Raw genomic sequence first — 72,089 nt, 5'->3', positions numbered from 1 at the left:
GTTCTCTGGAAGGAACACATGTCAAGGGACTCAAAAGGGATAAGAACATCGCGTTCAAATAATCCCATAGATTTTTCCATGTTAATTACCGGATCTAAATCAAAGGAAGATGAGCAAACGGTGAGAGGCTCACTTACATCGGTAACTGAAAACATGGGACCAGTTGCCACATAATTAACCCGTGGCGGGGTAGATACCACTTTAGAATCAGGAACATTTAGGGGTGTCATATTATTGGTAGTTGAAACAAGACTAGGGAACGAAAGTTGGTCTACAGTCACAATATTTCCATTGTGAGGGAAAGACATCACGCGAAAGAGTGTCGATACGACAGCTTTCATTGCATAAACATAATCTCGCCCAAGGAGTAAATTGAAATCCAAGGGACCTTGAACTACCATAAGATCAATACAGACAGTTTTACCTTCCAAGGTAATAGAAAACTTAGGAAGGATCCCTAAAGGTTCACTAATGGTTCTGTTAAAAGCTTTCAGATTTTGCGTAATAGGCACAAGTTGAGGGGAACCCAAAGCTTTCCAAGCAGTTGAGGATAAAATACTAACAGAAGCACCTTCATCTACCTGTGTGCGGCGCATGTCCCTACCACCAACCTTGACAATGATTTGGAAAGGGATGGAGGAAGGAAGACGAGGTTCTGTCAGTCTATTCCAATCAAAGGAAAAGACCTCAGTACTTGGAGGGTGTTCTGTAGAAATAGGTGAAATGCCCCCCGGCATAGAAGAATCTGATGTAACAAGAAGAACCTGAGCGGTATGAAGTTCACTCTCTAAAGGGAAAGTGGGATCGACCGAATGTGAAATTGAATCGACCACTTGATCAACTAATGGATCATCAACCTGAGTGACATGAGTTTCACTCTCCAATGGAAGAGTGTGATCGACTGTACTTGAAATTAGATCAATCACTTCGTCAGTTGACGGTAGGTTGGGAGAAAGTTTACGGTAACCAGTTGGAAATTCTTGCTGTGGAACAGTAAGGTTTTCCAACAATTTCGAGGCTTCATCCATGTGAGGGAAAATGTGAGTTTGATGACTCCCTTTGCATAACTTACAAGGAAACCTAACTTTACCCTTTTTCCCAGGAACCTGACTATCACTGGTTGATGGATCAATGGAAAGTTGATGTGATTTTTCTGACCATACTTCCAAGACCTTTGGAATACCAGGACAATTAATAAGGAAGTGGTCACCCTTACAAAGCCTGCAAGGGTATTTGGGTTTATGATGCATGTCGGAGTTTTCCTCAACACAACTAACACTTACAGTCGTGGTTGGTTGGTTGACTTCTTTCTTATCTTGCTTCTTCTTCTTCTTCTTCTTCTTCCCTTTCTTCTTCTTCTTAGCCACCTGGTTACTAGCATCGAGGCTTTAACCAAGCGAAGAGGAAGAAATGGAGGAAGAAAAATTAGGCGAAGAAGGTAAAGGGTCAACAGAAGGTTGGTGATGTTGAGATGGTGAACTCTGTTGAGGTGAAGCATTCGGTGGAGGTGGAACAATTGGAGTATTTTGGGCCAACGAAGTTGAAAATAACCATATCGGTAAACCTATAGTAAATCCAGGTAATGACAAAGTAGCCATATAAGGAGGACCAACATTTCCAAAGAAAGAAAAAGTACGAGGATCCTCGTTAAGAGGGGTTCCTAGGTTGGTAAATTCCAGAATAGTTGCCATTATATTCAACTTCAGTGAATTTTATTAACAATTTAAAACTAAAATTAACAATTCACAATTCACACCTATGGTCTCTAAAAGTAAAAACAAACAAATTAACACGCACTATCAAATCTAGGAGTCAAACCACACACAAACAGTAACTTTCCGTACTGAAAACACTAGTTGGTGATGAAATCCAACGTCGCAGAGTTCAATACAGAAATGGCGGTTGGAACAGTTACCCCGGCAACCTGCTTAATGAATAGACTGGCACAAGTTTCTCCACTTAACCGTCTCGAGTGAAGAGAACCCCCCAGAAAATCCAAGTGAGTCTAGCCGACGTCTGCTCCAGGTACAGTGGGATCTTCCCACCACTGTCACCTTAAGAAGAATCCTAAAGAATATGGCCACTAAGGTTACCAACTGAAACAAGTATACCTGGGGGAACAGTCTACGATCCGATACGCACGCAAGGGCAGAGTAGCAAGCTCAATCCCCTTGAAGGCTCCTTGACATAATCCAAGGCTTACCAACAAGTGACCCCAGGCTCCTCGACAATGGTTAATCTGAGGTTTACCGTTTTTAATACGTGAATATCTGGCGTCGTTCCCAATGAGGAAGGATTGATTCCCACACTGGTTCGGACACGATCTCGTGCTTCTCCTTTAAGAAGAGCTTTCCCAGAGTATAAATGCAACAATTGGATTTCTTCCTACCACAAGATACAGCTACTTATTTGTTTTACTTTCTTGGAGAGTTAATTACTCCCTACTCCAAGACACTAGCCTAAGCTATGTTGGTGTATCAGAGCCCTAGAAAATAAAAATTTACTAAGTTGATTTTACTTTAAGCGTTAATTTTTATGGCTTTTCTTTAGGACAAAAGGTAGCGGAGATGAAACTAATGGTGTGTAAACTCGACTCAAATCCACTAAAAAGATGCACCTAGGATGAAACAAAACAATCTTTCCTTTTCAATGAATTCCCTAGCTAAGAGAGTTGGAGAATGCAAAATTTATAAAGACAACTTTCTTCGCAATGAAAATCAAAGAAACAATCTCTTTATCTTTTCCAAAGCACACAACACATGACCACTAATTATTTCACGAAAACTTCCTTTCTCTTTTCAAAGACTTCAAACGCTACTAAAACAAACTTTCCTCAAAAGAGATTTTGTATTTTTTCCTATTTTAACAAAGCATGTAAACCTATTTAACAAAAACCAATTTTAAGATCTATGAAAATCAAATCAAGTTTAAGATCTATGAAAATCAAATCAAATTTAAGATCTATGAAAATCTAAGAGAAATTCACCTAAAAACAAATCTAATGAGGTAAAAGCCTACAAAATATAATTCCAGGTTGTTTTACTCAGTTACAATCCAACCAAGGACTAATTCATGCGAAATCATAAACTAGTCAAAAACAAAATAAAAAGTTCTTGTTCTTTTTCTTAAGAATGAAATTCACAGCTTAACCAACAAGCCTTCTCGAAATTCCGCAAAGAGACAACACAAAGGTAGGTTTCTCACAAAGGTGGATTTTACGAAAGGTCCGACTCCTAAGAAGACTGAAAAGACCAGGGAGATCCAAGGTTTTTACAACTTCTAAAGCCAAAGTCACTACAAGACCAATGCAAATCAACCCTGGGGCTAGAACTTCTATGAACTTCACTAAAACCCTTGACGCTAATGAAACAAGCTTAGATGAAAACTTTTGACAGGTAAACAGTGGATCTGGGCAGCAAAAACAAGCTATAAACAAAATCTAATAGGAAAAAAAGGAAAAAATTGAAATTTTCTAGACTTTTGACAGGGTACGCAGGCAGCCTGTTTACACAGGTGCGGTCACGCTCTGTGCACAAAGCAAAAGTGCGTACAGGTACGCACTGTGCTTAACTCAGAGGGTGCGTACCTCTCCCAAAACTATGAAAAATAAAAACTAACTCAAAATTAACTAAATTCACCCAATCCCACAATCATCAAGTCAAAAACAGAAACAAATCAACGTTTCTCAAATCAAAGTATCAATCAAAAGAGAAATCAATCAAATCCATGGATTCCCCAGTATGGTCGCCATTCTGTCATGCGGAAAGAGTCAATTTTGCGGATAAAACCGACCTCCCTAGAAGCTAAGGCTTTCTAGTGACAAACAAAACAATCAAGCACTATCTTTCCCTAAATATGCATTTAAAATAAAAGCAACCAGGTGTTTAAGGCTTACCTCTAGTCCAACGCTTGTTTGCAGCAGCCAAGCCTCTTCGATCCAGATGAGCTCCTTCTCCTCGAAACCTGCATTCACTAACAAGCAAACGATTACATAACACCTGAATAACTCATATAATAAAACATATTCATCATAAAGACCAAGGAGTTTATGAAACAAATTATATATAACAACTTGTTGAGAAAAATGAACTTAATTGTATTAATTGGAAACAAAAAAACCATTACAACCAGTGCCTTGGTGTTGTGCAGGTCCCTCCCAGGGTCCAACAAGAGTTCCCCTTTACTTTGATCAGCTCACCCACTTCCAAATGAAGCTAAGAAAGGATTGGAATCTCTCCTCTCAAGCTCTAAAAGGGAGTCCTAATTTCAGCAGCATCTACCCTTAGGAATGTTCAGCTTTCAACCTCCCCTCCCTCTGGCCCAATGCCTGTATTTATAATGCTTTGGAGGAAGTTAAACAGGTCCACCATCAATGGGATAAGCCCCTCTTTCAAAGGGATAGCTCCCCTCTTCATGGGATAAGTTCTTCTTTCATTGGGATGCATGAACCATCTGGAGGCGCTCAATCCATGTCAAACCATCTTCTAGAATGCTCTAGAATCGACCACAAGTAAGTTTTTTGAAGTAAAACTTGCGCCTTTTGACTTTTACAGGAGTACGCACCAACCCCTTTACAGACAGAGCGTACAAGTACGCAGGTATTATATACTTGAGGTGCGGGCACGCAGGTAAAAGTAGGAGAAAGTGTGTAACCAGAGTTATATTGATTTTTTAAAGGCTTTCTCTCTTTTTTGGAGTTTGACATGAGGAGCAAAGGTATAAGACTTGCCAAGGAGGATAGTATGGTTATTGATGGAGCCATATTGACTGCAAATAGTCATGGTGACAAATTTTAGTGTAACATGGAGTAAGAAGTCTCGTATTTAATTTTAAAACTAAAAGTTGCTAAGCATTTTGGTATTTGCTCAGTTTTGTTTAAGTCTCACAAAAGATGCTATAATTCCAAATATCACAATTTTGTTTAAGTCTCACAAAAGGTGCTATAATTCCAAACATCACATACAGAATAGAATTTTTTTATCTCTATTTCAAAGCTCAACTTTTTCACATTTGTTTCATGATTGTAATAAGCTTTCTAATCATGAGTGATTCTCTTTTTTTTGAATACATTTGTTTTAATAGAAATGACAAAATTGAAATCAATACTTAAATATTTGTAAGGTTATAAGTTTTTTTAAAGGTTTTTATCACAATACAAATTCATGGTTAGGCTCAATTTTTAGATTTAGCTATCATTATCTTGGTTTTGGTTTTGTTGATATTAATAGTAAACTCATAAATTTTACAAATTTGTTAGAAAAAAATTGTCGCTTTTGAATATTTTTAATATTTTTTTTTTTTATGAATAATAATATCATCATATATAGAAGGAAGACAATGAGTCTGACCATGTTAATATGCATGCATCTCTCCTCTCATAAATATTGTTCAATTTTGTCTATGTATATGCCAAAAGGGGTTGGAGAAAGGAAACATCCTTGCTCAACACTAATATTACATTTTGTGTACATTGATCGCTCATTATTACATTGCATCCTAAAAATAACCTTTTCATAGAGCCAAATCACAGCATTTTTAGAGCTCAAGGTGGAATCCAATTTCTTTCAATATTTTCCATCACTTGGCTTTAGTCATCAATCTAATTGGATTACCATATAATTTGTCATCTATATCAGTACTTCTAGGTGGAAAATTGGAGGAATTAGCATGCAGTGCCCATTTTAGTGGTAGGTCCCAATTTGGAAAATTGGAGTTTGGAACCTTTGAAAGCCATTTTGAGGCATAAAATGGAATTTTCTGGGGGGGTTGGGGGTGGGAGGGGAACTTGTAAGCTTAGCTCTACTACCTCAACGATGTTCTACACTTTGAGACCTTTCAAACGATGCAAAAATCACCTCAGTTGGAGATAAAATGAAATAGTTATGCCTCCCTCAAGTTGGCCTACCTTGTTGAACATTGTGATATAAGTGGATGCCATGTCAACCTCCCAGAACTCACATATGTGGGGCTAGACACAAGTAGAATTTCAAGAAGATTCTAGAAGGTACAAAATATTATGATTAATTTAGGGTTGAGGAAGTCAAAACTTTGACTCTAGATGGCTCTCGGGTTATGCTAATATGGAGGAGAATGGGTTCCAATGTTTAACATTATACTTATTCCATCATTGAGTAAAAACACATTTATGAATGGTATGTTGAGAGCATAACGGAGGAGGAGGTGTTGATGTGTTTTCTTGTCACCCATCAATTAGAGTGATTTTGATTCATACTTCATCAAGTGGAGACCAAATTTTAAAATTTGGAATGTGCCAAATGACTCTCACCCATTAATCAAAAGACATAGTAAGTATTTAAGAATTCATAATGAGTTCAAGTTGTTGCACTTGTTTTTTCAACAAGGTTGTAGCATAGTGACTCCCTTATGGCTGATTAAGGATATGTGTAGTGAATTTTCATTGTTTTTATTCAATTTAAAACTTAGTTCCAAGATGGTCATCGCCTTTTTCTCATTCAAAGCTTTCTGACTATCTAAATTTCATTAACAATGGAGTTCATATCATTGAGATATTGATCATTTGAAAAACTTTACCCTTGACACCAAGAAATAATCAACTTACATTTAATTAATCTAATCTTAGATTAACAAATTAATATATTTAAGTTCATATAAACATAGTAATAATATTAATAATAAGTATAATGCATTTCATTAACACCATCATTAAAATACTTACATGCACAAATTCCAAAGTCCAACTATAAGTGAAATTCAAAAATTACCCATGTAAGACGTTTCACCACCTATGGAGTCAATCTCCTAATTCTTTGTTGACCATCACTATATAAATTTGATGGGTTACCAAAGTGAAGCCCAAAATATTTCACCAAAACTTGTGTTGATAGTGATGAGCTCATGCGGGGCTAAATTTAATGGGATACCAAAGTGAAATCCAAAATATTTTGGTGCTAGTGGATAGAGTCAAACTTTAACAAGATGAGCTCCTTTTCCAGAGGCTAAAGTTGATGTGTTACCAAAGTGAAACTCGAAATAAGTAGGTGATTTTCAATGGAGTCAAACTAGTTGACCTTAATGAGTTTATGGGTCATCCCCTAAATTTCATCGATTACCAAATTGAAACCCAAAACATTTCAATGATGGATTCAAACTTTTCTTGACTCCAATGAACTCATTGACCATCAACTAAATTGGATGGATTGCCAAAGTGAAATCCAAAATATTTCATCCATCACCAATTGAGTCAAAATTTTGTTGGCCAATGAACTCATTTGCCATTTGCTAAATTTGATGGGTTACCAACGTGAAGCCATAGCCCCCGTGAGCTCATATCCATCAGCTAAATTTGATGGGTTACCAAAGTGAAACCCTAACCATGATAAACTCATCTGCCATGAGAAAAATCTAACATTTTTACCTAGTAGAACGTCGCAAATTCTCCTAGCTCATGGGTTACCAAAATGAAACACTAACCCTAATGAGCTCATCTCCCATTAGAAACTTCTAACATTTTTACCTAGTAGAACCTCCTAGGTTATCCCCTTCTTGGATGTAATGGATTTTTACAAGCTCTGTAACAAATATAAGAGGATTTACATTAGATATTAGAGGGGATTATAAATCAATCAAATTTATGAAGAGCAGACTTTGTTCATTCTTGGGGTAAATATTATTAGCCAAACTTTTCCTTTTTCAAACAAGAAAAATTCATGAATATAAGTGACTATATACCAATAAATATTCTTCTTCTTTTTTCCAAGGAAAAAGGTGCACTTTTCATTAAATATATTAAGAAAATTACATGTTGTATCATTCAGCATGTATGAGATGCATTCACTGTAGAAACAGTTCATAAGAGTTGAGAAACTTATATACATATTACATCATAGAAGCAGAGGGGAATAATAACCGCAGAGATAAACAAAATACATAGTAATGTCCTAAAAAAAAAACTGAAAATGACATAAACAACAAAAAAGGAATGATCTTAGTGAGCATTCCGAGTGAATTCCATTCATCTTGATGAATGGACGGTGGAAGAAACGATAGAAAACACCCTCTCTGAATTCCTAAATTTGCCATTGTCCCCTATTCAGCTGCGTAGCCGCTTTGGAAAGACGATCAATGATCTCATTCCTTTCCCTGTATATATGAGAGCATACAATAAAATCAAATTGTGATTTTAATGTAAAGACATCATCCAATGTGTCCCTGAGTGTGTGCAAGTGACAATGATATACATCGTTTATCCAATTTATAACAAGTTGTGAATCCCCAAAGATCTGAATCTTTTGACAATTTTGTTCCCTCGCGAATAAGAGAAGGTGTTTTAAACTGTGTAGCTCAGCAAAATTATTAGTGCCCCTACCCAGCCCAACTTTGATTCTGTAGGACAAAAGATTATTGATGTGCAGGACAACACCCCCACCCCCCCCACAGCCCTCGACTTGGGCAGAGCCATCAAAATACCCCCACGGATAACTGGTATCGATACTTTCAGGTGTGATGGCCCAAGGCGGTTTGCTGTCTAGGTCTTCTGGAATCAGATTATAAATGGCCACAGAATTGGTACAGGTGGTTAACTAGTTGATCGAAGCATCCAGGAAAATATTTATGTTCTGGTTGATCCAGATGCCCCAACAAACAATTAGGGGCATATTTTTTATTTTTTTAGAGTGAGCCTCAGACCACAAACGGTGCCATACATCCCCGATGTTGTGGCCGGACCAATTTGTCTTCAGATTCAGGCCAGAAATTATATTGGACCAAAAATGGGCCGTCATCGGGCATGAGAGGAACAAATGGTTCGTATCTTCCACATTTTATTTGCAGAAACAACATCTTGAGGGCATGTGAAAAGCCCGGTGCATAAGGTTTAACTCAGTTGGGGCTTTATCTATGAGTATGCACCACATAAACAGTCTGGATTTAGGGGGAGCTTTTAATTTCCAGAGGTGGCGCCACCACTAGCTGATATCACCATTTTCCCGGGCAGTCATAATGGTCGCATAGCCAGCTTTAGGGGAGTATCTTCCATGAGGGTCGTGGCCCAAATGAGCACATATTCCTTCTCATTTAGCTTGATATTGGCTTCCTCAAGTGCCCCAATGTATCGAGTCCAGTCCCTGACCCATCTGTCCGAAATGTTCAAGACCCTGTGATCCATCCAGTGCTAAGGCAACCACTGGTCGAAACCAGCTACAACAATATGAGCAATATTTGTAATTCATGAGATGGAGAGGAAATTACGTAGGTACCTTGGTAGAATATGTGCATTCCTGCAACCGTTCCAGGCATACGTGATTAAATGCACTTGTTCTTCATTCCCCATTTTCCATGCCAGTCCGTTCTTGATGATAGAAAACGATTGGGAGATAGCCTTCTAGATAATGGAAGCACCATCTGAGTTTATACTAGGGTTGCGGATCCAATCCATTATTGAGAGGGGATGTATATATTTGTAGAAATTACCTCCTGCCAAAGGCTTTCAGACTTGACGATATGCTAACCCATTTTTGTCGCAAGGGCCATTGCAAAATGCTGAAGGTTTTTATGCCCCATTCGCCCAGTTTTTTGGGCTTCCCAATCCTATCCCAGCTTACCCATGCAAAAGTCCTCCCTGTGTTTTGACCCTGCCAGAGGAAACGACAACAGATTTGTTGTATCATGTTTAGAATACCTTTGGGGATCTAAGCCAGAGTCATCCAGTAAACCGGGATGGCCTCGAGAACTGATTTTATCAGGGTGAGCCTGCCCACCCTGGATAGCCAACGTTGCTACAAGATGTTGATTATGTTTTCAATTTTTGCAATGAGCGAGGTGAAATCGGAAATGCGGTATCCATTTGGTTTCAATCTGAAACCCAAATATTTTAATCTGGCATCCAGATTATGTCTAACAAATGCAAATTGTTGGGCCGCATATCTTTCCTCATTTTGTAGGTAGGTCACAAAGATGATCGTGGATTTCCCATAATTTGATTCCATACCTATTTCTTTGCAAAAGAGAGATAAAATGTTCATAAGAGCATATGAGTCACGAAGATAACCATTTAGAAAAATAATCACATCATCTACAAACAAAAGGTGGGAGAGAGTGGTCATATCCAATATCCGAACACCCCCCAGGTCTCCCGCCTCACAAGCATTTTTAATCAGTCTGCCAAGTCCTTCCATGATGAGAAGAAAAAGAAGGGGGCAAATAGGGCACCCCTGTCTTAGCCCGCGCTCTGCATGAAAAAAGCCAAAGGCAACACCATTGATAAGGATACTAAAAGAGGCCAATGAGAAACAACACATAATACAGGAGATAAAAGAGTGGGGGAAGCCGATATGAGTGAGAATGAGCTAAAGGTAAGACCAACTAGCTCGATCAAAAGATTTGGAGAGGTCAATCTTAAGGATGGTGGACTTTTATTATGTTTTTTATCGAATGGAGGGCCTCCTGGGCTGTCCCTATAGCTTCATGGATCTGGCGCTGACTGAGGAAAGAAAACTGTTCCTTGGAAATCATCCGAGAAAGGATAGGTTTAACACGAAGGGCAATAGTTTTGAAATGATTTTGTAGATGTTGTTGCAGAGGGATATGGGATGGTAATCATCAAAGGTTGAGGGATTGTCAGTTTTGGGGACGAGGGCCAAGAAAGTCATATTAAAACCCTCATACATTCTACCTATGCTTCCCCCATTCTTCTATTCCTCTAGATCGGCATAATCTTGGCTGAAACGCCGTTCAGAAGCTCGTGTGAGTCCAACAAATTTTCAAAAGAAGCTGAGAGGTGATCACTTTGGGCCCGGCTGCCCTAGGATTCTGCCAGTCCTAGAGAGAAGTTTAAATCCCCCCCTATGATCAGATTTTCAGTTTTCATGAAGTCGGCTTCCAGAATTCTGCCCCAAAAAAGTTCCCTATTATGGAAAGGGCCATAAATGTTGACTAGCCTGAAATGTCAGTTGAGGTCTAAGGATGTAATGTCAGCACCTAGGAAGCCCTCGCCCCCAGGCGTTGTGTAATTTTATAGTTATTTTATTGAAACCCATGGCAAAGCCGCCCGAGCGACCTCTTACATTCAAGAAGTAGAAAACCCAGTCCGGTAGGAAACTCGATAGCAAATTGTTAAACAGATTCCCTTCACCCATAATTTCTTGTAAAAATATAACATCAAGTCGCTCAAAAGACATAACCTCTTAAGTGCCAGTTTTTTGTCCGGGCTAGATAGGTCCCTACAGTTGAATGAGAGGCACTTCATGGGAGAACATTATGTGGGTTGCCCTTTGCTCTAAGGACCCAATCAATGGGGGTTTGAACCCCTAAAGCCACTTCAATTCTGATCCGCTTAATGGCTTTTGAAAGTTTGGATTGTCTGCCACGGGGGGGTTTTAAGGGGATGAGAGGGAGGGGATCCTCTTCTAAACCAAAGGCTAAGGGCTGAGAGGCAGGGACAGAGCGGAGATAATAACAATGAGATCCACTGGAGGTCGGGTTGCCCCTTTGTGTTGGATCGAGAGGCATCGAGATCATAGAGGGGTTGGTGATGAGGAAAGAGGGAGGGGCCGATAAAACAGGGAAAACAAGGGAACACAACTTGCTAACCTCAGAAATCGACCCAAACAAACACATAGATGCAAAAAAAAAATTATGAAACCATACAATCATTTGAAAACAGAGGAGGAGGGGGGGAAGGAGTACCCGCAAGAGGCGATTCTTTGGCCCGTGCTATAGTGAGGGGAGTCGTGGAAGTCATTGAGTCTGGTTGAGAGGATGGCACCTCCAATCCATGCAAGTGAGGCTCCGAATCTTTAGGAGGATCTGCATGTGAATGGAAATCCGCCTCCATCATTTGAGTACTAGCTGATACTAGTGACTTAGGAGGGTCCTGCTGCTTCCCAGTGTTGTACCTCTGAGATGATAATGGTCAGCTATCATGCCAGAGCATCTAAGATAATTATTTTGGGGGTTTTGTTTTAATTTGGAGGACCAATGAATGAAACAGATGTAACACTATAATGCCTAACCCTATGAATAATATTAATACCAAGGCAGAAGGCTGCTATAAAATTTCACACAGTGAAATAGCTTGAATAGTGGTGAGCAGAAACAAAAAATAATATGATTATCACAGTTTTCAAACTGAAAATTAGATAATCATAAGTATGAAAACCTCTGACCGTTTTTCAAAAGGTTCAAGAGAATATGCTTAATCTTACAACAAGATGCTGATGATTTATTGATTTAGAGGGAATTAATTAAACAGATAGTTGATCTAAAAATCACCCTATGAGTGACCTCAGTTAAAGATTTATTAAATGAAGGTATTATAGACTCATGTGCTGGTGTGTGTCTATGTTATTTAGGCAACGGATCGATAAGATTGCAAATACACAGACATTTGAAATGGAAAACAACAGAGAAATACAATAAGCAAATGTAAGAACACGAGAATTTAATAAGGAGTTCACCCTATCCTCCAGGGCTACATCTCCAGCCTAGCTCCTAGTGGTGGCCTTCTTTTATTGTGTCTTAAAGCAGAGAATTACAATGAAGGAGCTCAATATGAGTCTCCTGAACAGAATTTGCTTGGCAGGGTGGTTCTTGGATTCCCCAAGCCAATAGAGTGCATAGACTCTTTTCCTTACCAGCTCTTTGACCTCTCTGGTCTTTAATGGAAGAAGCCCAGTATGGTGCTCAGTCCTGATAGATCCCCTCCGGGATGGCTTGAATCTCTCAAGCTCTCTGGTGCTCGATGCTGCCTTTGGTCAGCTCGGCCGTCTATCTCCTTTCTGCTTCTTTTGCTTCACTATCTTTACTTTGTTTTCTCTATCTTCTTCCTTTTTATTCTCCGTCTCCCTTTCAATGTTATGTTCCTTCTGCTTTGTCTGTGCTTGGCTTTAAAGCCATTCGATCTCATGGTTGTTCGATTCCCCTTCCACTTCCGTCAGATTTCCCGCTGCAGCTTCGCTTGGAGTTCCCTGTCTCGGCGTCATCATTAGGCTCACAGGGAGTGGCCACTTGTCCTCCTGCAACTGTGCCAACTTGCTTCGTCGGTTCGGTTTTTCAGTTACGTCATGGAATGAGTCATCTGCCACCTTGGCAGTCAAATCGAACGTTAAATTCTTATAGATCGCGGCTTAATCCCCTATCAATTCCTACCTTCCCATTGGGCGAGATCTCAGCCGTTAGATCTGGATCCCCCAGATCCGATGCCATTCACACATTACGCGCGGTTGAATTTTTCGATGGTTAGCACGTGATGAGCAGTGGTTTTCTCTCTCCTCCACTTGCCACGCGTCGGGCACTGAGTGGAATCGCTCCGTTTTCGCCAAATCTACTTACCGCCCAAGGGTACCCCCGATAAATACCGCCGGTTTTTTTGGAGCGCGAGTCCTGCCTTAGCCTTTAGCCTTTTCCCCATGGTTTTCCCGGATCCCATACGACCAAGTGCTCAGGGCCTCCGTTCTCGAGGGGTTTTGCCCAGCGATGCACGATCAAAAACTGCCTCCTTTTCCTAATCCGGGCTTCCTAGGGGCTAGTTTCGCCTCATGCGCAGTCTCCATGGGCCTCGATCAGCGCACTTTGGCCGAGGTCCTCTTAGTTCCACGCTAGCTGCTAACTACCACTGTTTAGAGGTGTTTCTGATCGCTGCTCTTAATTCTTTGAAGCCTGTCCCGACCTGATACAGTCATGGTTCTCTGATAACTCTTCTTCATGGATCCAATTCGGATCACGACCTTCCCACTAAAAAGCTTTTGGACCACCAAAATTTGGTTTTCAAGCATCAACTAAGTGAGGGGACTATTTTCTCACTTGTCCAATCTCAATCCACTTTGCGCTGCTCGGCTTTGAACCTTTGAGCCATACTCTGAGGTACTCAACATCTCCTCTGCGCGTCGTCCTCACCTTCCTGTCCAGCACTGTGTCTTCCTGCAATTCATTAAGATATTCAGGTAGTAGGTCATCAATAGAAGGCAACTTACTTTGCTCTTCAGGATCCTCAATCAATGAGGGTTCAAACAATCTCAAGCAATCTTCATTTATGACTGAGTAAATGTGCATGTAAGTTGGTAGATCAAGGCGAAAAGCATTCTCACCAATCTTCTCAAGTATTTTGAAAGGTCCATACCTGATAGGCTTTAGCTTCTTACCTTCACCTTGCATCCTGTCCTTGCTGATATACAGCCAGACCTAGTCACCAACTTGAAAACTATGCTCCATTCGATGCTTGTCATGCCTAGCCTTGTATTTGGCTTGGCTCTTTTCCAGCTATTCCTGTACTGTCTGGTGGATCTCATGGATTTGTTCAATGAACCTAGTTGCGTTGTCCACATCACTGTGTCCCTCAACTGTGGTATCTTTACCAAAGATAAAATCCAAAGGAGACCTTGGTGTGAAACCAAAATAGGTCTCAAAAGGAGATCTCTATGTAGAAGAATGTTTCACTCTGTTGTAAGCATGCTGCACATAACACAAATGTTCATCCCAAAGCTTTGGATGGTTGCTGCAGTATCCTCTGAGTAACTGGATCACTGTCCTATTAACTACTTCTGTCTGACCATCAATTTGTGGATGAAAAGTTGTGCTTTTCTTTAGTTCCGTGTCCATTAGTTCCCACAGACTTGACCAAAACTTCCCCACAAATCGGGTGTCTCAATCAAATACAATAGAAGTGGGTAATCTGAAATGAACCCATACATGTTCAAATAACAGTTTTGTAGTTTGTTCAGTTGTAATCTGTTTATTGCAAGGTATCAAAATACACATTTTGCTGAACCTATCCACAACAACATATAGGTAATCATGACCTTTCCTAGATTTAGGCAGTCCCCCAACAAAATCCATGGAAACACTTTCCCAAGGGTGAGAAGGTACTGGTAATGGAGTGTACAAGCCTAGTTTTGTTGCTGGGCTTGCTTTTTGCACACATAGTACACCCTCTTACATATCTAGAAACTGTCTCATTCATTTTTGGCCAACAACAAAATCTTTGCAGCTATGCAACTATTTTACTTACCCCAAAGTGACCTGATATCAGAAAAGTGTGTGCTTCCCTAATTATCTTTATTCTCTCAGTTTGTGGAATGCAAAGTTTCCCACAATGGTATAAGAGTCGACCCTTCACATGGTAATCCAATTCTTCTACCTGTTTTCCTTGACTCAAAGTTGCATATACATCTTTAAAGTCTATATCTTGAGCATATTGTTCAATGTAGCTTTCATGTAGCACAGAATTATGCTTAAGTATAGTAGATGCATTTATAATGGGTCTAGATAGCATGTCTGCAACTTTATTATGTATGCCCTTTTTATATCTGATGCCTAAATGAAACTGTTGTAGAAAACCAATCCATCTGTAGTGTCTTGATTGCTGCAACTTAGTTTGGGAGTGTAGATATTGAAGTGGTTGATGATCAGTATGTATTACTGTCTCTTTGCCCATTAAGTAATGTTTCCACTTTTTCATACTTTGAACTAATGCATACAATTCTTTATCATATGTAGGATAGTTAACTACTACATGATCAAAAGTCTCAGAATGATAACATATGGGTTTATCGTGCTGTGTCAACACTACTCCCATGGCATAGTCACTGGCATCAGTTTGGATCTCAAATGGTCTTTTCAGATTAGGCAGTGCTAGTACAGGTGTTGTACTAATCTTTTCTTTCAAGGTGTCGAAGGCTTGTTGATGGTTGCCTCCCCACTAAAACACCTTGCTCAATCCTGTTAAATCACATATGGGAGCTGCAATTGAGGAAAAGTTAGAAATGAACTTCCTCCAATATTGTGCTACTCCTAGGAAGCTTCTCACTTCTGTAGCAAACTTGGGTTTAGGCCAGTTTACAATGACTGCCACTTTAGAGGGATCTATTTTCAATTCACCACCCCCCTACGATGTGACCCAAATAATTTAGAGATGTTTTGCCAAATTCACATTTTGAGAGTTTAACATAAAGTTTTTCTCTTTTCAAAACATCTAGTATCTGCTTAACATACTTTAAGTGTTCTTCCCACGTTTTACTAAAATCAGAATGTCATCCAAATACACAATAAAAAATCATCAAGAAAAGGTCTGGGTATATCATTCATTAATCTCATGAAAGTAGCAGGAGCATTAGTTAAGCCAAAAGGCATAACCAGCCACTCATACAATCCCTGCTTTGTTTTGAAAGCAGTCTTCCATGCATCTTGTTCTACAACTCTAACCTGATAGTATCCACTCTGCAAGTCTAGCTTGGTTAAATAAATAGCTTCCTTTAATTGATCTAAAAGATCATCTATGCGAGGAAGGGGATAACGATTTTTGATTGTTATCTTATTCAATGCTCGGTAGTCAATGCACATTCTCCACAAGCCATCTTTCTTTCTCACCAAAACGATTGATGACCCACATGGTGATGTGCTAGGCCTGATGAACCCCTTCTCGAGCAACTCCTGTACCTGCTTCTTGATTTTAGCATTCTCTAAAGCAGACAACCTGTACATTCCAATGTTAGGCAAAGGAACATCTTGCTGCAAAATAATAGCATGTACTATTTCCTTCTTGGGTGGCAGACCTTTAGGTTCTTGAAACAAGGCATCATACTCTGAAACAACCTTTTCTATATCAGCTTGCTATTTAGCATTACAAACCTCAAATACATTGGTTTTATCAGGCTTCTTTTCCTTTACAACCATCAGTAAGAATTGTTTGCATGAATTTATCATTCTTTTCATCTGCCCTGAGTTTATGAGAGTATAATTATTCTTGAGCTTATGAGCTCTTACAAAGTATTGGATTCCATCTTTAACAAGTAGATACTTGTTCTCAGCTCTATAGAAAATAGCCTTTCTATCATACAAGTAAGGACTTCCTAAAACAATTCCACATATATCCAAAGGAATTATGTCTAACTCCACCTCATCTACAAATGCTGACCCAAAAGGAAACTTGAGTTTGCACTATCTAGTCACTTGTAGTTGTTCTTTATCATTCAACCATCCTAATGGGTATGGTTTCTTGTGAGGTGTAGTTGCTAATCCAAATTTCTTTACAATTTCTTCAGAAATTAAATTTACTTATGAGCCACTATCAAACGAAGTATCAGTCTTTGATATTTGGAAACAACTCGAATATGGAAAAATCTCATGTCTTTTTTTCTCATTTTCTTCATCAATAACAGATTGAGAAGAATTACTAGTAGATGCTTCAGAATTCTTACCTTTTATACCTGTGGCTGCAATGGTTGTTTCATCTCCCGAGTCTGACCTCAAATCTTTCTGAACAGCTGCAGCAGTCTTCTTCTTCTTGCCCTCGAACTTCTTAGCCCTCAGCTCTCGATGCAGAACCCAATAATGCTCATCATCATGCCCATCCTTTTTACAGTGAGTGCATGAAGCTTTGCTCCTCTATGTAGTGTTAGCCTTCCTTTCCTTCCACTCCTGCTTTCTTTTCTCCTTGCTCTTTCTTGTAGTGGGTTGGGATGGTCCCCCAACTTTTGGATTTCCATTCTTTCCTCTAGCCTCTAGATGAGTAGCTTGTACAGATACCTCATCTATACTAGTGGGATTAAACATGAGGATGGTATGCCTCATGTAGCTATGCAGACCACCAATGTACTTCAACAGAGTCTCTAGTGAGTCTAATGAGATTCCTAGAATCAACACTCTCTTTCTAAATTCTTGAGTGTACCCTTACACACTTTGCCCTTTCAACTGCCGAAGAGTTTTCCAGCTCATCATGGCTTGTTGCATGTAGGCCAATGGATAGAACTACTTTTTGATTGCAGAAACAAATTCATTCCAGGTAGAGATAGTCTTACCATGTCTTTTCATATCAGCTTGCGTCCTGCCTTCCCACCAGACCAAGGCAATGCCTCCTAGGCATAGGCTTGCCAGCTAAATCTTGCTCTTTTCTGAGTCGATGTTCTATACTCTGCAATAAACATCAATTTTCTAATCCAATTGTCCAACTTTTCTGCATTTAACTCTCCATCATATATAGGCAAATCAAATTTAACATCTAGCTTGATTAAAGATGCTTTCTTGTTATGCACAGGGCTATTAGGAGGTGTGAGAAAGATTTCCTCTTTCCCTTTTCCTTTGGAGTGGTCATGGAAGTGAGATTCATTTTCTTCTTTGTCTTTCTTGAAGCCTGGTGAATCTTCCTCCTTATGCTTTCTAAAGTCCCTATACATTTCTTATACCATGGACTTTATGGCTAGGAAACTTTCTATGAATTGAGGGTCTAGCCCTACAGAACCTTCCTCCGACATTGTCTTCCGAGGAGAGACTCTCCAAATTTTAGGATTAGTTTTGACCAACTCTCCTTCTCCTAATTTGAGCTTTGAACTAGTGAGCATTCATAGCTAAACCAACACAAGCTTGTCTAACCTTACAGCCTAAAGCTCTGATACCACTTGATCTAAAAATCACCCTATGAGTTACCTCAGTTAAAGATTTATTAAATGAAGGTATTACAGAATCATGTGCTGGTGTGTGTCTATGTTATTTAGGCAACGGATCGATCAAATTGCAATTACACAAACACTTGAAATGGAAAACAACAGAGAAATACAATAAGCAAATGTAAGAACACAAGAATTTAATAAGGAGTTCACCCTATTCTCCAAGGCTACATCTCCAGCCCAGCTCCCAGTGGTGGCCTTCTTTTTATTGTGTCTTAAAGCAGAGAATTACAATGAAAGAGCTCAATATGAGTCTCCTAAATAGAATTTGCTTGGTAGGGTGGTTCTTGGATTCCCCAAGCCACTAGAGTGCACAAACTCTTTTCCTTACCAGCTCTTTGACCTCTCTAGTCTTTAATGGAAGGAGCCCAGTATGGTGCTCAGTCCTGACAAATCCCCTCCGGGATGGCTTGAATCTCTCAAGCTCTCTGGCGCTCGATGTTGCCTTTGGTCAACTCGGCCCTTTGTCTCCTTTCTGCTTCTTTTGCTTCATTGTATTTACTTTGTTTTCTCTGTCCTTCCTTTTTCTTCTCCGTCTCCCTTTTAGTGTTCCGTTCCTTCTGCTTTGTCTATGCATGGCTTTAAAGCCATTCGATCTCATGGTTGTTCAATTCCCCTTCCACTTCCATCGGATTTCCCACTACAACTTCGCTTGGAGTTCCCTGTCTCAGCGTCATCATCATCCTCACAGGGAGTGGCCACTTGTCCTCTTGCAATTGCGCTAGCTTGCTTCGTTGATTCGGTTTTTCAGTTACGTCATGGAATGAATCATCTGCCACCTTGGCGGTCAAATCAAATGTCAAATTCTTATAGATCGCGACTTAATCCCCTACCAATTCCGGCTTTCCCATCGGGCGCGATCTCAACCGTTAGATCTGGATCCCCCAGATCCGACGCCATTTGCACATTTCGCGCAATTGACTTGCTTGACTGTTAGCAAGTGATGAGCAGTGGTTTTCTCTCTCCTCCGATTGCCACGCGTCAGGTGATGAGTGGAATCTCTCGGTTTTCACCAAATCTGCTTACTGCCCAAAGGTGACCCCGATAAATACTGCCGGTTTTTTTTGGAGCGTGGGTCCCACCTTAGCCTTTAGCCTTTTCCCCACGGTTTTCTCGGCTCCCATGTGACCGAGTGCTCGGGGTCTCTCCTTCTCGAGGGGTTTTGCCCAGTGATGCGCGATCAAAAACTGCCTCCTTTTCCCAATCCGAGCTTCCCAGGGGCTAGTTTTGCCTCCTGCGCAGTCTCCATGGGCCTTGGTCAGCGCACTTTGACCGAGGTCCTCGTCGTTCCACGCTGGCTACTAATTGCCACTATTGAGAGGTGTTTCTGATCGCTGCTTTTAATTCTTTGAAGCCTATCCTGACCTGATACAGTCATGGTTCTCTGATAACTCTTCTTCATGGATCCAATTTGGATCAACAGTCCATTAATCCATTCTCTTTATAAATTATCACTTCAGAAGCTTATATGAATAGATTGAAACTCAATTATTCCTACCTAGGTATCTCTGTAAGACATAAAAATATGAAGAAAAACATAATGTGTAATACTAGAAAAACTTACAGGAAACATAAACTGTGTAAAGCAGAATTCAAAATCCTTTGCTTTGTATTAAGGGTCCAGAAAAGTCAGGTACATCAAATGTTTACAAATGCTTCTTCAAGGGTGCAACCTTCTTCAAGGGTGCTACTCTTCTTCAAAGGTGCAACCTATCTTCAAGAGTGCAACCTATCTTCAATGGTCAACTCATAATACCTCGTGAAGAGAGTTATTTATACAACAATAGAACTAAGAAAATATCCTAAATTGTTTTTACAAAAATAGATTATTATGAAATCAAAATAAAGACTGCTAGTTGATTTGGCACTATTTTGATGTGCTGCTGTTGGTGACTATCACTGAAAAAAATGAAAATTATTGGAGTTGGCTGCATGTTCCTCCAAAAGCTTAATGTTGTTTGATTTTGTTGAAAATAGCAACAAGAAATGCTAAAAACTGAAGTGATAAAATTATCACTGCTATAAATAGCATTTTGGGATACATTCCAATTTTAGTTAGTCCCTAAACTAAAATTGAGAATTAAAATTCGAATTTGATCTTAGCAGCTATTTGTAAAATAATTAATTAATTCATCTTGAGTTAATTAGTTGTAGAAAATCAAACATGAAGTCTATGTCAAGACATGCAACAATTTCTCCATTGATTGAGGAAGTTATCCCTTGATTAAAGGAGATCAAGATGAGTTGTAATTAGTTAGCTCAGTTAACCGAGTTAAGTCCAGTTATATTAGTTCAAATAGTTTTTTGAACTAATTGTGAGTTCAGTTAGTTAATCCATGCATGCATGTAACTACTGCACTTCAGATAACTGAATATTCTCTCATAAATAACTCATGCATGTTAGTTCAGACAGAGACCTAGTTGAGATCAGATGATGGGATAGTATACTATCAGTTACAGGAATATTCCATGGAGGATATCTCTTGCATGCAGAAGGAATTCATTCCTTGGAGATTGCGCAGTTACTTTTGGGTTTGGTGAGTGTGTGATGAGGCCAATTCACACAGGTGGCAGCATTGGACCCCAAGGAAAACTGCGCAAGGAAATAGGAGGCTTGGAGGGCTGAGGGAAGGCATATCTTGTGTCTATTAAGTCTGTGAGTTGTACTGTTCAATTGTACTAAAAGCAGGATAGCTTGTGAGCTGATCCTTTGTGTAATCTGAACATATTTCCACTTGTATGATAATACAAAGATCGGGGTTTTTAGCTGAGGCTTTCCCCAGAGTATTCTTCTGTGTTCATGTGTGATTGATTTCTCTTCATCTGTTATATGTGTTCTATTTGATCTTGCTCAAATTCGATTAAGCTTCCGCAAGTTTGTTGTAGAAGTAGATCTTGTGTTTTGTTTTAGTATATTGCATAATCTGTTGATCTACAATGGGAATTTATACATGGTATCAGAGCAAAGGTGATCAAAGTCAAGAACAGTATACAAATAAGGGATAAGTTCGAAGTTTGAAGTTCTTGATGGCAGCTTGAATTATATAGCCTGGAAGGATTGCATGGAAGCAATATTAGAGGACAACGGTCTAAAGTACTTTATTGATCAAGAAGTCCCCAAGCCAACAGCAGCTAATGCTACAAAATTGACGGAATGGAAGAAATGTGTGGCTAGAGCAAGGAGAATCCTCCTGGAGGGAGTTCGAGATCACTTTGTCTCGAGCCTCCATGGCAAGGAGACACCATTTTCGATGTGGAAAACATTGAAATATTTATATCAGAACAACAACGATGATAGGAAGCTGGCGCTGAAATACAAGCTTCGAAAAATCAAGTGTGAAAAGGGCGACACGATCTCTACATATCTGAACAAGCTCACCACCTGCAAGGATGAGCTTGGAAGTGTAGGGATCACAATAGCCGATGATGACATGGTGAGTCTTGCACTCCTTAGTCTTCCTAAGAGCTGGCATAGCTACCAAGACTCGGTTAATGGAAGAGAGAAACTGCCAGATTGGGAACGACTTTGGTCGGATCTGATGCAGGAGGAGATAAGAAGAAGCACCAGAGATGGATCTTCATCAAAACAAGATGATGAAGAAAATATAGCCTTAGCGAGTAAGGCGAGGAAAGGGAAAGGGAAGGCGTCCCATCCCAAATCCAGTTCTTCCCATGGTGGGAAGAAGTTTGACAAATCGAAAGTGCGATGCTTTCATTGTCATGAAGTGGGCCATTATGCTACGAATTGTCCATAGAAGAAATCCAAGAAGGGATCCTCGAAGGGATCAGACGGTGAGGCACTGGCCTCACAGTTCGAGTTGGATTTTTCTCTCATCGTATGCATAGTTTCATCCATGGTGGGATTTGTTTGGTACTTGGAAAGTGGAGCCTCCTTCCACATGTCTGGCAACAAGAATATTTTCAGTACCCTAGAGGAGAAGGATCTCTAGATGCAGATCGAGATGGGCGATGATGGAAAGTACCATGTTTCAGGTGAAGGTACGGTTGTGTTTCAGAGGGAGCATGGAGCTCCTCTCACCCCAACTGATGTAAAGTATATACCGGGTCTGAAGAAGAATCTTGTGTTTGTCGCTATGCTAGAAGATAAAGGCTATGATGTAGTCTTTAGTAAAGGAAAGGTATTCTTGAGGCATATCGGTACTGGATAGACAAAGAGGATTGGGATTCGAGTTAAGAATCTCTACAGGCTGGAGGTAGATGACTGTGCTGCATTGAGTTCCAAAGCAGAGGTGGTGCAAAGCCAAGATGTTGGTGAGCTATGGCTTAGGAGATTGGGCCACTTTCACCATGGGGCCTTGAAGATCATGCAACAGATTTCTACCGGACTTCCCAAGGGAAAACTAGAGCAGACGGATACATGCAAAGGTTGTACCCTGCGTAAGTATGTGAAATATTCCTTTCAGGATTGAGACAGTAGAGCTGGCGCAATCCTAGAGCGAGTTCACATAGCGTCCACCACTAAACAAAGGTACTATGTTATTTTTAGTGATGATTTTTCTCATAGATGTTGGATCTACTTTATGCAAAAGAAGGATCAGACCTTCTTGAGGTTTTGTGAGTTTAAAGCCTTTGCAGAGAAAGAATATGGAAAGGAAATACAAGCCTTGCATAGCAACAATGGTGGAGAGTATGTCTCGCAACAGTTTAAGGACTTCTGCGGTGCAGAAGGAATTAAACGGGAGTTGATAGAGTTTGTGGAGGTCATTACAATTGGAAGACAACAACTTACAAAATCCTCAAGGAAGGATTCTACTGGCCTACATTGTTTGGACATGTGCATTTACAAGTTAGGTCATGTCAGAAGTGCCAAGTCTTTGCTGAGAGACAAAAACTTTCTCCTCTTCCCCTGATCCCAGTGCATGTGGAAGAACCCTTCAGACAGTGGGGACTAGACTTCATAGGAGAGATAAACCCACCTTCCAGTGGCCAACATAAGTGGTATTTACAATCACAGATTATTTCATCAAGTGGGTAGAGGCCATCCTAGCTAGAAACGCTACAGACTTAGTGGTAATTAAGTTTATGGAGGAAAACATATTATCGCGTTTTGGTTTCCCTATCAAAATCATCACTGACAATGCCTAGGCCTTCAAATCGGTAAAATTCAACAACTTCTATCAGAAATTCAATATCATCATAGGACATTCCACTACCTACTATCCTCAAGGAAATGATTTAGCTAAGTCCTCAAACAAAATTGTGGTGAGAATGTTGAAGAAGACCATCACCGCAAATAAGAGGAATAAGGACACCCAATTGAAGTTTTCACTCTAGGTTAACTTAGTGACTCCTAAATGTTCCACTAGAAAATCACATTTTGAGCTAGTGTATGGTAAGGCACAGTCTTCCAAATCTAATTAGCAATGCCAGTGGCGAAGTTACTGCAAGAAGCCGAGGAGGAGCCAAGTGCTTTGACACAAAGGATAAACCAACTGGTTGAGCTTCATGAAAATAGGGAATAGGTGGGGGCTAAATTGGAAAATTACCAATAGAAGATGAAATCCTTGTTTGACAAAAAGGCCAAGGATTGACCTCTTCAACCGGGAGATTTAGTTCTCCGATGGGACGTCCGATGGGAAGAAAAAGGTAAACACGGAAAATTTGATTCCCTTTGGTTCAACCCTTTCAAAATTTCAGAAGAAAAAGGAAATAATACATACCTACTCGAAAATCTGGAAGGTGAATCATTGGAGCTGCCAGTAAATGGTCAGTTCCTCAAACTCTATTTCCAGAGTTAAAGGTACCTATCTTGCACTCATTGTAAATATCGGTGTGTACATTGTAATTATCATATGAAATTTCCATTTTTTCTGTTTAAAATTTCACTTTCACAAAATTTTCAATTGTTTAAAAAGACTCCATGCCCAAAAAGATAAGTTTATAGACTGCAGGTTCTCGACGCATTGCAATCCAATTCCCCGTCCCTAGGTGGAGCCAATGTTGTCACTCACTGCCAAATGTGTTTTCAGTTGTCCAAAGTGAAAAATAACAGTGACGTTTGAAGCCATATTCCTAGCTACAAAATCTCTCAAAGCTAAATTTGGCACTCTCCATTGGATAATGCTTGGAAGAAGCTTTCCAACGGTATGTGGAAGTCCAAAAATGGACTTCTGGATCAGAAGTTAGAGCAAATTGAAGCTGCCCTTTAAAAGCTAGAAAACAAAGAGAAAAAGACCAAGGGTAAGGTCTTGGCTCATCGCAAATCGCAATCGAAGTATTCTGGAAGTAGAAGTCGGTGAGGTCAAAGAAAAATGGTGATGGAGTGATCACCGATATCGAAAAGCTCAAAGAAAAATAGCGGTCACAAATCGGAAGTCCCACAATATCGGAGGCCATGGAATATCGACGATCAACGCTTCTAAACATGACCGCGTTTGAAAAATTGAGAAATGGAAAAGTTTCGATATAGTGTTAAAGTGTCGGGAGGAGCCGATTCCGATTAGCAAAGAAATTCAATGCAAAACCAAGTGCAAGCAGGCCTTTTCTCTCTCCTCCCGAGGGGCCACATGGCAGAATACTAGTGGTCTTGATAAAGCCACATGACATCTGACGTCATCATGATGTAGCAGTACGTAGGACACGTGGCATGCAGATTTGGCATTTTCAAGGGTCCTAAGGGAGCATATCCGAGCGACACGTGTCACCACTCAGGAAGTGACACGTGGTAGTGATGACATCACCAATCAGAAATCAACGATCGGTGGGTCTAGGCAGCGACCAGGCAATTAGAGGTTTGGGGTAAAACAAACGATTGCCGATAACAAAAATCGGCGATCAGCTGGTCCAGAAATATCGGTGATCGGTGGGTCCAACGAACCACTCTTAAGAATTTACGGGAGGAATATGCCGATGGTGTTAAAACACCGAGAGGGCCGAAAACAATTTAACAAAGGTTTATAGCGAAAAACCAAGGGTAGGTAGACCCTTTCTCTCTCCTCCAGGGGGCCACGTGGCAGAGCACTATTGGAGTTGATAAAGACACCGTGGTGCTGATGTCAACATGACGTGACAGTATGGAGGACATGTGGCATGTTGATCTAACCTTTTCAGGGTCCTATGGGGGCATATCCAGGTGACATGTGTCACCACTTAGGAAGTGGCACATGGCAGTTATGATGTCACCAATTGGTAATCGGCGATCAACGAAACAAGGCATCACTCCGTAGTGAAACGTCTGGTTGCGATCCACCGACAAAGGGGCTCCAATAAGGGCTGGAACGCGGTCACATAAAGAGCTGAGGAACCAGGGGATAAGCATAAAGGTGATCGACGATCACAAGTTTCAGGAGGATGCACCAAAGGACGATTGATAGGAAATCATCGATTTTCCAACCTCCGATATTTGGCCATGCACCCGGTCATAGCCCCCGGTCATATGAGAAGAAATACATGGATCAAAGCAAAAGGGGCTTAAAGAGATCAATGTTCGCAGTTTTACAAAACCCGTCCAATTTAAAGTTCCTGAACAACCTGAGCTCTAATAAAATTGTTTAACTATTTCACAGGGCATGTATGGCTCTGGTAATGTTCCGTAGGAAGTTAAGGAGACAGATGAGTTGGACACAGTGTTCAAAATCTGTTATGACCATCATGGGTGATAGCTCCCACCTCCTGTAAAAGAAGAAGTGATACTGTTAAGACCGAAAGTGACAGGGAACTGGCCGAGAGAGCATGAGGCATAATGTAACAGAAACACATTTGGACCAGAGGCCAACAAAGAGAGTGGCGTGGAGATATTTTTATAGCATTATCATTTTAGCTTCTCTTGTTAATTAGGTTTTGTTGTTTTATGTTCGCTATTGTTATTCTGTTGTAATAATTAGAGGCGAAAGATCCTACATGCTGAGACAACTTTCCTTTTTATTACATTATATCCATGTTGGCCATTACAACTGAATGTATTATGTGGTAGTGGTATTTAGGTTTTCTTAACCGTTCCTCTTGATATGCTTGAAATTTATAGCATGATCATTCAATGATCATATCTTCTTGTAGAAGAGATAGTTGTTCCATTCAACCTTGCGGGAAAATAAGAAATTACCATTGTCATTTCCTTACCTTAAAAGCACAATGTTATGACAAAATAAGGCCAATGATATCATGACATGTTAGGAATATCAACATTCCCATGTACTCGAAGTAGCAACATCACAATGAACAAGAGTAGCAACATTGCAATATGCTTGGAGTAGCAGCACCACAACATGCCAAGTGTAATAGCATTGCAACATGCTGGAAGTTGCAACACCACAACATGCCAAGAGTAGCAACACTATAATGTACCAGGAGTAGCAACATTTTGTATCACAACTTTGAGCAGTAGCTTACGCCAATTCTCACGAGACTGTAAAAAGGCTCATCTTCCTCATATACACAAGCATAATTCAATAAATTGACACATAATGTGGGAAAATATACATAAGATAAAAAACGTCATAATGGGTAATGATATGATAAAAAATGGCTACGATGGATGGAAAAATGTAGTGAAAGAGAAAAAGGTAAATATAGAAAGGATGACATTTCTAGTGCCTATCATTGAGAAAAAGTCTTTCCCTTTCTCGTCATATCCATAATGCTTTTTAAAAAATGCAAGCATATACAATGTTGCATATTTTCTAAAGCATGCATATAGTTTGTCATAGATACATGTGTTGTATAATTAAAGGGCTCCCATATTACTTTGCATGATATGTTATTAAAAAAGCTCAAGCTTTTGTGATGTATAATTTGAAGTTGGAAGCATAGCTTATTACATACTTAGCTAACCAAAAGATTTAGCATCATATGTTTTGATTTATAATACTAAATCATTCTTAAGTTTACATCTATCAGTGTTTCTATCGAGACAAATCCACTCTTTATATAACTTTAAATTTTTTAAAAAATAAACATAAATGTTAATTTCAAAAATTAATAAAAAAATATTTCAAAACATATATATTTAGATAAAAAATAAATAAATAATTTAAAAAATAATTCACCAATTTTATTGATATCATTTATTGATTAATAAACCATTAAAACATACTTAAATCAAAACTTTTCACTTAAATACATTAATTTAATATTAAACAAAAATAATATATAAATATATGATTTTTTTTTTTCCTAAACTGGTTCATAATCCTCTCAATAATTACTTAAATTACAAGAAAAGTGTCAAATAAAAATCTCACACTAAGTGGAAATATAATATTAGTGTAATGCCATCCCATTCTTAGCTCCCCTCATATAATTTGATATGCAGTTATCATCCCACTCCACACAAAATTGCTCAATAGGGGTAAGTGAATTGATGGCCACTGACGATTCAATGATGATGTGTCACCACGTAACTAACTCGAATTGACATGCCACGTGTAAGCGTTCTGAAAGTCTTTGAAATGACATTATTAGGTGGGGGTAAATCTAGTCATGGCATAGTAGACATTAAACACGAGAGGAGCAAGCCGTATGTATGCATTCTCTAAGGTGAATTATATAATAATGTTTGTATAAAGGTGCGGTTGCGGTTGAAGGATAAGATAATACGTCTATAAATTCAATCGTTTGGGGATAGAAAGTCTTTTTCCATCTTGATAGGAATTTGTTGAAAGTGATAGTTATATTATATTTGATAGAAATTTTAGTATTTTAAAATAATTAATAAAGCAAAATTTCATTTGATTAAAAAATAAATTAATAAAGAGAACATAAATTATTATGTTGAAGGTATTTTTATTAGGAGGTTTTATGTGGTAATATTGTAGAGATTTGCAGGTCGATATTGTAGAGATCTTTCACGTGGTGTTTTTAAAAGTCAACCCTCCGTCTGTTTAACGCAATTGTCTTCCCCTCCGTTTAATGTCGTCGTTTTTCGCTCTCCATTTAACGTCGTCATTGTTCATTTGCACTTAGTAATGTGCAAATACTAGTTTTAATATGTTTGTGTTTTAATGAGTTTCAACAAATAGGAAAATGGTTACATTTTCAAGGAAAAACTCCTTCAACATCTTAATCTGGTTACATTCTCTCCAATTGGCTTGGATGATTCTTTATCTAGGTTCTAATTCACCTTTAATGCGCAGTAGCTTTAGTAGCTTTGCTAGAATCAATGCTTAGAGGATGTGTATTCAAGCACATCAATTTAAGCACCTGCAAAGGAGGGGTTTCTTTGGATTAATCCATCAAAAAGGTATGATCATCTCTTGAACTCCATACCTCTACCCCAAAGGTTAGCACTCTCGAAGTAAAATTGGCATTTTGGTAGTTTGTTAATAATTAACATCTTTAGTTGGATCTCGTTGCAAAGATGGGGAATTTTAGGCCCACTGATCCAGATCTTTTATTTCAAGGATGCTTATAGAATTGCATTTAAAAGAGCATGTAACCAAGTAACATAAACACATTAAAAAAGTGGAAATCAAATGCAACCATGAGATCAAAGGCACACAAATAACTTGCTAACGTAGTTCACCAACTGCGGGCTACGTCTCCGGGCCCTACTCAATGTGGGGAGGCCTTCATTATTTGGCAACGAAATCAAATTACAAGCAATTACAAAATGACACCTTATACCTCCACTTCCAGGCATGACTTGAAAATGTAGACCTTTGATGGAGAAATAGACTGCGTGGTTGCATTCTTGGCAAAAAATCGTGAAAAATGACTATAAAGTTGACCCAGTTCTATGTAGGTGATCTCTGGAGCTCTAGGGAATCTTTTAGATTCCCTACAAGAATATTTCAAGAGTATTCTAGGAATATTTTCCTTGTCTCGAATTCAGTGCGCGTAGGTTGGATGTTGGGCTTTTGCGACTCTCGTCCTGCCACACGGCCTCCTCCTTGGCGCTGGAATGAATGGGTTTAAATACATCTCGGCGAGTGGAAATAACAAAGGGCTATGCTAGTGCATTGGTGGCGGACGACGTTTGGCCGACAGAGGTCACAGTGTTAACACCGACCCGCTCTCCATGGTTTAATTATGACATTAATTTGTTGGTGCGTTGTCGTTTGTTATTGGCGTGTTGTCGTTTTTGGTGACCGATGTCGGCGAACCTGCTGTCGGTGTTGTTTTATTATATGTGTGTGTGTGTGTGTGTGTGTGTGTGTGTGTGTGTGTGTGTATATATGTGTATATATATGTGTATATCTATATATATATATATATATATATATATATATATATATATATATATATATATATATATATATATATATATATATATATATATATATATATATATATATATATATATATCTGCCATCATTAATTGTTGGCTGGGTCGTCGGTTCGCTGGCGAGGTTGACTACCCCCTAGTTTGTCGCTGACCAATTTCAAAATAATATTATAATCCTCAACGGCTTGTTTTCGCACTAGATTTCTAGGAGTAACTTAGCCTTTTAAATAGGCGCCAAATTTGTTTCCGCCGACCACCGGATCGGTCCGAATTTTCACCTCCTTAGAAAATTCCAACGATGCTGACTGTGTTGCCACGTTTCGCATCTTAATTGGTTTGTACGACTAACTAGGTTGCTAACTAGGCTATTGACGTCAACTGCCACATGTCGAGTTTTGGTTGGATCTCCCTCGTTCGTACTTCCATGTCACCTGATGATGTCATCATCCATATGACTAATGTCAACATCCATACGAATGATGTCAACATCCGTATTGCTAACGTCAACATGCCAAGTGTCCCTGCCTGCAAAAAATTTAGTTGTTTTCGAAAAACTTTAGCGGGCCATAACTTCATACGATGTCAGTTTGAGGTGATGTTCACGTCGTTAGATTCAGAACGACGATCTCTTCAAATTGAGACTAGTTTTGCTACATTTTAAGAGCTTTGAAAATTTGGCCTTTTAGGATTCTCCTGGATCATTTCTCCCCACTAATGAGATTTTGGGCTACCAAAAGCTTTATTAGTCAGTTGGAAAGTGAGAGAATTGCTCCCTCACTTTCCTTTTTCCACTCCAATAAGCCTTACTTGGATGTATTCCCTTGGAACCAATACAAAGGTACTCCACGTCTCCTCGTCATGAAGTCCTAGTTCTCCTATCAGGAATGATATCTTCAAGTAACTTGTCCAAGTATTTAGGTGAAAAACCGTCCACTGTAGGAACCTGTCCAACCTCTTTTTTGTCCATGATCAAATGAGGCTCATAAATCTTCGAGTTTTCAACGTTCACCATTGAGTACATCTGCATGTATTCTGCAAGTCGAGACGAAAAACATTATCTCCAATCTTCTCTAATATGGTGAAAGGACCATATCGGATTGGTCTCAACTTATTTCCTTACCCTTTCATTTTGTCTTTGTTGATGTGGAGCCACACACTGTCTCCAATATGAAATTTGTGATCAACCTGGTGTTTGTCATGTCGAGCCTAGTATTGAGCTTGACTTTTCTCCAATTGCTCCTGCACTGCCTGGTGAATCATCTGAATTCGCTAAATAACATTTTGTGCATTGTCCCTGTCATTTGGCTCACTTGAAGCTTCATCTCTCCCAAAGAACATGTCTAAGGGATCCTTTGGAAAATATCTAAAGCATGTCTCAAATGGTGAGCTCTGAGTGGATGAATGCACTACCCTGTTGTATGCATGTTGTACATAAGGAAGTTTCTCATCCCACAACTTGGGATGCTTGCCACAATAGCCCCAGAGTAGATGTATCACTGTGCGGTTGAAAACCTCTATTTTCCCGTTGGTCTGTGGATGAAATGTCGTGCTCCTCTTCAGCTTGGTGTCCATCATTCTCCACAAACTCATCCAAAACTCTCCAAGGAAATGAGAGTCCTAATCAAACACTATGGATGTGGGAAACCCAAAGTGGACCCATACAAATTGGAAGAAGAGATGAGCAGTCTGCTCTGTAGTGATATGCTTTTTACAAGGCATTAAGACACACATTTTACTAAATCGATCCACAACAACATACAAATAGTCATGACCTCTCCTAGACAAAGGAAAACTACCAACAAAACCCATTGACACACTTTCCCATAGACGACTCGGAACAATGAGTGGCGTGTATAATTTTTTTCTTTCTATTAGTGGGCTTGCAAACTGAACACAACACACAACCCTTTACATATTGAGTCACAATGCTTTTCATGTGAAGCCAATAACAAAATATCTGCAAATGATACAAATTTTTCTCTACATCAAAATGACCCGACACAAGAGAGGTATGTGCCTCTCTAATTACATGCATTCTTTCATTAGTGGGGATATAAAGTTTTCCAAGATGGTACAACATTTTTCGTTACAAATAGTAATTATCTACCTGTGTTCCATGAGTCAGCTTTGCATAGATCTCCTTAAAATATTCATCATCAACATACTATTCAACATAACTCTCAAAAGGTAAAGAAGCATTTTGCAAAACTATAGATGCAGAAATAGGAGGGCAAGAAATCATATCTGCCACTTTGTTGCTAGTGCCCTTCTTGTATTCTATTACCAGGTGAGACTGTTGAAGGAACCCCATCCACCTAAAATGATGTTCCTGTTGAAGCTTGGTTCACAACTGGAGTTACTGCAAGGGCTGGTGATCGGTGTGAATAATGGTCTCCTTGCCAATAAAATAATGCTTCCACTTCTTCACACTTTGGACTAAGGCATACAACTCCCTGTCATATGTGGGATAGTTCACAACATCCCGGGAGAATGTCTCTGAATGGTAGCATACGGTTTCCTTTGTTGCATCAACACAGCTCCCATGGCGTACCCACTAGCATCTATCTCAATCTTAAAAGGATTTAGGAGGTTAGGTCAATCTTAAAACTGGTGCGGTACTTATCTTCTCTTTTAGTGTATCAAAGGATTTTTGTTGCTTTCCTCCCCACTGAAAAATTTTCTTCACACTTGTCAATGCATGCAAGGGGAACGCAATGATGGAGAAGTTGGCAATGAATCTTCTCTAGTATTGCACTGTACCCAAAAAAATACGAACCTCTGTAACATTGGTGTGTTTAGGCCACTTCACAATCACATCAAATTTAGAAGGATCTATTTTTAACTGTCCACCTCCAACAATATGACCCAAATAAACCAAAGAGGTCTTATATAATTCACACTTAGACATTTTGACATACAATTTTTCTCTTTGAAAAACATTAAGCACCTTTTTAGCATGACTCACATGATCTTCCCATGTTCTACTAAAAAAAAGAATGTCATCAAGATATACAAGTACAAAATCATCAAGAAAAGGTTTGAAAATTTCATTCATCACCCTCATGATTGTGGTTGGAGAATTGCATAGTCTGAATTCCATCACCAACCATTCAAACAACCCCTGCCTTGTCTTGAATGAAAATCTTCCATACATCATGTTCTATAATCCTGACCTGATGATAGCTACTGTGCAAGTCCAGTTTTGTAAAATAGACAACATTTTTCAATTGATCTAATAAATCATCAATACGAAGGAGAGTATATTGATTCTTCACTGTTATTTTTTTGAGTGCCTTGTAGTCCACGTGCATCCTCCATGTGACATCCTTCATTGGCACCAACATAATGGGTGAACCACATGGAGAAGAACTTGGTCTTATGACCCCTTGGTTCAATAATTCCTGCACTTGTTTCTTTATCTCCTCCATCTCAATGGCTGACAACCTATACATACCAATATTTGGTAAAGGAGCATCCTGCTGCAAGTGAATTTCATGTTGGATCTCATGCTTTGGAGGCAACCCACTTGGTTCCTGAAAAATCCCATTATAGTTAGAAACAATTTCATACAATTCTTTTTTATGAGTGGGATCACAACCTTGGAAATCTTCAGATGTCTCCACATATTTTGCTCTCACAACCATGAGCATGCACCCTTTGCTGGAATTGATCAATCTCTTCATCTGACCTGCACTTACAAGACTTGCACTGATCTTGGCATGATGAGTTCTAACAATGTATTCCACCTCATCTTTCGTGAGATGATACTTGTTTTCATGGAAAAAGAAAAATGCTTTCCTGTCATACAAATATGGACTCCCTAATACAATGCCACAAATATCCAAAGGTACAACATCAATTTCAACCTCATCTACTAGTTTGGATGCAATCACAAATCTAGCCCTACACTATTTGGTTACATGTAATTTGGCTTTGTCACACACCCAACCAAGAGGGTAGGGTTTCGGATGAGGCTTGGTCTCCAACCCTAGTTTCTTAACCAAGGATTCTGAAATCAAGTTTACTTGTGAGCCCAAATCAAACAAGGTTTCCACTTTAGTATGTTTCATCACAACTCTAATGTGGAACAATTTAGTCCTCTTTCGTTCATTAACAAGAGACTCATTTGAAGAAATTGTACTTGCATGCAATTCAGAATTTTCATTAGAAGAGAAAGATTACCTTTTTGCCCACTGTTGCAATCTGTGTCTCGTCATCAGAGTCAGATCCAAGGTCCTGCTGCACGGTTGCCATTGTCTTTTGCTTTCTCTTTCCACCAAATCTCTTTGGATTCAACTCTGGATGAAACTTCCAACAATGTTCATCATCATGGCCTTCCTTATTGCAATGTGTGCAAGATGGCTTTGCACCTTCTTATTTTTTGGTTGTAGCTGCCTTCTTGTCCTTTCCCTTGCCTTTTCCTTTGAACTTTCCATTATGAGGTTTGAAAGATGATTTCTTGGGTTGATATTCTTTTTCATTCTTTCCCCTTCTTTCAAGGTGAATGGCCTTCACACTGGCCGCATCAATAGTAGTAGGATCAAACAAGAACAAAGAATGCATGATGTAACTATGTAAAGCACCAATATGCTTTGTTACGGTTTCTAGTGAATCAAGTGAAATGGCAAAATTTAAAGCTTGCTTTCTAAACTCTTTTGTGAAGCTTTGTACATTTTGACCCTTTCCCTGTCTCAAATATTTTCATTCCATTGAAGCATTTTGTCGATAACCGAAAGGATAGAATTGATATTTTAATGCAAAAAAAAAATTGGACCAAGAAGAAAGGAGATTACCAAAGTTTTTGCTACCTTTCTGCAACTTGCTCTCCCACCAAAAGAGAGTCGTGCCACTTAGACGAAGAGATGCTAATTTGATCTTGGTCTCATCTTCTTCGATTTTTTGAATCCAATAATAGACCTCAATTTGTCTAATCCAATTGTTTAACTTCTCTACATTACATTCTCCATTATATGTGGGCTAAAAAATGGCATTTTAGATGCATTCCTATGATGCCTGTTAGAATGATGAGTAGAGGAAGAAGAAGAACTATCACTGAAAGATGGAGAGGGAGGGAGATCTTCTCCTCCATCTCCATGGTTTACCGAGACATGATCATCTGGATATTTCTTCCCAGGCTTGATTGTCTTCACATATTCTAAGAACAATTTGTCCACTTTCTCCGCCATGGTGAAGAAGATCTTGCGATAATTTCACTCCTCCTCCAATCGAGCTCCCTCATCTGCCATGTTTCGTCTTTGTGATACACACCCCGCTTTGGGACCAAAGGATTTGAGTTTTCCTTCACCTCTTTGGAGGTCATTCCTAGTTAACATTCACTCATGCAACTCACATAAAAAAGACCTGCTCTGATACCAAACTTGATCCAGATATTTTACTTCAAGGATGCATGCATAATTGCATTTAAAATAGCATGTTCCCAAGTAACATAAATACAAAAAAGAAGTGGAAATCAAATGAAACCATGAGATCAAAGACACACAAACAACTTGATAACGAAGTTCCCCTAGTTTTGGATACGTCTTCGGGCCCTGCTCAATGTGGGGAGGCCTTCATTAATTGGAAGTGAAATCAAATTACAAGCAATTAAAAATGACACCTTATATCTCCACTTCTAGGGATGGCCTAAAAAATGTAGACCTCTGATGGAAAAACAGACTATGGGGTTGGATTCTTGGTGAAAAATCGTGAAAAATGACTATAAAATTGGTTCAGTTTTGTGTAAGTGACCTTTAAAGCTTTAGGGAATCTTTTATATTCCCCACAAGATTCCCCTACAAGAATATTTCAGGAATATTCTCCCTGTCTCGAATTTTGTGTGTGCAAGTCTAGTGCTAGGTTTCTATGGCTCTTGTCCCGCCACGCGACCTCCTCCTTGGCGCTATAATGAATGGGTTTAAATACATCTCAATTAGCGGAAATGAAAAAAGGCTCCGTTGGCGCATTGGTGGCGGGTGGTGTTTGGCCAGCGGAGGTCATGGGGTCAAACCCCCACTTGACCAATTCTCCATGGTTTAAGTCTGGCGTTAGTTTATTGGTGAGTCATCGTTTGTTATTGGTGTGTTGTCATTTTTGGTGATCGAAGCTAGTGGACCCTTCGGGCATGTTCGAAACCGCCTGCCAGTGTTGTTTTATTATATATATATATATATATATATATATATATATATGCCATAGTTAGCTATTTCTTGGTCGATCAGCGGGGTTGACCACCCGCCAATCACTCACCGACCAATTTCGAAATAATATTATTTTAATCCTCCACGACCTGTTTTCTCACCAGATTTATAGGGTTCCCTGGGCATTTTAATTAGGCAACAAATTTGCCATTACTAACCACCAAGCTAATCCAAATTGTCGCATGCTTAACAAATTCTGATGATGTTGATTGTGCTGCCATGTGTCATGTCCTGATTGGTCCGTATGGATGACTAGGCTGCTGACATCATGCTGGCGTCAACTACCACATGTCACATTCTAGTTTACTCTCACTCATTCGTACTTCCGATTAACTTTCTGATGTCATCATCTGCATGGATGACATTAGCATGCCAAGTGTCCATGTGTGCAAAAACTTTAGCTGTTTTCGAAAAAATTCAACGGGCCATAACTTCTTCATACGATGTCAGTTTGAGATGTCGTTGGATTCAAAATGATGAACTCTTCGATTTGAGACTCATTTCGCTGTGTTTTTAGGACTTTGAAAATTTGGCCTTTTAGGATCCTCCTAGATCGCAGCAACACAATTAGTAGGGTGACAAGCAATACAGACTAATCACAAAGTGATACGTGGCAACATGATGCCAGTAGCACAATCAATAGGGTGACGTGATAGTATGGACCAATCATAGAGGGACACGTGGCACTTGACATCAGTATCCTAGTCAATAGGCCAATCAACATACAAAAAGACAATGAGGAGTCACCATGTGGCGCTCGACTAGCGATCAATTAAGTGGGTGACAAATTGGACCGACAATTGCCAAAAGACAACCACTGGAAGCGGTGAAATTGTTGCCTCGTTAAGAAAGTTGGTGAACCCCAACGACCATTAGAATGACCGGCGATGGGTAAGCGACGATATGTTTTTTTTAATTAAAAAATAAAATGGGGCGATAGGCCCGCAGATTTGAACCCCCGGCCTCCAGCCCCCAATATAGTGTTGCCACCGTTATGCCATAAGTGGTCGATACACCCAATGAGTGACCACCTTATTATTTAAACCCAGTCTATCGCCGAACAAAGGAGAGTGAGCCTCGCTAAGTGCAATGGAGCAGAACTTTGACGCGTGCCGAAACCGTGCGCTCTGGACATGGATTTCAAGAGCCAAGGTCTGAGAACATTCTAAGGAATATTCCTTGTGAATATTCTAGGGAATCTTGCATGGAATCTTTAGATTCCTTAGAGCCTCAAAAGTCACCAGAGTAGAAATAGGTTGGTTTTTACTTGGTTTTCTGTAAGGAATGTAGTGGTGAAGTCAAAATTTTCACCTGGGTAGCCAAACTTCAGTCAACCCATGGGAAGGAATCTTTGGGTCAATCTTTGAGATTCCTAGGGGTCCAAATTTTGATCGAACCGGAACATGGTCGACTTTATAGTCATTTTTCACGATTTTTCACCAGGAATCTTACTGTGCAATCTGTTGCTTCAATAAAGGTCTACATCTTCAATTCATCCTAGGAAGTGGAGGTATAAGGTGCCATTTTGTAATTGCGTGTAATTTGATTTCACTGCAAATTAATGAAAGTGGCCTCCCCACATTGAGCATGGCCCGGAGACATAGCCCATACTTGGTGAACTCCATTATCAAGTTGTTTTGTGTGCCTTTGATCTCATGGTTTCTTTTGATTTCCACTTCTTTTATGGGTTTATGTCACTTGGTTACATGCTCTTTTAAAATGAAATTCTGTATGCATCCTTGAGGTAAAAGATCTAGATCACCCATTCAGATGTGCTCTATGTGAAAAAATATATTGAATCCTCAGTCCATATATTTATGGAATGTGATTTCACACTCAAAACCTGGGCCTTCATTTTTTATGGGATGGAGCACATGTGCCACAAGGAAAATACCCTTAATTAGTTATTTGGAAAATGGAACAACTTGTACAAGGGAACCTTTAAAAATAAAGGTAATTTCAGCAAAATTTGGATAGCCATTCCCAAATTCATTAGCTGGAAAGTGTGGTTGGCCAAAAATAGGGCCATTTTCTCTCAAGAATATTCTTCACCTTGACATGTGGTTCAAAAAGTAGTCTCACTATTTTCTAAACATATTAGAACCAAGTGAAGTCACTTAATGAGCCCAATGACTTTGTATGGAGGATTCTAAATGGATTGAGCAATTCAACATCTCTTCCTCTCATAACCAATGCCCTACCCCAACTAAATCATGTTGGAAACCTTAATTCAATGATCATAAAATCAACACATGGTTGAAGGACCAATCTTCACTTTTTTTTTAAATGGAGATTCATAACATAACCCAATAATTGCATATGTAGGAGTGGGGGTGTTATGTACAACCCAAGGTGGACAAAAGTGTATTATTTCATCTAGAGTCTCAGAGTAACTTCCAACAATTTAGTAGAAGAATATGCACTTCCTTAAGGTTTAAAGTTGGAAAACATCAATAATACCCCCAAGTTGATTGCGATCGAGGGCTCGACTCTAATCATCACATTTATGATCTTTAATTATTCATCCCATGATTATCTCTTATAATTTTTTGTTGCTTGAATTCGACATGAGATATTATCTTTGTTACCAATTTCCTTCTATCATGTTTCAAGGCACCAAAATAAGAAGGCAAACATTCTGGCCAACTTTGAAACTAGTAGGAAAACAAAGTTTTTGTTATTCAAACATAAGGCATATGAGCATCTCATTCCCTAAATATCTTACTCACCACATGAATTTGATACTACACATGATGCATCAATTGGAGGCTAATTTTATCCTTGGTGGAAGAGGATTAAAAAACCCTCTCTCACTCTCAATGCCATCAATCCTCACCATTATTGTTTAGGCCTCATCCCTATCTAAATTCCAAGACACATATGGAATGTTTTGCATAGTTGAAGGACTCGACAAATATCCATTCTCATCTGATTGGTTGATCACCACCTTGGTGCTTTTAGTTTGAGTTCACACTATTTACTTTCCACGACTAGCCCATGTAGTTAACCGGGAGGTTAGAAGGGAGGCAGAGCCCCCCCTTCGTTGCATCGATTGCTTAGTGGGGGGAGTCACAGGGGGTTTGAGGGGTGTAGGTAACCCCACTCTATGGGGTCCGGGGCAACGCCCCGGAAAATTTTGGTTTTGGACCATTTGTTAGGTTGGGCGGATCTACCTATGGTTTTGTGCATGATTTTCGTACATGGTTTTGGACGCGATGGTTTTCGGTCCATGGTTTTGGACGCAATGGTTTTCGGTCCATGGTTTTGGATGCGATGGTTTTCGGTCCATGGTATTGGATGCTTCAACATGTATAAATATGTATTGTAAAATTGAAAGGAACATAATGAAAAATCAAGCTGGTAGTCCCGTTTTGGGATCCAGGGGAAAATATCTGTGTATACGTGTTCTATGTGTTATGCTCTTACATTGTTTATTTTCTGTGTTTTAGAATTCGTATGTAGGTAATTTCTGTACAGGGTTAGAACCTACATTTGGTATCAGAGCTATTTTGGCTTCAAGGGGACGCCTTTGTTGCTGAGGGGTTTCGCTCAGGCCTGTGGTAGAGCCTGTTCAGTGGGAGATCTGCGATATCGATTCTGGTGGTGAAAGAAGATGGCGAGCAGTGGAAAGATAGAGATCGAGAAATTTAATGGTCAGAGTTTTGAGTTGTGGAAACTCAATATGGAGGATTTGTTGGTGGATAAAGATCAGTGGATGGTGGTAGATCTGGGTACTAAACCAACAGGAGTGTCCGATGAAGAATGGAAGAAGTTGGATTGGAAGGCAAAGAGCACAATATGATTGTGTGTCTCAGATTTAGTATTGTTGAATGTATCAGGGGAAGCTACGACGAAGGCTTTGTGGGACAAGTTAGGGACTTTGTACCAATCCAAGTCTCTGGTGAATAAACTATTCCTACGGAAAAAGCTGTATAACCTGAGGATGAAAGATGGAGACTTGGTGACAGAGCATCTGAATGCATTTAATATTGTGGTAAGTTAGTTATCATCTGTTGATATCAAAATTTCAAATGAAGATAAGTGCATTAGTTTGTTGTGTTCTCTACCAGATCCATGGGTTAGTCTAGTTATTGCAATAGGTAGCAATGCAACTGCCTTGCAGTTTGATGAAATAGTCTTATCCCTGCTGACAGAGGAGATGAGATGGAAAAATATGGAGAGCCAAAATGGTGATGCCTTGTCTGTACGAGGACGGTCCCAAAACATAAACAAAAATAAGTCATCGAGTGGGAGATCTAAATCAAGAGGGAGATCTAAATATCCAGGAAAACCTGTAAAGGTGGTGTGATGGAAATGTGGAAAGGAAGGGCGGTATAAAAGGGACTGTAAATCTAAAGCTCCTGAAAAAGGAAAGGGATATGATGATGCTACTTTTGCAAAGGCGAAAACCACCTCAGATGAAGGTGGGGATGTGTACTTGGCTTCTTCAAGTACACATGTAGATCATGAGGCATGGTTGATTGACTCGGGTGCATCTTTTCACTTCACTCCCCATAGAGAGTGGTTCTGCCAGTATGAGAAATACAATGGTGGTGATGTCTTCTTAGGGGATGATAGGAAGGCTAGAATTGTTGGTCGCAGAAAAGTAAAGTTGAAGTTGCAAGGTGGAAGGGTTAGAACACTTCTGGGTGTCCTACATATTCCTGCATTGGCCAGAAATCTGATTTCTATAAGCAAGTTGGATGATGTAGGTGTAAAAATAGTGTTCGAGAAGGATACTTGCAAGATGGTTTGGGGAGAACTGGTATTGATGCAGGGAGTTTGGATTGGAACTCTGTACAAGCTGCAAGGTAGCACTATTGTTGACGGGTGTAACAGTTCTGTGGTTCCTGAAAGTGGAGCACGAGATCTAGTGGTCTCTTGAGAGAAGACCATGCTGTGGCATCAAAGGCTTGGACATATTGGAGAGAAGGACATTCGAATACTTCATGGTAGAGGTATGGTAGAAGGTATGAGTAATATCTCTCTGGATTTTGATTTCTATGAAAATTGTGTATATGGGAAGCAGAATCAGGTGAGTTTCCCCTCTGGTGGTAAGAGGGTGAAACAGATATTAGAGCTTGTGCACAGTGATGTGTTTGGACCTGTGAAGGTTCCATCACTGGGTAAGTCTGTGTACTATGTATCATTTATAGATGACTTCTCAAGGAATACATGGATATATTTCCTTAAGAAGAAATCTGAAGTCTTTGACAGGTTTAAAGAATTTAAGGCTCTAGTGGAAAACCAGACAGAGAAGAAGATAAAGGCGTTGATGACAGATAACGGTGGAGAGTTTTGCAGTAAGGAATTTGAAGAATTCTGTAAGAAGTGTGGTATAGCATGGTAGAAAGACTACTCCATATACACCTCAGCAAAATGGAGTTGCAGAAAGAATGAACAAGACGTTGATGGACAAGAATTCTGGGTAGAGGCGGTGGAGGCAACATGTTACCTGGTCAATAGATCACCTTCATCAGCGTTGGAGGATAAGACTCCACAAGAGGTATGGACTGGTAAGAAACCCTCTCTTTCACATTTGAGGGTATTTGGATGTGATGAATATGTATATGTTCCAAAGGAGAAACAAACCAAGTTGGATAGTAAATCTGAAAAGTGCATCTTTATTGGGTATAAGTATGGTTTAAAGGGTTATAAGCTTTGGAACCTAGTAACAAGGAAGGTTGTGTACAACTGAGATGTGGTGTTCAGAGAGGTGCAAGATGTTATTAAACATGAAGTCCAACCAAAGGAACCTGAGAAGATAGAGTTTTAGCTAAAGGAGGAAGAATCAGACTCTACAACAGAGGAGGAATCAGAAGATGAAGAGCCACAAACTCCGGGTGTGAGAAGATCAGTTCGAGAAAGAAGGAAGCCAAAAAGGTATAGTCCATCTTCCTTTTGTTCAAATTTTGCTTTATCTATTACTGATGATGATCCTAGAACCGTGAAGGAAGCAATAGATTCAGAGGATGGAAAACTCTGGAAAGAGGCCATGGTTGATGAAATGGAATCTTTGCACAAAAATGAGGCTTGGGATCTGGTGGAGTTGCTGGCTGGACGGAAACCCATTGGCAACAAATGGGTTTTCAAGAAGAAGATAAATGCAGAAGGAAATGTGGAGAAATACAAAGCTCGGTTGGTAGCAAAAGGTTATTCCCAGGTGCCGAGAATTGATTTTGGTGATATTTTTTCTCTTGTTGTCAAGGTAGCTTCTATTAGATTACTTCTATTTGTTGTTGCTGCTTTTGATTTTGAGGTAGAACAAATGGATGTGAAGATAACATTTCTTCACGGGGATCTAGAAGAGGAGATCTACATGAAGCAACCTAAAGGCTTTGTGGTGAAGGGTAAGAAAGAACTTGTATGCAAGTTAAAGAAGTCTCTGTATGGGTTAAAATAGTCACCAAGGATGTGGTATCAGAAATTTGATACATTTATATGGGGACTTGGCTTCACCAGAAGCAAAGAAAATCACTGTGTGTATTTTAAATTAATTGGTGACCGTGTTGTTTATCTGATCTTGTATGTGGATGATATGTTGCTGGTTGGAAATGACAAAGAAATTTTCTAGGATTTGAAGACCCATTTGTCCTCCAAATTTGACATGAAAGATATTGGTGCTGCAAACTATATTTTGAGCATGGAAATTAAAAGAGATTAGACAAAGAAGAAGCTCTGGTTAAACCAGAGGAAGTATGTCGAGACACTATTGCAGAGGTTTAATATGCAGGATAGTAAACCGGTGAAGGTTCCTATTCCTGTAGGTGTAAAGTTATCTACTGAATAGTGTTCGAATACACAAGAAGAGGAAGAGGACATGTCCCGTGTTCCATGTGCAAGTGTAGTCGGTAGTTTGATGTATGCGATGGTTTGTACTAGACCATACATTACATATGTAGTGGGAGTATTGAGCAAGTTTATGTCAAAACCAGGGAAGGAGCACTGGACAGAAGTGAAGCAAGTTTTCAGGTATTTGCGTGGCACTAGTGATTATTGTTTGTGCTACCAAGGAAGACCCGGATTGGACAGAGTGTTGGATATTCGTGGCTTTGTTGATGCAGACTGGGTTAGAGATCTGGATTAGAGAAGATCTACAAGTGGGTATGTGTTTAACCTATTTGAGGGTGCAGTCAGTTGGATGAGTAAGAAACAATCTGTAGTGGCACTATCAACTACAGAGGCAGAATACATGGCAGCCACTCATGCAAGCAAGGAAGCAGTTTGGTTGCGGAGATTGTGTTCAAATATGGGGTTAGTAAATGAGCTATAAGGATAGACTGTGACAACCAAAGTGCAATTTTCTTGGCAAAGAACCTTGCATATCTTTCAAAGACAAAGCACATTGATGTTCAATATCACTTTGTGATGGATATGATAGAATACAAAAAGGTGTTGCTGGTAAAGGTGGACACTTTGAAGAGGCATTGACAAAATCTGTGAGCTTTGAGAAGTTCTCTTGGTGTAGAGAAACAATGGGCGTTGCAGGGCTGGATAAATGACTAAGCTCTCTTGTGGCCCCTGTGGAAAGAAAACAACAAATGGGAGAATGTTGGGTTGTGTTATATTCTTTCCATGACTAGCCCATGTAGTTAACAGGGGGGTTAGAGGGGGGCGGAGCCCCCCCTTCATTGCGTCGAGGGGAGGTTCACAGGGGGTTTGAGGGGTGCAGGTAACCCCACTCTATGGGGTCCGGGGCAACACCTTGGAAAATTTTGGTTTTGGACCCTATGTTAGGTTGGGCGGAGCTACCTATGGTTTTGTGCATGATTTTCGGACATGGTTTTGGACGCGATGGTTTTCGGTCCATGGTATTGGATGCTTCGACATGTATAAATATGTATTGTAACATTGAAAGAGACACAATGAAAAATCAAGTTGGTAGTCTCGATTTTGGGATCCATGGGAAAATCTCTGTGTATATGTGTTCTATGTGTTATGCTCTCGCATTGTTTATTTTCTGTGTTTTAGAATTCGTATGCAGGTAATTTCTGTACAGGGTTAAAACCTACATCTCATTCCCTAAATATCTTACTCGCCACATGAATAAATACTCAATCACGTGGGCATGCAATTAGATAAGCTCTCTAAAAAATTAGAAGCACAATCAATCGTCTTTCATACTCAACAATTCAAAATCATAATGTACAAAGTTGTCATGAGTTCCATTGTGCATCCATCTCATCATAACTTAGTTCTAGAGAAGAAATTTCAAGAAATTTAGCTTCATTCAACCCGTAAATTAATTCAGTCCTCCCCAACCTCGTCTTCAATGATTTTTGTTATTAGCTCAACTACTCCATAGATAGAGAATTCAGCGAATGAAGCATTAGGACATAAGCAATATAGGCGGAGCAAGAAACCTCAAGAACTTGTGGATAGCCAGATCACAGAGTCAACAGAGCATGAGACTCTTAAAGAGTGAATTTTCCTACTTTTGACTTTAGAATGTATTTCAAAGTTTGTATTTCCTTTGAATATTTTTGCAAAATATATACTTCTAGATATTTTAGAATTTTGATGTATTAGAACAAGCCCTATCAAGTCTCTTTACTAAATTATTTTTTGTTTACTAAAATGAACAAGAAACACCTACAATGTACTCTTCTGTATGTGTATCCCCAACTACAACCCATTTTATAATATAAATTTCTTCAATTTCAATCAAAAACAATTATACTTTACTTAAAAAAAAGGAAAAATAAAATATTATAGTATTTAATATTTTATAGAAAACATAAAAATATATAAAATTAACTACATATATCGAATAAAAGGGTAATTTTTATCTAACTTTCGTTATATTTTAATTGATTAATAAAAACATCTCAAAAATCTTTAAGTCAAAACATGCCATAGAAAAGTGCTACCACAAAAATGTCATAAAGAAGTATATATATGTGCAAATTACATGAAATTTTAAAAGGAACGTGTACGTGATGCCAACATGGATTGTGAAAGGGCGAGTGTAACAATGAGCACCCATAATATATATAACAATAAACATAGTAGAATGTGGTACGTTAAGCATAGATTAAATAAAACATTAAGAATTTTAAGTCAAAACATGCTATAAGAAAGTGCTACATCAGAAAGAAGACCTAAAATATATATCTATATAGTATTAAGGAACAATTTACATATATTTTTTATTAAAATATGTAGACAATGCCAACCTGGAATGTGAAAGGGTAATTGTAATAATGAGCACACATAATCTGAGTAATAATAAACATACAACCAAACATGGCATGTGATTAAACAAAACATTAAAAAAAAAAACTTGGGAAACCATGAAACAAATAATTAAATAACTCAAACAATAATAATAATAAACACACAATTGGAATAATTAACCACATAAATAAATAAATGATAATAATTAATTTTAGAGAAAAATAAATAAAACAATTAATAAATTTAGTACATAATTGATTAATTAAATAAATAAATGATAATTATTAATTTTAGAGAAAAAATAATTAATTAATTAATAAATTTAGTACATAATTGATTAATTAAATGAAAATTTAAGTTAATTAAATTTAATTTAAAACCATTATTAAAATTAAATAACAAAATACCAAAAATAATAAAACGTTTAAACATATCTTAACCAAAAAAAATCATCAATGATTTAGGCACCTGAGTGCACAGTTCACACGGTGGGGGTTGTTGGCTTTCTCGCACCCCGTCCGTGATCGATTCTCTTCATTGTGGCGCTGCGCGGCTATCATCGTGCAGTTATATAACAGTGTAATGTGATTGATGTGACTGATAACATTTGTATATATATGTAAATATTGAACAATGAACTTAATATAAAAGCTTTTTCAGGGGACTAGCCCCCTATGAAAAAAAATATCTTAACAAAAAAAATCACAACTAAAAAAATTATATATATATATATTCAACCATGATACATTTCATCAATTAATTGTCATTGCCTACCCTATTACCTGAAGTTATTATAGGAATGTGAAGAAGTCATACGACTCTCCCATTGAGAAAGACTACCAGATTTCATTTTATTATTAGGAAAATAATATGTTTTGAATCAATCCCTTGCGATGTAATGTTGAATGGAGGATCTCACCTAAATTTTTGAATTTTTTTTCCACTTTGACCATAGCATAGCATAGCATAGCATTAGGGCAGAAAGGTAAACATTTGAAAACTTGGCAATACACCCAACCTTTTACTAACATGTAAACATCACCCAACTAACACCACTACATCATTTTTAGCATCGTTCAGCTTGCACGTGCATATGACAATATTTCTTAATATGTATAGTGACATGTTTGTCACACGCCTTGGAAGATATGTAATATATATATAGATATATAAAATTATAATTATAATTGAGTAGAAATTTGTACAAATTTCGGTGAGAGGTTTAGTTCCATTTTATCTGAGGAAATTTAGATAATAGTATTTTGTTTTTATAGGTTTTGCTTATTGGTAAATAGTTCAAATTATTTTGATTTTAAAATAAATAGGTGAATGGGCTAAAACTTTGTCTGGTTAATAAAATACAGATTTATTATATATTATATAATTTAATTCATATTATAATAAAAGATATCAATAAGTTACGGTCAATGACAATTCAAGTATTAGGATTTCTAAAGATTTCATTTTTGAGATATGGTTTAATGGTTTCGATATATATAAATTTATAAAGAATTTGCATAGAACCACTAAGAGATAGTTGAGCTGGGAGGGATGATGATTTCATGGGATAGGTTCTTTATGTGCACAATAGGGGTAATGTCGAGAGTGTTCCATAATAATTTTCAAAATTTTAATTAATATATAGTGATATAATGTGCCCAAAGTAACTAGATAACAAAATTAGCACGATTTTGGGTAGAAAATTTACATGGTGCATATCATTCACCATCATATATGATCCGAGTGGGTACCAATGGCCACCCACCTCTTCCACTAACTCATAATGTTCTACATCTTGGCAATTCTACTATAACTTTGTAGTTCCTAAGCTTCAATGGATGTTTTGGGCATTTCCCATGCATTTTTAGTATTTAACATTGCCCTGCAACTCTATGATTGTGGAGCTTGCTAAACACATAAAGCATAAAATGCCCCAAATTGAGTTCTTATGTCAAAGTCGTGGCACTAGAGTTTGAAGTTTGCAATGTTCTTTTAGGACAACCATATATGTGGAAGCATCATGTTATTTACAAGTCTAGGCCCCATAGTATTATTATTACTTTGGGATGTTATGTCTATAATGTACTAGAGGTAGTTCTAACATTTATAATCTCCTAAATCTCAATGAAGTAGTTCAGGAAGGTAAACCCCCAAACTAGGAGATTTGTACTCTTCATGATTAAGTTCAAAGGAAAATAGAAGATCATCGTGACTATCAGGGCCTTTGCATAGGGTCTCTCTACACAACATAAATAGGTGGGAAAAATAGTGGAAGAATACGAATATATCTTCATATCACCTATAAGGGTGGATTTGCATGATCAGTTAAAGCATATATTTGATTTGGTACTTACTGCTCTTCTACGTAATGACCTGGTATATAGACACTTTCTTCTAGAGAATGAAGAAATCAAATCGAAATTTCAAGAGCTAATTGGAAAGGGCCAGATTTGACCAAGCTCCTTTCCTTGGAGCCAAATTGTTCTAGTTCAAAACAAGGATAAAACATGGTGGCCATTCCATGTTGATTATAGAGACATGAACAAAATCTTAGTCAAGAATCAATATCTAGTCCTCAGATTGATGATATTCTTTACCAACTCAAGGGCACCAAATTATTTAGTAAAGTTGATAATCTATCACCAAGTGCCAATCGAGCAAACTAAAGTATAAAGACATCCTTCAAGTCCAAAGAAGACCTCTTTGAGTGGTTTATCACACATGTTTTTCAGCCTAACTAATGCCCCAACAACATTCATAAGGATAATAAATGACATCTTGCAACCTTTCACAAATTCCTTTGTGTTCATATCTCTAGATGATATCCTCATTTTCAACAAAACTAGAGTCGAGCATTCACAACACATGGAGTAAGTTGCAAGCACCCTATGACAACACAACTTATATGCTAATCCATATAAGTGCTCGTTTAGCATGCAGAGAAATCAATATTTGGGATACAATATGGATGAGCATGGTGTGCATGTGTATCCATCCAAGATCCAAGTCATCAACTACTGGTTGGTATCATAGATCCTAACAAAGCTTTGTAGATTACGCCTTCACTTCGAATCAAATTGCAACCTATATAACTAGGAATATTAAACAATCAATTGTCATCTAACATTATTAACAGGTTAATTACACTTATAGGCACCCCCCCAATTAAATGTTGACAAATTAATCTCTCTTTTAATCAAAATATTTATCTTATGATCATAATGAAATATGCTACCATATTCACATCGTCTCTTCTATATCAATGGATGGAATTTCAAATATTAACTAGCTTTCATCTCTAAATCTATGTTTACCTTTTCACATTACCTGAGCTGGAGATAAAAAATAGGCTAAAAAATGAAAATGCTCGGAATCTCTCAAAACTGATGTCAAGTCATAGTGTTCGTCATCCTGATTCTAACGATGCTTGAATCACCTCAATCTGACATTGTTTGAAGAAGTTATGACGTTCTGAAAATTTTGACCAAGTCTGAGCAAAAGAAATTGCAGATGGGCTAACTTGGCAGTCTGTACTGCTAATATCATGATGACATCAACATGCCAACTGGGTGTACAAGGGAACAATCAGATCCTACTATGTGTTGCTTCATACAAGGATGAATTGAAATCATTTTATAGGTCAAAGATTTTGAGGTGGCCTAATAGGAGGCTTCCACGTGGCCCTATTAGAGGATGCCACATGGCGCCTCCACAGTGGTCAATTTTTTTTGTATAGGCTTGAAGGTCTCAGCAGGGTTTGAACCCTAGACCTGCCTCACAGAAAATCTGCCCTCCACCATCATGCCACAACTTTGGTTCTTAACCATATGGGCGTTGGGTTAAATTTAAGTTTGATATATTTCCGCATTGGGGGAGAAGGGTCATGTGTTTTCCTTGCCCCCTAGTCGTGTCCATCATCCATTTGCACACGAAGGAGGAGAGGTAGTAGAGAGGGGGCAGAGATCAAACCGAACCCCTGGTCACAGAATATGCCATACAACTGCGCACGAGATTGGAGGGCGCTATCGAAGCGAGGCAGGGATTCAACCCCAACCCTCAGTGTTGCGGTCTGGTGTGTAACCAATGGTGAAAAGATAGGAAGCTAATCCAGCGGGGACAGGCGGTTGGCTCCAATCATGTCATCTCCACGTGACCATAGCCCGATGGAGAAGGAACCAACGCCGACGAGGGCGGACCATTGGCCCCAACCCCGTATCTTATGCGCTCCATGTGGCCCTATTTTTGTGCATAGGGGTTATTGGGCAATTTATTGAGGTGAAAAAATGCATCGTTTGCGGGCGAAATTGTCACTCGATAGACTGAGAAAAGGGTGAAATTTTCGCACAATTTGCAAGTTTTGCCGAATTCCAAGACAGATAGCAAAGCTTGGCTTGGAGAAGCATAACTTGCTTAATTTTTAACCTTTTTGAACTCAAGAATAGCTTAGATGGGGGTTTTTGAGTGTCCTGAACTCATTGACAGCCTTAGTTTTTGATTTGATCACTTTACAAAGGACCTTTTGTAGGTTCAAGTCTTTTAGTGCCAGAGACAATCAATGTTTTGGAAGTAGTTTGAAGGAATTTTGAGCATGGGGAGAGCCTAGTCAAAGGTTTTCCAACTTTCTTATTTCATCTGCAGTAGCTGTTACTTCAATAGAACAACTCTTTTCTCATTATGGGTTCATGAGAGAAGCTCTTTTTAGTACTTCAATGTGGAATTGTTGTAAGTTTTTGTTCTTGGATTTCAGGTGGAGTACAAGGACTTAATGTGTGAGTCCTTTTTATGTTGACCTTTTCATGACTTGTTGTAGGGAGTCATTTTTCTGAGTGAGAATTCTTTGTAGGAGAAACAAGCCACTCTACTGTCAACAATTTGTATGTACTCATTTCCACTGAAATCAATAGAGCGATCTAGCTGTTGGAGCAAGCCCAAAGATGTAGCCTAGGGGGGGGGGGTGAAATCCGTCATCAAATGATGGTTTCTTCTCTTCATGTTTTGTCATTTGAGTTGCATGTGAATGTGTTACCTTTTCAAGTTCACGTGAAAACTTAAACTCACCATCTTGAAGAGATTGTGAAACTTGGTTACCTTTAAAGACCTATTTTGTTTACTTGCAAAGCGTGAGAGGAAGGTCAGTTTTTGAGAGGAGAAGTTCTCCTCCATTTTCAGATCATTACCTAATATAATTATGAAATTACCATACAAATTATCAAATAACAAATGACATCATATGAATATATATTTACCTTTTCACATTTACTTAATATAATTATGAAATTACCATATAAATTATCAAATAACAAATAATATCATATAGATACGTGGATTATAAAACTAATGATTTATGGGGGAGGCAGGAGCAGGAGGGGTTATAATCAACCGCGAAGGAGAAATAGTGACAAAATTCGCTTGGGGCTTAGGATGGACAACAAATAACCAAACAGAGGCCCTAGCATTATGGAAAGGAATGGGAATAGCCTTGACAAATGGAATACAATCACTAGCAATATTTGTAGACTCCATGATAACAATCCAAAAACTTTATCATTCCAAGAGATCTTCAAGGAAAGATCAAAGCCCCCTTGAGGCACGAATTCAAATGTAGATGGAAAAATTTGAATCTATTAGCCTTTATCATATAAAAATGAAAAATAATGTATTTTCCGATGAGCAGGCTAATAAAGGATCAGCGCTGGACGAGGGGATTCTCTCCCTAGACAAAGACTCCCCCTCCATATGTCATGTCCCATGATAATTAAACCGACATTAATTGGAGACCCAAAAGAATTTAAGAGATTAAGCAAGTGGATTGCCTGAAGCATCATAAATTTAATTAATGTATTAAACCTTAGATCCATGATAATACATTCGTTTAGTGCGTCAAGCGAGCAAAGACACCAGAATGAGGTTCACAGATAGGGAAACCACAGTTCAAACATCATGCGATATGACAACTAAAAATCAAAATCGGTCCCTATTAAATTAACACCATTGGAATTGCAAGTTGGTGCCCCTTCAACATCAATTCAATATTGTACGTTTGAAATTGGGAGACTAGTGAAGGATATATTGCAAAGATTTGGTGGTTTATCAATGCAGACTGTGTCCAGGGCTATTAAATTGAACGTGATGGCCGCTAACACATTAGGAGAAGGATCTAGGCAGTATAAAAGAGATGTACACCACATCAAATATGCAATAATATATGTGAAAATCTCAATGCTTGGTAGTATGGCCTCCATAAGCATAGACAACAGTGGGAATGGTAGCATGGCTCATCTATCAAATGCAATAGAGACAATTTCAAGTTCAATTATGAAGCTCAGAGAGCAATTCACCTTGGAGGCCCACTCACATTTCTCATTGCTTAATTGACAACTGGAAGATTTGCAGAAGGAAATGGAATATCTTTAGCTTATGGTGGCGATGTTGACAAAGAAGGTGGAAACATTACAGCGTAAGGTGGACGACATTGAAGTCAAAATGGAGCTGGCGACTAACGGTGTTCTGAAAGAAATTTATGGTCTTTGTGACCCCCACAAGCACTGGTGAAGGAAAGCAGATTGACGTCCTCTGGGATCAGATTACGGGAGATTTTGTTGAGTAAAGGGATGAAGTGGTGGAGAACAAGCAAGTAGCTGGAGAAAAAGTGGAAAAGGATGCAAGCGACCATGCTATATAGATTAATTGAATGATATGTTTTTTGGCTGAATTTTGTGGATTTTTTTGGGCAAATATATAAGGTAAATAATTGTATAGAGAATATTTGATAAGATTTAAATACTCGAGAAATTTTGGAAGCCAAAACGAACCCAAGCTGACTAACGAGTTAGGGTTAGGTAACAAATATAAATACTCCGAATGCGGACTCGATTAAGCTTCAAATTTCTTTCGACCAATGCTTTCAATGGTTCTTATCCGTTGACGAATAAAAAAAGGTGACGCGTAAAAGTGATGGGGAAACAAATGATAACGAAAAGCATTATCGACCAAACTTGAGATTGGTTTTGACATCCATTCCCGTAGCGTTCCCGTGTATCCCGACAACTGAATACGTGGCATTATGTAAGCAAACTTCTCAGATATGTGCCACGTGTAAATGAACATAAGCGTTTTTATAAGGTGGGGTGAATTAAAACCCTGAAGGAGCATGTGGTATTTATGCATCTTCCCAGACGAATTTTTAATTCGAATAAAGAATTATTCGAAGGATTTTACTTTATTTTTATTATGCATCTCCCCATTACGAATTTTTAATTCAAACAAAGATTTATTCAATGGATTTTATTTTACTTTGCTCATTGTAAACATTTTTAATTGTAAAAATGAAATAAAACTAATTCTATATTAAATATTTTCAATATTATATTAGAGATTTTTCGGCAAATTTCTCGCAAACTTGTTATGGATCACAAAAGCCTCAGCTCTACAATTATATTAAACATTTTGTATATGGTAAAAATAAAAATAATTTAATGTTAAAATAAAAATAATTTTAAATAAAAATAATAAGGTAATTTGACTTGGTCAAGTTATTGGTGGTGTTTGAGTTTCAAGTTAACTAACATAGATTTTAACTCCCATCTACCAAGCACCGAGAGAGATCAAATCTCTTTTTACTCTAAAAGAGGTTTGCACCTTAAGAAGTTTAATCCCTCTAAGTGCTTGATAGATCTTGAGTTAAGATGGATCACGGTCACTTTAATTATTGATTTAATTATTAACAATCGACAATTATAATTATTTATTTTATTTTATTTTATTTTTATGTAATTTGAGATAGTCAAAATGTTTTAATTAATTATTACAATTATTAATTTTATATTTTATTGTTTTGTAATTTGACCGAGTCAAAATGTTTATATAACATAACATAACCTTACAACATCTCTTCCATACTGGGCTTGAGAGTACCTCTCAGCGTAATGAGAACCCATTGTAGTGACCCATGGTATTCATGTGGAATATTGTCTATTTAAAGGAAGAAATTAAACAAATCTAGATCCATCTTAACTCTGGATCTACTGTAGGTTTTAACCCTGCATAGAAATTATCTGCAAACAAATTCTTAAAACAAAACATATACAATGGCAAGAACATAAAACAAATGTACACAAAGATTTTCCCTTGGATCCCAAAATCAAGAATACCATATTAATTTTTCGTTATATTCACTTCAATGTTACAATACATATATATACATGTTGAAGCATTCATAAACCCCAACCCACTGACCATGGATTAGAACATAATTGTAGTTCCCTTGACCGGATCTACAAAATACCATGGACAGAAAACCATCATGCCCGAAACCATGTGCAAAAACCATGCACAAAACAATGGGTAGGTCTGACCACCATCTTTGGGTCTACCCCCCATCCTTGGGTCCACCCACCATCTTTGGGTCTGCCCCCCATCCTTGGGTCCACCCAACTATTATTAGGTCATTTAATTTCCATGCCCAAACTATAGTTTGCAACACCAAGATCCTTCATATCAAATTTAGAGGACAATTGGGTCTTCAAATCCTGGATAATTTCTTTGTCATTTCCAATCAACAACACATCATCCACATACAAGACCAAATAAATAACACGGTCACCAATTAATTTAAAATACACATAGTGAACTACTTTGCTCCTTGTGAAGGAAAGTCCTCATATATATGTATCAAATTTATGATACCACATCCTTGGTGACTATTTTAACCCATACAAAGACTTTTTTAACCTGCATACTAGTTCTTTCTTACCCTTCACCACGAAGCCTTCTGGTTGCTTCATGTAGATCTCTTCTTCCAGATCCACATGAAGAAATGATGCCTTCACATCCATATGTTCTACCTCAAAATCAAAAGCAACAACAATAGACAAAAGTAATATAATAGAAGCTAACATGGCAACAAGAAAAAAGATATCACCAAAATCAATTTTCGACACCTGGGACTAACCTTTTGCTACCAACCAAGATTTTTATTTCTCCACCTTGCCTTCTGCATTGATCTTCTTCTTAAACACCCATTTTCTACTGATGGGTTTCCTTCTAGTCGGCAACTCCACCAGATCCAGACCCTCATTTTCATAGAAAGATGCCATTTCATCAACCATGGCCTCTTCCTAGAGTTTTCCATCCTCTGAATCCACTGCCTCCCTAACAATTCTGGGATCATCATTAGTAATAGATAAATAAAAAAATGAAGAGAAAGCAAATGGACTATACCTCTAGGGCTACATTCCCTCTCGAACTGATCTTCTCAAAGTTGGAGTCTGTGGCTCTTCCTCTTCTAATTCTTGTTCTGCTGTAGAGCTTAATTCTTCCTCCTTTAGTTCATACTATATATTTTCAGGTTCCATTGGTAGGAATTCATGTTTAATAACATCCTTCACCTCTCTAAACTCCACATCTCGACTGTACACAACCTTCCTTGTTTTTGGGTTCCAAATCTTATAACCTTTTAAACCATCCTTATACCTAATAAAGATGCACCTTTCAGATTTACTATCCAACTTGGTTCTTTTCTCCTTTGGAACATATACATATGCATCACAACCAAATACCCTCATATGTGAAAGAGAAAGTTTCTTATTAGTCGATACCTCATGTGGAGTCTTATCCTCCAACATTGATGAAGGTGATCTGTTAAACAGGTAACATGCAATGTTCATTGCCTCTGCCCAAAATTCCTTCCCTAATCCAACACCATTGAGTATGCTTCTTTCATTTTCCATAAACGTCCTATTCATTCTTTTTGCAACTCCATTTTGCTGAGGTGTGTATGGAGTAGTCTTCTGCCGTGCTATACCACACTTCTTATAGAAATATTCAAATTCCTTCTTACGGAAATCTCCACCATTATTTGTCCTCAACACCTTGATCTTCTTTTCTATTTAATTTTCCACCAGAGCCTTAAATTCTTTAAACTTGTCAAAGAATTTAAATTTCTTCCTGAGGAAATATATCCATGTATTCCTTGAGAAGTCATCTATAAGTGAAACATCATACACATACTTATCCAGTGATGGAATTGACGTAGGTCCAAACACATCACTATGCACAAGCTCTAATATCCCTTTCGCCCTCTTTGCACCAGAGGGGAAGCTTACCCGATTTTGCTTCCCATATACACAATGTTCACAAAAATCGAAATCCAAAGAACAATTAGACATACCTTCTACTATACCATTACCATGCAGTATTCGAAGACCCTCCTCTCCAATATTTTTTCGTTTGCACAATCTAGCATAAGCAAAAAGGATAATTGGAGTGTCGAGAATGCAGAATGAACAACACAGTCCATTGTGTGCAAAAATCTCTCAAGCTTTCATTGTATGAACTTCCGCTCTCCGCAAAATATATTATTAATAAAATAAGTACTTCTCTTGTGCACAATATACTAATATCAAAATGCTTTACAGTTAAAATATCCTTCCACACCTCATTCTTTCTCTGGAAAACCTCTACACACGCACAACTCACTTCGACTGCAAAATTAATTCCGCACTCAACAACGTCCTCAATCGTTGACATTTAAAACATATATTAATTAATGGGAATACGTTGTGAAATGCATCCCTATATAAGAATTAAAAAATAAATCTGTATATTTATTATCTTAATAAACTTTGCACAAAAATTTCGCATAACGTCTGCACATTCACAACCACCTTCGCACAACTACTTATGCACTCAATAACACCATACGATCATTCATTGACATTCGAAACTCCGCACACGTTAACTCCAAACAATCAACTCCACACAATCACCTTCGCACAACTCCTTCCACACATCTACTTCCATAGTTGCGAAAAACGTTCCTAAATAATAATTAAAAAAAAGACTTGTATATTTATTATTTTAATAAACTTTGCACAAAGCTTTTTGCACATTCATTTTACCGCACAACACTTCTTCTTTGCACAGATTGAAAACATAGTTTATTAAGCACCCCCATCTATGCAAAAGAACCCTAGTTCTCCCACACATACTCTTTAATAATATTAATTGGATATTTGTTCAGTCCCACCCCCTCGTGGGGTCCTATGATAAAAACCCGAAACCACATTAAGTATTACATCATTGAGCAGAGCATTAACAATAACAATGCCTCACAACTGCATGTCACGCGGATTGAAAACACAATTTATTTATATTTCATAATAAGAACTTAGATTTTGTAGTCCAAACTACACACAACCATCTTCACATAGCTCCTTCCCCTATCGCGAGGAAGTGGGTTCCTATTGGTCAATCCATCGAGCGTTGGTTCCTCTCACGCTAGGCATAACTATGGGTATTTTGTGTGTATGAAGAATAATGTCACTAAGTACTAGCATGAAAAGAAACATAATGACAAATTTATTGTATGTCCCTAGATAAATCGTTATTTAGATAAACTATTAACTAGATTTTTAATCATCCTCATCATTATCTAGATAAATTGTTATCTAGATTTTTAATCACCCCAATGCATTCGATGCAATATTTATGATGTACAAGTAAAAGAAAATGTAGATAACAAATCCAAACAATTACCATAATCCAAATCCAAATCCAAAAGGAACTCGTATATGAATAAGAAGGAATTACCATAATCGCTATAATAATGACAAATTAATTGAAAGAAAACATCATATGTTATTCCCGATTCATAGTTTAATCATCCTCATCCTTACCTAGATATATTGTTATATAGTATAGATTTTTAATCGTCCCAATGTCTTCCATGCAATATTGACGGTCTACAGCCCGTAGAAGTAACAATAAGCAATCTGACGCAAATTGTATCGGAATACAAAATAATTAACATAATTTCTATAATAATCACAATTGAATTGAAAGAAAACAATCAATGTTATTCCTGAATCACATATTGACAACAAAAAGAAAAAAAGGTGTTGTGTACCGAGACCACAAATTTTCTCCGAAAGTTATTTTTTGCTAGAATCAGGCTATTTGTTTCAAAGAAAAACTAACCACAGGACTGCTTAAATGGTTTTTGATGGTGAAAATGAATTCAACACCAGCAAAAACCTCTACGACATCAAAAATCCTGAATTTTGACAACTGCAACCCATATTTCCCAAAATTTCTTCCAGATTTTGATCTAAACCTAGCCAAAATTTCCACTAATTTCTAGGAAACATTAGGGCCTTGTTAGACTACTCTAAAAAAAATAGCATGCGAACGAACATTACGACTTATTGGGTATCATAATGATATAACTGAAAATCCTTGTGCTGGCATGGATTGGTATATATTTCACAGGTGGCACATGTATTCTATCTTTTTTGAATTAAATTAAAAAAATTTCATGCACTTTCCACACCTAAGGGTATCAATGTGGATCTTCAAATACTAATGATAAAGCCAATGTAATAATTGTCTATCGAAAATGGAAAATCCTGTGAAACTACCATAGCTATAAAACATTAGCCAACTAAACGAACCCAACAAAATAACTGATAAATCAGTAGAATAGAACAATATGCAATAGCAACAAGGAAAGTAGTGCAACAATCACACGAGGAATAGATAAAACCATGTTATTAATTCATAGAAAAGTTAAAGGAATGGCTACAACGAAGAAGAGCTTATATTTTTTACTGATGTGCTATGATCCAATCACACTAAGATACTCTGAAGAGAAGCCCTATGATTGCAAGGATGCCCTACTCGACCATAATGCTCTATGTCGACAATGTGAGCAAATGACGCACTGCCAACGCACCATAAATCTTGTTGGGTGACAAAATGAACACCTTGATCAATGATTATATCATATTCCCATATTCTCAACACATAACATTATAATCAACAAAATGAACAATTTGGTCAATGATCCATTAGTACATAACATTATAATCGACAAAATGAAAAGTTTGGTAAACGATCCATCATATTTGATTAAATGCAAGAATGTTTTACGAAATTGAACCTTATTAATGATTAATAGTTTTTATGTTATTTAAAACAAAATAGTGATGAAATTATTTAATGTTTATTAAAGTCCTTTTTGCAATAAATTAATGTTGCTTATTTAAAATAAAATAGTAATGTTTTTTATTTAATGTTTCTTAGACTTTATGTATCCCAATGAAACCTCTTTGCACACTGAAATATATTCGTAAGAAAATTTCCGCCTAAACACAAATGTCAACAAACACCTCTTGCAGACCAAATGTGGTTTCTACACTACAGCATAATCAAATTCTTATGCACTTAAGACTTTGCTAAAATATTGATTAAATGTTGTGCTCTCTACACAGTAAAAGATTTGTTTATGGTTATCTCTATGTAAATAGGCATATGTGTAGAACTGTAGAGGAAATCCATTATGTGAAGGAAGCTTTCAAGCTTTCATCATGCAGACTTCTGCACTCCACACAATCACATACCTTTTGCATAATTCATGCATGCTTGCACTCATAAACAAGTCTTTTAACGACAAAATTTACAAAAAATACTTTTGTTCATGTCGACACCTATAAACAATGTCACTCCCCACTACTATGTTATTAGTGCACATTAGGAGGAACTATGAAAGTGCAAACAATAATGATTTTTCTGCACCTCCTCATAATCGACCCCTTTTGCACTAAAGACTCTGCTAATTAGTTGATTAAAGGATGTGTTGATATAATGAAAGATCTCCACTTCCATAAGTTTTTTCTTTCTGCACAGTTCTTCGACATTATTATTATTATTATATATTATTGGTAATATTTTAATTCTAAATATTGCTAGATAATTTATTAAACATTCTATCGGGTGCAAACAAAACTTTGTTGCAAGAAATTTGTCTAAAGTACGAAAACCTAATCAAATCTTTTATTGTAGAAAACACAAACTAGAAAAGCCTTACCTCAATCAATCTGTATAGTAAGCAAATTTGTATATCACCTTCATTCTCTCACACAAGTATCGTTTTGCACGCATCCCTGATTCCACACAGCTAAATTTGTAAAATTTTGAAATGAAAAATAGTTTAAAATTAATCTTCCGTCTCCTCCCATATTCACGTGCACATTACTCAGCTTTTGTACAGTAAAATATTCACACAAGGAAAGCTTCAGAAAACAAAACATAGTAATATTAATTCAAAATTTGTTCATACTTAAATTAATTACATGTCAACAACATAAATTTCCTTCTACTCCATCACTTTCTCACCCATACACCATCCTCTGCAAGTCCTTCACAGAGTGAACATTTACATTGTGTGGACTAAAAGCCAACATAAATGGCAAAGATAGAGGCTTAAAATCAAGGAAAGTTAGATTGATGGAATATTTAAGTTGCTAGAGCAAATCTGAAAACACATAGTTAGGGACTAGAACTGTAATTCACCAAGTTCATTAGCAAGTGTAACATGGTTTGAAGTTTATGGAGTGCGATTCTGGAGTTGCAGAGCAAGAGCTTATTACTTATTTAGCTAGAATAATCAGTGCTCTATAATTTCTCGTTGATTTGGTCTCAAAGCATGCTGAAATGATTCAATCTTAAGCACTGGCCCATTTCGACCTTCTAAATCAGAAAATGCAATACTGTAATTGAAAATGGAGCAACTGCAATTGGCAAACAAAACATCAAGTTTTTGTCTAGAGGATGTCAATGTTGAGGAGGACGCTCATGAAATAGATAATGATATCATGGCCATTGAACGAGGTTCCCCCAAGTTATTAGCTTGAGAGAGAAGTTAATGAAGCCCAAGTCACTTCTGATATCAAAGATATGTAGTAATTTAGATAGTTGTTAGTTTCTTTTTTCTTGTTAATAAAGAAAATCAGTTTACAATAGCTTTTATAGCTCAATTGTGAACTGTGTCAATCCTTCTCCAAGTTTTTGAACATTAAAAAAAGAAATTTTAGCTGAATTCAAAATAATAGAATTAATTTTCATGCATGACATTTATCTGTATTGTTCTATTTATTTCGTTGTCACAATTGTCTATTTTCCTTTCCAGCCAATGTACACATTTTTTTTTCCTTCAGAAAATCAACATACATATCCCACATTCCACACAATCAAAGCTCCACAAAATGAAACATAATAATAATAACAGATTAATATTAATTTCCTTATGCACCCCTCGTTCTCCCAAAAATACCTTGTCCTGATTTTGTCCTTGCCGAATAAAGTTCCCAATATAAAATATCAACATAGAAAAAGCTTCTCACAATGAAACATAGTGATATTAATTATTATGTTCTTTCACACATATGCCATCCTCCGCAAAGTTTCAATTCTAACACCAATGCTCAAAACAATAACACATTGTAAAAGCACTCACGAAACTCCCCGTTCTCCCGCATATACCTCATTTTCTAGAATTTTTATGATCTCGATGTTTTTCTTCTTATAAATAGAAAACTTGTACACTTCCAATATAACACAAATGCATATGTGTGGCATTTCATCAGAAATCCATTGTGCCCAAAAATATCACAGATTAACATTAATTTCCTTATGCATCACTTGTTCTCCCACACAAACCTCGTCTTTCACACTATAAAATTTCAACACAGTGAAAATTAAGAATATTAATTATTATGTTCTTCCGCACATATCTCATCCTCTGCACAATAAAATATTCACACAAGGAAAGATTTTAACATTAATTTTTCCTTACCGAATAATGTTCCATATGCACCCCTATTCTCCCACACACACCTCATCTATCTGCACAAGGAGAGATTTTAATATTAATTTTGTCCTTGCTGAATAAAGTTTCTTATGCACCCCCATTTTCTTGCACATACCCTGTCCAACGCACAGCACAACGCACAGTAAAAGTGCTGCACAATCAAGCATAATAATATTCCCTGTTCACCCACACATACCCTATCCTCCATGAAAATTCATATGATATACGATATATGATCTGGGAATTTGTAAAAGTATCTCCACACAATGAAATATTAAATGGAGATTTGTGTAGCCCCCCAGACTATGCAAAGGACCTGCAACCATGTTAGTTCTGTCATCATTGCGAGATTTGTGTGGCCCCCCCACCCTTGACCTATGTAAAGGACTTGCAACCATTTCAGTTCTGTCATCATTGGGAAGAGAAATACTGTAACAATGTCAGTGTTAGTGTCAAAGAATTCACCGACGTAATGGGCACTTAGAAAATTAGGTTTTTTTTTTTTTCTTTAAATAATTAAATCAATTATCATGTACTGAGAAATACCAAAAATAAAACACTTTCCACTAGGGGAATTATATCCCATTGGTCTAGGTCAATCGAAAATTAAAAATAAGATTTCCAGAAAATTAGAAAATTATTTTTGAATTTATGGAAAATAGATCAATATTTTCCCGAAACTTTTGTTAAAATTACAAAAAAAGGGCAAAATAATACATGGTCAATCTAATTTGAATGTGAGGTGAATGCTATGGTACCTGACAAGGCAGGGACTATAAAACTAAATCCCAAATTAACTAATTGACGTATGACTTATAATTTTAAAATTATAATAATCAAGTAATTTTTATCAATACAATTAAAAAAAATGACCATTTAATTATATAACAATGTTTGACCAATAAATTAAATTATATAATAATGTTTTTATAGAAGCATGGATTTTGCTAATAAGACTATAACTGAAAAGTAAGAAAACTTTCGTAAAAAATCACATCATTATAGTTTTGTCGACGCGTTTCGAACCATCCAGTGTGGTTCATCGTCAAGATAAGATGAACCACACTAGATGGTTTGAAACACGTCGACAAAACTCTGATGATGTGATTTTTCCGAAAATTTTCTGACTTTTCATAATATGGATCACAAAAGCCTAAATCCAAAGACTATAACTGGTTAACCTTGTAATTATATAATAATATTCTTATAAAGGTGTGGTTTTCGTCATTAAGATAAAAAATAACCAATCACATGAATATAAAATTATTTTTTTTATAAAGGTGTGGAGTTATTATTGTATAATAATAATAATGTTTTTGTAAAGGTGTGAGGTTATGGTGTGGGTGAGTATTTATTATATGATGGATAGTGGTTGTCGTGAATGTGTATGGTTTAGTTCACATTGTAATTGCAATTCAAAATGACTTAATTTCCCTTACTTTAATTTAATGAGTGACTTTTATTTGCCACCTAAGTGTGGGGTGTGAGTGTATGGTTAGAAGATGGCGTCTATAATAGAATTATTTGTCTTTGCTTATGTACTCCTAGGTCATGTGTCAATATGAATGGTGGGTGTGAGGGGTAGGGGTAGTTTGATGTGATGTTGAAATTTAAATTGAAGTTTTATGGCACGATCATTATTGTGAAATATGGAGATTGGGTAGGTTAGTGATTTGTTAATTTTTTTAGGAATTTGGGAAGTGGGTCGGCCCTAATGTTTCACTACCACTATTAGCATGGTTATCACATTCTGGAGATGAAATGTGAGATGAAGTGTTGTGAGAAGGATACTACAACTTAGATCCATCTTAACTTCGAATTTATCAAGCACTGAGTGGGATCAAATCTTTCGACATGTAAACCTCTTTTTTTAAGTGCAAAACTTAAGGAAAGATTTGCACCTTGAGAGATTAGATCCCTCTTGATGCTTGATAGATTCAGGGTTAAGATGGATCTAGGTTGGTTTCGTTCGTGCGTGGTCATACAAAATTTGTTTAACATCTAATTATTTTGATCATTTTAAATATGCTAAATATGTATAAGATTAATATAGTCATTTTTATTTTAGATTTGCTTAGTTACCTTAGTTTGTTGAGATGAAATATACTGTTAATAACTTGAATAAAGAAAAATGATGAAATAAAACTTTTGAATTCTAAGTTACAATGTAACAATGTTGAATGATAAAAACTTTGATTAATAAGAATGTAGCCAATTACAAATGGTATTCATTATGATCAATCTCAAACTATTTTCTTTTATTATTCTTATTGCCACACCTCTAAGTTTTTCCATCTCTGTATCAATTAGATGAAAATTGCAATTGAAATTGTAGACCATTCAAATTTTTAACTCTAGCTATTGTAGTAAATGCCATACCTTGTCTCTCTTACTCTCCAATATTAATGGAAACTTTCTCCAAAGTCAATCATTGTGACGTATGGAGTGTTAAACTCCAAGTAAGTTTCAATAGTAATTATTTCCTATTACCTTGTTTGAACGTAAAGTGATTAACAATGTTGAATGATGTAAAATGGGAATAATAAGAATGTAGTCATTTACAAATAGTTTATAGTCTCAAGAATAAAATATTTCAGGTAAGTGAACATTTGATTTAAGATGAAAATTCAAGTATTTTATTTATGATTCAATTTTTCTAACACACAAATCAATACACGTCATCAATAATTTTTTTTGTGTGTTTACACTGAAATCAAAGTACACTAATAATCTAATCAATTTAAAATTAATGTACATCATACATCTAGTTAGATCAAATCAGAAATCAACATCTACACTAAAATCCTAAAATCAATGCATTCACTGCAATCAATTGAATAGGATTATAAATCAACATCTACATTCAATCAATGTCTTTAGTGCAAGCAATCAAATAGGATTAGAAATAAACATCTACATTGAAATCAATGCATCTAGTGCAAGCAATAAAATAAGATTAGAAATCAACATCTACATCGAAATCAATGCATCGAGTGCAAGAAATCAAATAGAATTAGAAATCAACATCTACACTGAAATCAATGCATCTAGTGCAAACAATCAAATAGGATTAGAAATCAACATCTACACTAAAATTAATGCATATAGTGCAAGCAATCAAATAAGATTTGAAATAAACAACTACACTGAAATCAATTCAACTAGAGAAAAAGTTAAATAGGGTTAGGAACCAATATCTATACTACAATCAATGTATCTATTTTAGTGAAAAACCAAAATTTTCATGGATTTCTAAATCCAACTTCTTTTACAATCTCTCTCTCTCTCTATCTTCCATACCACTCTCCTCTCTCCCTCACTCTCTCTCCATCTCTTCCTTGTCACACACACACACACACTCTCTCTCTCCACCTTTCTCTCTATACATCTTTCTTCTTCCCTCCCTTCCTCCGCCCCACCAACTCCATCTCTCTCTCCTTCTCTCGCCCCTCTCTCTATCTCATCATCCATACATACCCATTCTCTTTCTATCTCACCCCCATACATACCCATTCTCTTTCTATCTCTCTCTCTCTGTCTTTATTCTTCCCTCCCTCTCTCTTCCTCTCCAACTCCATATCTCTCTCCCTCCCTCTCTCCTTCTCTATCTCGAGTCCCTTCTCTCCCCTTCTTTCCCACCTCCCTCTGTCTCCACCTCCCATCCCTTTGTCTCTCTCCGACTTTGTCACTATCTCCCTCCTTCTCTCCCCTCTCCATCTTTGCCTCCCCTGTCTCTTTCTCTTTCTCTTCCCCTTCTCCCCCTCTCTATCTCCCCCCTCTCCTTCTCTCTCTTCCCTCCTCTCCTCTCTCCCTCATTCTCTCTACATCTCTCCCTCATCACTCCTCTCTCCACCTTCATCTCTCTATTTCTTTGTTTTTCCCTCCCATATATATGTTATATACACCAATAAAATATTTTATATATACAAAATGTATTTAAAATATACACCAACCAAATATTAAAAAGTTAAACTAAAAATATTAATATTTACATAACGCACATACCTTTTCAAACTATATAAATATATATCTTAATATCCCATTTTAATGTATTTTTTTTAATACATATTTGATATACACTTTAAATAAAAAAACATTATAAATCTTATCTCTCATGTCATGGAAGTAGTTTGCACTTAACTTTTATCCAAAGTGAATGTAAGACATGACTTTTATCCCTTACAAAGATGTAATGCTGTTATAATTGATTTTTGTAAATTAAGACCATAACGATATAGCCACATAGGTGATACTTACATGGGAAGAAAATATGGTTTCCACATAAAAGTCCAAAGGTTCTAGGGTGTCAGCTAGGAAGTGAATATGCTTTACACATAGAATAATGGGATTCCTGGCTAACCCTAATTTAACTGTAACTTCTATTATGCATGTGTTTTCAGCTATTTTCTCAACTAACAAGAGTGTACCCAAAGCCACAGAAAGTTTTATTCCATTTCTTTCCTTTTTTTTTAAGTAAGATACTCCATTATTAAATTCACCTAATTAGATCACTGCATATATTCTTTCTTGGCAGATTGAGAGGGCTAAACTTTAAAAGTTGCGTTTGCGAGTGGCCATTCTATAAGACAGCTACTAGGGTTTTTGCAATCCGAGGTCTCACTTCTTTCCTTTTGCGTTTTGTGTAAGCTACTGCATAACAAAGATGGGCCAGCTCCAAGGGGTGGCGATTGTTACGTTGTCATCAGATTGGTGAACAAACTTAAAAAATAAAAAGTTATAAATACATTAAAAAAACAGAATCGTGCTTTTTCGAATGACTCATAAAAATTACTAAAATGGGTGGGGAAAAATAAATTTAAAATGAGGATCGCACTTTTGCTTACGACTCATCAAAATTACTTGAAATGGTTGTGAAATCGGATACGTAAGAAATGAAAAGACTGAAATAATATTCAATCTGTTCAACTCAATCTCATCATTCAAAATGCAAAACTAAATTTCACTCCTTCCACCACAGATACTGTACTAACGAACAGCCAAAAGGCTGCCATTATAGATTAGTTGAGCGATGTGGGAAGGCAGAAAACTGGGAGAGAATAGAGTGTGGGCTGTCCCACATGAAACATACTCTTTTCTTTTTTTAAGTATGATGGTGGAAAGGTGGAGTATATATTTGAATGGCACGGAGAAGATGAGTGTGATTTTCTGTGTCTTTTTCCTTTATTTGTACAACAGTGTGAGATTTTTAGTAGGCATGCCGTATTCGCTGCCCTTATTTTTCAAGCTGGATGAACAGAGTTATGTTTTTTTTTGGGAAAAAATGGATGGGTATTCTATTCATCACATCTACAGGTCAAAAAATCAGCAAGCTGACTGCGTTTCAAAGGAAGGTTTGCTTTCTCAATCAAGAATATGGTTGGTGAAGGTAATATCTAACGGGGAATCTGTCCTCGTCCAGGACTTCTCTTTCCCTGGTTTTTGATGATCTGTTTTTAAGGTGCGCTGTTCTTTTTTATTATCCTTTTGTCATATGTTCAGGTACAGGCTTGGCTGTATATTTCCGGTGTCTTTATCTAGCAATCTGTTGTATATCTTAGGCTTTTCTTTATGTATAAACTGTATCTGGTTATATGTGTGTCAGTCCCTCTTTCTGCGCTACCCCTGATGCACAGGGTGTCCAGTTTTGTTCTCATGCTTTTCAAAAAGCTCTTATACTATCTGTTCTATTATATGGCCCCAATATAATACATCTCAGCTTTTTAAAATGCTCTTGATTGTGCAATGTAAATTGATTAATTAATTGAATATTAATATAAATTTAACTTATTTGGTTTATATTTAAAAATATTTATATTCTTATATTAGGTTTATATATATATTTTTTGTAATTTATATATTCACAGAAATTTAACAAATATTTAACATATTAAATTTATGTTAGGTCTTAAATTTTGTGATTCACATTGATAATGAGATAATATTAATCATATCATTGAGTTTTGGTCCATTTATATTGATAATGAGATAATATTAATCACACCATTGAGTTTTGGTCTACTTTTGGGTTCATCTTCATGACAAAGGTGAGGATGAAACACAAAAATGAAGATGAATTACATTAGTTGACAAAAGTGAAAATGAACCATAAAAGTGAAAATGAATCACATTAGTTGATTCGAAACTTAGTGAAAATGAACCATAAAAGTGAAAATGAATCACATTAGTTGATTCGAAACTTCAACTAAAAATCAATAATGTGATTAATCCTGAAGACTATTTCAATGTTAAACTTATATTTATATTATGTTCTACCTATCTCATATTAAAAATCTCTGACTCCCTCTCAGCTTCATACAATATAATGAATTAAAATAAGTAAAAAAATAAAAATAATTATAGTTAGAAAAATGAGAAATATTCATCAAAAAAGAAAAAGAAAAATAATAATATCTATTAGCATCTTTGTCTGTCTCCTTATGATTCTAACTTTATCGCATTTTCTTATCTTTGTTGACTTTCTATATTCTGAAAATGGAGAATTATTGTACACTCAAGATGTAGAACTGGTAAATAGCACAACTGGTGTCCACCTTGTGATTGAATTTGAAAAAGAGAAGTATAAGAGTGAAGTTAGCACATAGCTACAAATGAACATGGATCATTAATATTTATCATATTGAAAAAAAAAACCATTTTATCATATATATATATATTAATATAATCTATGAAAAATAAGTACTTATTTTTATGGTCGTTCTGAATTATTTCTTTTAATTTTGAATGTTCGTACTACCTCTTCAGATTAATTCTTTTAAATCAATACATGTTCATTAATTTGAATGGGAAAAAGTTTTTTCCATCATTAATTTAATCATCAATGATCGTTGTACCTCTTCAAAGTAATTACAATACTTTTCTTGTGTTTAAAAGGAAACAATAATGGAATAAGTTGGGTTGAAACTTAGTTGTCTATTAACTGTTTCATGTAATAGCCTGTAAAGTATTATATATGATAAAAATTAATATTTAATATGAGAAAAGTAATGTTAGACATTTATTCATTAGAGTTATGGTAAGGAATATGAATTGTTAGGGAGAGTCCAAAAGATTTTGGAAAATGAATTTAATAATGAAAAATTATGTAATATGTTTATCATTTTAATGAAAAATATATTTATGCTTATTTTTCATGTAAGTGTGTTTTCTAATAATTTCACTTGAATTAAATACTAACAATTTGAGGTGGAATAAATAATAATTCAATATACGAATTTAATGTAAAAAATTAGTGGACAATATGATGCAGTGCTTAGGAAACTAACCCAATAAAATCTAAATTGCAATACTTAGGCTTAAAAACGAAATGTAAGAGAAAAATAAATATATGATTTTTTTAAAACTTTGGCTAAAAATATTGAAGGTTATTGGTTTGAGTGAGATTAATAGGTAAAATCCCAACAATTTGTTATAGACCATGCAAATTAAAGTTCAAGGTCCAACAAGAGCTTTTAATAACTTCTTAATTTTCCATAAGAGTTTGCTTTTTGACAATAGGGGAGAGAAGTGGTTGACAAAAGACCAAGCCTCATACACAAATGTAAACATTGCTACATCAATGATAGGCACAATTTTTACTATTTTTTTTAATGCGGTTCATGGACATTGGGTGGCCACTACATCCATGGGAAAATCTGGTCAAATCAACCCGAAGGGATCTACCCGCCCGTCAAACTAGCATGGCCTAACCCCAAGGGCGTCAAGGAGATTTGACCCCATGACCTCCCTATTGGCAAGGTACTTAGCAACGAGAACTTGGCCAACTAAGCTAACCCTTGGGGCAAGCACAATTTTTACTATTGTTCACATTGTTATTATTTATTTATATTTATAGTTTATATAAATGTTTAGGTTTTTATGTTTTATGGACGTAATATTAATTATTCACCATTTCTTACTTCATTTTAAAATTTGTCCATAATGTTATGAAGTTCTTTATTTATCATTATTGTTGGTGTTAGAGTCGGTCTTGTCGCCCTCCATAAGCGATCAAAACTCTTTGAATTTGCATAAGTAGGTGTCTCATCAGTGTCAATTTTTGCATCCCATTAGGCATGCCATAACCCTGATGGAGGAGCTGGTGTCTTTGTCCCCCTCTTGGCATTGCTGGATCAAGTCATTTCAGTCCTTAGTCACTTTCAAGCTTGTCTTGTCTTGGCTTGAGGTCAAATTCCTAGGTCTAGGGTTTTGGTCAAGTTTGTTTACAAGGTCATGTCTCTGAAGGTCAATAAGTGCTCAGCAAGCCAAAGGGATGATTTTAAAGGTGTTTCTTCGCAAATTTCTATCTTGTACAGTTAATTTTCACCTTGGATTTAAAAACCCTGTTTTTAAAGCCAAGGTCATTTTTCAAATTTTTGTAAAAAGTGATGAAATTTCAAAAAGCTTCCAAGGACAGCATGTAACCCTGGCTCCCTTGCCAAGATCCCTCAAATGCTATCCCTGCAAAAAGCATCAAAGAAAAGCAACAAATCAGTCAATTTCAGGACAAAAGGAAACCAAAAACATCAAGTTTATAAAGTGTCAAAGAAAAACATTATAAAGTGGGTTTGGGCATGAAATTAATTCAAATCAAGGTTATAAAAGCCCAATCTCCCTCCATTGAGCCTCATTGTGCATCCAAGTCACTGAGCAAGTGATTGCAAGTGAGTTCGAGGCACATTTGTGAGTTGCAGTGGCGCGCGACCCGTCAGACCAGGCGCGCGACTCGTTGGGTGAGGCGCGCGACCCGTCAGCGCCCTCTTTGTAAAACCGCCTGCAAATTCATCAAGGAGCCACAAATCGCCAAACTTCGTAAGGTAGGCCCTCAATCTTAAACAATTCTTGCTTGCCATGGTTAAAGGAAATCATGATTACATTCTCAAAGGCCTTCATTTGCAAATGAAAAGCTCCACTTTGCTTTGGTTTAAAGTTGTAAAAATGGCTTGGGTTTATATGTTGTTTTAAGGTATCCCCTTGTTATCATTTTCTCCCCATTTCCCATTTCTTATTCCTTGTCATTCCATGTAAATTTCCTTTCCAAATTTGTGAAAGAAACCTAAACTCTACCCCTTTTCCCTAAGAAATAAAAATCAAACCCTAACCCTACCTCTCATAATATCCATGTAAATAAGTTTGTATAATGGTGTATATGCAATGATTTTGCAATGATTTTTCCCAAAATCCCTGTTTTATATATTTATTCCCATTTTCCTTTTAAAGTGTCCCTCCCCTAACATTCCCCTCGTGCTCCTTGTCCCCTTGAAACAACATTTTAATCAGCATTTTACCAAGCAGAAATAACAGTACATTTAAGCCACTTTGCTCCTTAAACAATGTCAGAAACTGAAACCAATTACAAGCAAAGTGATGACCAGGAATCAGCTTCAGAGTTTGAGGTACAGAGGAGGCCTCATAAGGGTTGTAATTATCATCTCAGTGTCTAATGAGTCATTTTACACCTTGTCCATGCTTCAGTTGCGCCTAGGCAGGGTTATTTCCCTCTCCTAGGGTTTTGAAGGCAATTTCTCTTGGACGGTCAAATCATCGGCAAAACTTGTATCCAGATGTTCATACACCTTCCCCTATCCTTAAAGTACCTTACCAAATGCTTCCCATCACTGAGATCCCCCAAATTCCTCATTTTTGCACAAACCCTAGTTTCTAGCTACAACCTGGCAATTTTCTAGGTTGGGCCTGTGTTTTGCCCTTTTGGACCCCTTCCCCTCACTCAATCCCTGAGATTCCACTTTCCCCTGCTTCCTAACATCCCTCCCCACTCCCTAAAATTTCCCCAAGAATTTAGAAGCCCCCTATCCCCTTCATTTCGCTCCATTTCGACAAAATTCCTTGTTTCACACATCGGGACAAGTCGCACTCAAATGATGTTCCAGAGCAATAAAAGATAAATTTTGGAAAAATGAGAGAGGTTTTTGTCCATAACATTCCAAAGAAGAAAAACCTCATTCACTGTTTGCACAGGTGTCATGGTTTTAGAGAAATGTCAAAATTGCAATCGCTAGATCCAAGGAGGTTGGCCAAGGCACTAAAACGACGGAAAAGGCCCGATCCACTCCAAATTTTGGCCAAAGCCTCTTTGACTGAGAATGGCACTAAATAGCTCAGCCACAGCACAAATACCAAGAAATTTTGAGCATTTTGGGTAAATTTTGATTTTTCAGGCAATTTACAGGTTTTTGCTCATTAACGGGTCTCACCCCCCGCGCGACCCTTCATCATGGCAACTCCATTTGGCAAAAACTCAGCATTTCCAGATTTTTCATGAGAAGTTACATATGCTCATCAATGGAATTGAGATTTTATGAAGTTTTGGGCCTCCAGAAAGTCAAAAAACAAGCAAAAATTGACTTTCTGCCACATTTTTGAGTTGCAGAAAGCAGTCTTGGGAGATTGCAATTTTGGAGGGGCAAATGACCACCAAATTCAGAAATTCCAGTTGGGTTGGAAGGTAGACTCACATAACTTTCCAACAAGCCTACTCTTGCTCAATTTGGCCACCTGGAAGTGCCCCAAATGTGGTCCCAAAGGTGCGCGACCCGTCAGGCAAATTTCTCCAAATTTCACTGTACAACTTAGAAAAACGCAGTTTGACCCTGTTGGACTTTTTGGGGTGGATTATTATGCTCTTTGATGTAATTAATGTACTTTTATGACACTTTTACACTTATGTACCTCTTCTAGAAGATTCATTCATGAAATAGGTGAAAATTAAATGAATGAATTGGTTTCCTAGTTTATAGAGGCAAGTTGTTTTGACTGCCTAGATTTTAGTGCTCAGTTTAGAATTGGTTGAAACAGCTCCTAGAAGGATGAGCTCGACCCCTAGAGGCAAGGGAAGAGGTTGGCTTGCCTATATTATGTATTTTCTCAATCATTTTCAGGGGTTGGAAGGTTGGACTCTTGAGGGAGAAGCTATCATTGTATTATTCACTGTATCTCTGCAATTTTTGGCTAAGGAAGACCAGGGTTTTGCAGTCCTTTTTGGGATTCTTGTGGTTACATGTATTGATGGTGTGTTTCTCTATGTACCTGTAAGTGTGTTATGTGAATCATTTCCTTTCTTTTCCTTCTGCACATTAAACAAACGAAGTGTTAAAGTAAGAATTCATGACTGTCATGCTCTGCTTTTAAGTTTGTTTAATTTCAATGTTTTCTACTGTTTAAGGAGAATTCAAAGTTATTGTTTTCTCTCCTTAGCTCCTCACCTGTCATTCCTAATCATCCACCTCAATCAAAGGCATCAATACTGTCTCCTACCTCGCCCCAAAGAACCCCCTGCAGAAACTGTGTCCAATCCCCGCACCCAAAATTGCCATCCCCTCAATTTGCCACCAAAAACCCTAAAAACCCCAAAACAACCTTTCTGATCAGTTTACTAGCCTAAAATCAGTGTTACCTTATTGGTCATCTCATCCATTGAAGATTTTACCGAGATAGACCGAAGAGAGCCCTCTCCT

The sequence above is a fragment of the Pinus tabuliformis genome, chromosome 8 (genome assembly GCF_031772625.1).
Source record: "Pinus tabuliformis cultivar Carrire ecotype Pingquan chromosome 8, CPIR1, whole genome shotgun sequence".
NCBI classification, from domain to species: domain Eukaryota; kingdom Viridiplantae; phylum Streptophyta; class Pinopsida; order Pinales; family Pinaceae; genus Pinus; species Pinus tabuliformis.
This window is presented reverse-complemented; position numbering follows the sequence as displayed.